This window comes from Hypomesus nipponensis, chromosome 13, assembly GCF_054491055.1.
Source record: "Hypomesus nipponensis isolate SF chromosome 13, ASM5449105v1, whole genome shotgun sequence".
In the NCBI taxonomy this organism is placed as follows: Eukaryota; Metazoa; Chordata; class Actinopteri; order Osmeriformes; family Osmeridae; genus Hypomesus; species Hypomesus nipponensis.
Window position 1 is genome coordinate 15,186,273 of NC_140373.1, and position 72,089 is coordinate 15,258,361.

At 40.2% G+C, this 72,089-nt stretch overlaps 3 protein-coding genes across 3 annotated transcripts; 2 read left to right on the forward strand and 1 right to left on the reverse strand.

Annotated features, from left to right (window-relative positions):
- Positions 1-5,409: 5,409 nt before the first annotated feature.
- LOC146260396 (zinc finger MYM-type protein 1-like) lies at positions 5,410-8,480 on the reverse strand. The gene is made up of 2 exons (XM_084670538.1): positions 8,156-8,480; positions 5,410-7,563 (listed from the first exon to the last, which is right to left on the reverse strand). Exons 1-2 carry the CDS (start codon positions 8,478-8,480, stop codon positions 5,885-5,887), a joined length of 2,004 nt encoding a protein of 667 aa, XP_084526664.1. The 3' UTR covers positions 5,410-5,884.
- Positions 8,481-18,491: 10,011 nt separating this feature from the next.
- On the forward strand, positions 18,492-20,171 carry slc18a3b (solute carrier family 18 member 3b). The gene has a single exon (XM_084670744.1). It carries the CDS (start codon positions 18,492-18,494, stop codon positions 20,052-20,054), a length of 1,563 nt encoding a protein of 520 aa, XP_084526870.1. The 3' UTR covers positions 20,055-20,171.
- A 3,866-nt stretch (positions 20,172-24,037) lies between these two features.
- On the forward strand, positions 24,038-48,376 carry chatb (choline O-acetyltransferase b). The gene is made up of 13 exons (XM_084670539.1): positions 24,038-24,238; positions 24,700-24,818; positions 25,907-25,960; positions 26,105-26,285; positions 39,407-39,584; positions 39,682-39,851; positions 39,992-40,092; positions 40,182-40,310; positions 40,415-40,537; positions 40,663-40,804; positions 44,284-44,346; positions 44,471-44,608; positions 47,668-48,376. Exons 1-13 carry the CDS (start codon positions 24,038-24,040, stop codon positions 47,923-47,925), a joined length of 1,857 nt encoding a protein of 618 aa, XP_084526665.1. The 3' UTR covers positions 47,926-48,376.
- Positions 48,377-72,089: the final 23,713 nt, after the last annotated feature.

A 72,089-nucleotide genomic window follows, 5' to 3' on the forward strand; every position in this document is an offset into this window, starting at 1 on the left:
TGGCAGGTGAGCATTAGCACTCCTGCGGACCGAGACATGGGGCAACTCTGTCACGTGACGTTTCACTCCCTGGTTTGAATCGTCTTCATCCTCAGACTGTGTCAAAAGGTCTGCATCTGCACCATGATGCTGGACCAAGAGGATCTTAGCCACTTCCATGCGGAACTGAAGGAACTGGATGGGTCTTGTCTTTGGTCCAGCACATATTGCATGGTCTTTTCGGTAGAGTAGCCAGCTGTTGGCTAAAGCCAGATCCGTGAAGTGCATTACCATCCGCATTGTCCACTTCTTAGTGCGGGTGCTCATGCGATAGTAACTTATCATTCTATCCATTAAATCAACTCCACCCATCTTGATGTTGTACTCACGGACAATGCTTGGTCGCGAGACAGTGACATATTGTTTCACTTTCTTGTCCCAGCCCTGGCAGGTCGCTACCCTAGAATAATAAGGTTCTATCTGACATTTTTGTCAAAATTTAGTTATTTACATATTCTTACTCTGGCATAACTTGTGAACATTATTTAAGGTGTTTTTTAAAAATAAAATTAATTTTGGGTGTTTTATTCAGCAAACAAAAAGGTTCTATCTACAAAGTTACACTTAGACTTGGAGTTATAAGGTTCTATCTGTTGCCCAATCATCTTTTGGAATATTTACAGAAGGACCAATCAAATACTGTCGTCAGGTGCTCGCTCTCTGAAGTCTCTTTATGGCGCCAGGTTGTCTTTTTCACCCCAGTAATAGAAGATGGAAACATGTCAAGGAAAACCAAAGCCAGATTTACGAGCAATTTAAAGGTTAATGATTTAATCGAGGAACTAACAAAGAAACAGGTGAGTTCTCTTCTTAAAATCGCTTTAGTGTCAGATCTAGTTGAGGAAATTGCCATTCCTGTGCAGTATTAGCTGAGGAGATAATCACTACCAAATAGGCTATCTATAATAAGTAATATATCTCTTTCTCGTGCTTTTAGATTATGCCGAAGTCATAGCGTTAGCTAGCTAACTAACGCTAGCTAGCTAATAACGCTAGCTAAACTGCATTTCGTACTGGTTGTCCTTATTTGTGCAATGACGAAAAAGTTGAATTTAATGTAATCTAAAACTGATAATGGAGGAATACATGGGCCTAAAGGGATTTTAATTGTATCCTTGATTCTCATCTATTTTTTATTGTGCTATATGATTACAGCAATGGTATAATATCAGTAATTTTCCCACAGACTGGTGATGTTGACCAAGATGCTGAGCCTGGCGGCAACAGACATTCTGTGTGGGACTGTGGAGGAGGAGTTGGGGGCAACAGACATTCTGGGTGAGACTGTGGATGAGGAGTTGGGGGCAACAGACATTCTGGGGGAGACTGTGGATGAGGAGTTGGGGGCAACAGAGTTGGACATGGTAGGAGAGGAGCTGGGGGACACAGAACCAAAGAAAAAGACCAGAAAAAGACAATCAAATTCATCTAAATGGAAAGCAAATATCAGCAAGAGGCTACATCAAGAAGGCAAAGAATACACCAATGCAAGCAATACAAAAGTTCCAGCCAAAAAAGTAAGATCAGAGAAAAATTGTGCCCTCTCTTGTAAATTTTAATGTGCACAGAAGGTTACCCCTACTGAAAGGGAAGAATGTTTCTTGGACTACTACAAATTGACACAGAACAGGAAACATGATTACATTGCAATGACAACAGAATGTGCAATGAAAGAAAGGCAAACGTGCTGCGAATCACAAAGAAAACACACACTCATTTAAATACTACCTGAATATTGAGGGTCAGACGATTAGAGTGTGCAAGTCATTTTACCTGGGCACACTGGCAATTAGTCAGAATCCATTTTACAACACACATTTAAAGAAAAACCAAACGACTGGCATGCCAAAACCTGATTCTAGAGGCAAACATACAAAACTTGTGATAGATGTCCAACTAAAAGAGCAGGTTCAGGATCACATCAGGTCTTTCCCTGTTGTTGAATCCCATTACTGCAGGGCTAGGACAAAGAGGCAGTATCTGGAATCCACGCTCAATGTGTCTCGAATGTATGATCTGTACAAACGTAAATGTCTTGAAGAGGGCAATACACCTGTAAAGGAGTCTTTCTATCGATTCATTTTCAACTCTGAGTTCAACCTCAGTTTTCACGTTCCTAAAAAGGATAGGTGAGATCAGTGTGAATCTTATCAGACAGCTCTCGACCAGAATCTTCTTAGCGAAGTTGCTGATAGCAAACAGAGGAAACACATTACAGACAAAAGTGCAATGCGCCAAGAGCGACAGGTAGACAGGGATGCTGAAAACACATTAGTAGTGTGTTTTGACCTTCAGAATGTTATAACTTGTCCACGTGCAGAGATCAGTTCATTTTTCTACAAACGAAAACTGAACGTGTACAATCTTACAGCTCATAGCTCTCTATCAAAGAAAGGCTATTGTGCGATATGGACAGATGGGATGTCAGGCAGAGGGGCTAATGACAGTGCACTTGTTAACATTTTAGACGATTGTATAGGTCAACCCCCACAACAGTCATGTACAGCTCTTTCTCCATCATTCGTTGGACACCTTTGATGGTGGTGAAGAACCGGTCACAATACACCTTTGTGCCACGATGCAGAGTTTGGCACAGATGCTCGATGACTAAGCTTCCCAAACTCAGGCCCCCCTTTGGTGCCTGTATACAACATACCACAACAACGGCCCAAACACAGACTGGCCCACATCAGACCATAGAGGGCGCCACAGGCGACGCCCAAATGTCCACTATTCAGAGTGGTTGCATTTCCACCCCATTGCTCCGATTCTTCTGAAACTTGGTGTGCATGCCTCATTTTTCATGAGGAACAAAAAAGCCTCAAGGACCCATAAGTTCCGCCATGATGGATTTTCCTGTACAGTGATAATTTGGGAAAACATTCAAAATTCCTCTTTTCTTGAACCAAAGGTCTAATTGACTTGGAATTTGGTACATATATGTATCATTGGCGTATTAAAAAATTTTACTTAAGGAAATTTAATCAAGTACAAAATGACTGAAAGGGGTGTATTTATGTACATTTCCACATTAACTCAATATGTTTGTCACTAAATCAAATGTCATTTTCAATTATGGTTTTTCAAACCTAATAGGCTTTAAGGTGACATCACTCTGACGTACCATACACAATTTCACCTTGGTATGTCAAAATAGGACTGAATTACAGTTGTTTGAACTTGGACCAAATCTGACAATGTTCACCATTGGAGAAACAGCTTTTTTTTGTACAGTAACTGAGCAGGCCAATACTCGACACTGAGAATAGCTCAACGAGCTGGAACAGTGACCTGCAAAGTATAAGGTCGTAGGTTTGAATCCAGCCACACTGAGTCTGTCTTAAATTTTAATATATGTTTAGTTAAACAGGATGACATCGTTCTGAAGTACCATGCGCAATTTCACCTTGATATGTCAAAAGATCATTGAATTACAGCTGTTTATACTTTGGCCGAATCGAACAAGCCATGCTTCAGGAGATACAGTTTTTTTTTGTTGACAGAAACTGACCAGGAGCTCTCAGCCTTCAGGGTAGGTCAATGGGTTGAAATGACCTTTGTCCTGCAAAGTGCAAGGTCACAGGTTCGAATCCAGGCAGTCTTTTGACCTGTAATTTGGAGTACTTGTTTCGTTAAACAGGCAGACATCATTCTGAAATACCATGAGCAATTTCATGCAATTTAACCTTGAAATGTATACCGTTTCTTAACCTTTGTCCCAAAGCTGACAAAAAACGAATACTAATATCACGCAGTCGGAGCACAGCTAAATAATAAGCGTCAGCCACTTGGGTACCCAGGATGCAGTGCGGCATGTCCAAAAACGCAAAGACTTGTGGAAAATAGTTTGGTTACAAAAGCCCTGCGAGGGACTTCAGTTGTTGTGTTCGTTCAGTTAGATGTTTGTAATGTTATTGTTGGTTTGTTAAAATATTCTTGTTGGTCACCCTGATTGTGTATGTTGTGTAGTTTAATCGGACCAGAGAGTCGACTGATACACCGTCACAGGCCATTCTTGCAAGGAGCTGAATATGAGCTCTGCCTAAGCCCGGTTGTCCACATCACTTATTAGTTGTGCATTGACAGAGAGTCTAGAAAGAGATCAACTCAAGAAGAGTTTCAATATCCTATGAAAAGTTAATACTCAGCCCTTACTATTTATAATATCTCAGCTGTTGATGTGTAGCAGAGAGGCTAGAGAGGCTAGAGAGACTGACTTGTTACCTTTTGCTCATGAGTTCAAATCCCTGTTCAGCCTACTGTAGTTGGCCAAACATTAAGTCGTTTTGCTCTCTTGTTGTCCAAGTCTCGATCTTCTACAGTGTACATGTTTACAATATTTTGCCATTTTGCGGAGGAACCCGCATCGCTGCTTGCAGCTATATTTATTATTAGGTTCCCCTTGGTTTTGGGGTGTATAACAATATCTGTTAATTTAACAGTGTTAGCAGTAAAATAAAACATAATTTTGCCAAGAATCCATTTCATAAGGGAGATCTTAGTTCTACCTCCGGTAGAGGTATCTCAAAAACTAAAGCCATTTTAGATCATTTGTCACTCGCCTAAAAGTGAAGAGCAGCCACTGCTAACCTTGCCACCAGAACCATGTTGTCAACAGACAAACTATGTGGCTGCCTAGTGCAGGCGCGCCCCCAGACATTTTTCATAGGGGTGGCCAGTTGGGGCAAGGGAAAATCTTGGGGTGGCACACCAAAATCAAAACACATTTCAGGAATTATATTTTGCTCTTGTACTTAACTTAATAAGCTAGATGTCAATGTGAGCATTAATAATAGCATACTGATATACTATGATCTTTTACTGGTAGGCTACTGTATTTTTCAGAAAACATGCCACATGTTCTATAACCCCATCCGACCAGCTTTGTGTTTGTAAATCGGATAGCCTACCGAAGTTGAATTATCCATTAGCGATGCTAGCTAACGTTGGTTTGGTAGCTGTATCTAACAATGACTGGGTCTTGCATGAGGTTTACAAACAAATCGTTTTAACAAATCGAGGCGACAAAGCGTTTGCTGACCTGTCGAAGAGTAAACATTAGCTTTCTTATATACTACAACAATACGTAGGAAGATCCCAATCAAACACGTCGAATCTGGAGCAGACGCCATGTTGTCAGAGCAATCAGCTGCACTTGCACTGGTGACGTCACTACATCTCCAAGGCAACATATTAACAACTGTGGAGTTTCAATAACAAATACTTAATTTCGAAGTATCAAACACATTTACTGGAAACAAACAAGCCTTCTACAGTTAAAATATTACACGATGGCCTTTAATTTCAATACAGTTCATAAACATTACACAAAGGCCTTTATTTTCTGCAGTTCAAAAATACTATGGCCTTTATTTTCAATACAGTTCAAAATATTACACAATAGCCTTTATTTTCTACAGTTCAAAAACATTACACAATGGCCTTTATTTTCTACAGTTCAAAAACATTACACAATGGCCTTTATTTTCTACAGTTCAAAAACATTACACAATGGCCTTTATTTTCTACAGTTCAAAAACATTACACAATGGCCTTTATTTTCAATACAGTTCAAAAACATTAAACAATTTTTCAATGCAGCCAAAATGTGCCATTTTTATAAACATAAACAATATATAAGTAAAAAGATATGTTCAAAAGACCCAAAATTAAAAAATAAAACCTATATTATCATGGACTACTGACATGTTTACATTCTTTTCAAAACAGCTTTATTCGCCTGTTTTTGTGTCTTTGGGCAAACACATTTACAAAATCCTCTAGATTTATGGCCTTAGCCCTTCTTGACTCTACACTTAACACCCCCAAATTACTCAACCGCTCATCACTCATTGTTTTTCCTTAAGGCTGTCTTAATTAACTTTAGCACTGAAAAACTGCGCTCACAGGCTGCAGTACTCACAGGTAACGCAAGTGCTATTTTGCATAGTTTAAACATTTCATTTAACATCTCCCTATATGGCTCAAGAAATAGAGTAAGCTCTAATAAACTGGTTGGTGTTTTCAAACCACTAGATTTCTTCCCATTTAGAGTCCGTTTTAGCTGAGGAATCTCATACTCTAGATCCTCAGTGCTGCATTTATATTGTAAGGCAAATGGTAACACTACATTCTTCTCACAAAATGTGGAACTGCAGGGATTCAAAGCTTGTATCCCTTCCAGTATTACAATATTTTCTTTTGAAAATCTTCTCTTCACCTCAGAGAGAAGCACATCAATAATGGAAATAAAAGAATCTGCCCGAAATGATTCCTTATCAGTGTTGACCTGTCTTTGAGCTATTGGAGTGGAAATGTAGTAACCTTCAAGTCTAGAGCTTGGTGTGACCTGACGCCCTGGAGGTCCAATACCGATGTTGCATTGCTCATTAAGGGTCACAGTACTGTCCCAAATATCATTAAAGTGAGAGCCCTCTCTATAACTATTCAAAGTTTCAGCAAGAGAGTCGATAAGGGTAACAGCTGTGCCCAAATTGAGTTGTGGGGACTGTAAAACATCTGATAGATGATTTATTTCACCAAAGACATTGGTTAATGTAACAAGGAGTCCAACAAACTTCAGATCTATTTGGGCCAATAAACCTCTTGCCTCTACAGCTCTTTCACCGTTTCTTTCTTCAGAAATTTCTTTTAGTAGACGCATGATAGCTGGCAGTCTGTCCCTCACTGTCTTGCAAGCTTTGTACCTACATGCCCACCGTATCTCTATCAGCCTTTGCAACTCTCTCGGGGGCCCCTGAAACATCTCCCTCTGTACCTCTAACCACCTTTGGTGCACATATGACCCAGACACAAAAACATACAGTTTCTGCAAAAGAGAAAAGAAACAATAGGCTTCAGGGATGCATTTCACACTGTCAACTAATACTAAATTCAAGCAGTGTGCATTGCAGTGAACATAAAAAGCTAAGGGGGCATCTGACTTGATGCGTGCTTGCACACCTCTGTTCTTTCCACTCATAACAGAGGCACCGTCATATGCTTGCCCAACTAGATGGTTTCTGTAGTCAAGGCCATACTTCTGTAGTATTTCTATAATTTTCTGTGAAAGTGCTGCAGCATCGAGGCGCTCTGCTGCCTCAAAGGTGAGAAAACTTTCACATATTGACCCATTGTAATAGTAACGCACTAAAAAAGACATCTGTTCCTTTTTGCTAATGTCTTTGGTCTCATCAACCATAATACTGAAAACCTCACTTTGTTTAACTTCAGTAATTATTGAGGAACGGACCATTTCCGCTAGGCAATCAATCATTTCGTTTTGTGTATTATGACCAAGGTATGTAGCATTTCTTTGACATGTCATTTTTCTTTTGACTGTTTGATCATGCTTTGCTAGCAGTTCCATAATAGAAAGAAAGTTTCCTTTGTTCTGACCTTCTGTTTCATTATGTGCTCTCTGTCCAATGTTTTGCGTGGCTGTGAGGAGCAAGGTTTCTCCAACAGTTTTTATGTATTCTCTATTTTCCCTCACTAATTTATTATACTCTGCATTTAATGAGGCTGAGAGAGAGCATTCGCCTGCAGTCACCTTGTTATATTCTGCCCATGCTAACATAGCATTACAATGTGATTCAGATTTTGCATGGCCAACAAAACCCCCATCTTTGTAAGTTGCTTTTTTCCAATTTTTGAACCCCTCTTCAGATGTGAACACTGAATTACCTGAGGAAGGGAGACTAAAGTGCCGACAAGCATAGCAGTACGCAGAGTCTTTACTTTGCGAGTATTCTATCCATTTCTGCTTACTGTACCACTCTTTCATGAAGCTCCGTCTTCTATTTCCCTGGAGGGTCCGAGGGAAAAGCTTCAGTTGTGGCTGTTTAGGCCCTTCATCTCTTGACTGGGATATATCTACGATGAAACAAGACGGAAAGTCAGTCACTTTAATTTTAAAATAACAACATTAATAAGAGTTGCTACTCCCTCTTTAAAGTAATTACCGATTACATTAGTAATATCAACAAGTAAACAATTATACTAAGACTATTCAAACTCAACTACCAATAAACATGAATCAGAAGGCTTTATGTAATAATGTTATGCTCCCAAGCAATTCATATGTTGTGGGGCTCTGTCACGTTCATAGCTTTACCTGTTGGTCCAGGAACGGATAGAACAGCGTTAGTTGAGTCCTGCCTCGCTTGGTTGTCAACCTCTTTTTCTGCTACCTGTTCCACACTATCCTGCAAAACTGCTGACTCTGATGCTGCCAGTGTCTGGGCGTCGCTGTCATGTTCTGCCTCTGTTTTGTCGTGCTCCCTCTCTGACTCTACCTGTGATGCTTGCTCACTGACGCCAATGGTATCCTCACTTTTGACAACAACATCGGGTTCGGAGCTAACACTCTGCTGCGTCTCCCCAGAACCACTTTTCTTTAAAAAAAAAGAAGCAATATCCGACGTGGACTTTGTTTTCATTGTCTGCAAATTGACATACAGTTACTGATCGTAGCTAGCTTAGCTAACGCTATACAGTACCATCCCACAACGCCAGCGAACCAGATACTCTAACAGTACCAAGTTCAACTTCAGTTACGGGCCGAAACCACTAGCGTAGGCCTAAGGGGTCCCATTATCGTCCACCTAGCTCTCGACGCTCGTTAGAAATGTTACCAAAATGTTGTTATATTACAAATTATTAACGTTATGTCACAGCTTTGTATTATAACATTCCGGTTTTTAAATCCAATCAGGATATGCCTAGAAATGTTACGCTACTGATTTTAGCAGTTAGCCAGGGGGTCCCATTATCGTCCACCCAACCACTTTCAATGGAGAAATGTCAGTTTGACGCTGCGGAAGGCATGCTACACATACGGTTTGAGAGCGTATTTACATACTCAAATCTCAAAATAAGATGCTGTAATTTGGTGTGCAGCAATATAAGATGTGTACATATCGATGAGTTACTTTCTTTCGTTGCTGCTGCATATTTTCTTTAAGAAATTAACGGAAGAAACGGTTGTGGACGATAATGGGGCCGCTCACTCTAACACTAAAGAGTGTATTTAGAAAAGCGTTTGCCTCAAAAACGACAAAAAGCGCATATGGAATTTAACAGAGCTGTACTGACGTACCATAGCAAACAATGGGGTTTTAAGTGCAATGTTTTAAAAATACACTCTCGTGTGATTGGCCCGAATTGCTTAAGTTGGTACAGGCTACTCTCTCTAGACTGAAGTAACCTTGTCTGAACTAGCTAGCTAGCAAGGCAAGACAGCCCTCCTAAAATACCGATTTAGCTATATAACTACTGTAGCTTACCAACGTGAGGTTTCCTACTGTAAATAGGTCATTTAAAATTCAAAAACAGTTTATTTAATATTTGTACTCACTTTTTCCTTGAATCTGGTCGACGATCAACGATAAACTCCCGCTTCTATACTGTATGTATCAACCTAGGCTGCACTCTAACCTGGCCCAGTGCAACCTCTTGTGGGGGGAGGGGTGACAGGCTCTGAGTGTGAAGATACGTGTCAGGATCTGAGTGGGGAGATACTTGGATTTCTATGACGAAGTGTTTCAATCGTAGATTGTGGTTAAAATATGTTTAAAACGTTTTACGTTGATTTGTCCTACAGTGAAGTTGAAATCCAATTTTCCATAAAAAAAAATAAAAAAAAAATCTTGATGACGGACAATATGCGATGGGGGGGCCAGTGGGGGGCCAGCAATTTTGTCAGGGGGGCCGTGGCCCCCCCGGCCCCCCCGCTGATGGCGCCACTGGCCGAGTGAGTCACAAATGGTTGCCAACATGAGAGCAGCATTGTTGCTGTCAACACACCAAGAGAGTGCTCTGCTATGGAAGTTTATTAAACTCTTTAATCAAATGGCAATGCATTTGTCAAATGGCAATTCAATGCGCAAAGTGACAATGCAATCCGCAATTCAAATGGAAAAGCAGTTGTCAAATGGCAATTCAATGTGCAAATGACAATGCAATCCGCCATTCAGTTTGTATTATTTTGAATAAAAATGTGAATGAACGCTTATTGCATTGCATTTCATATTGACAAGGTTTTTTCGACTCTTTATTCAAATGAAAATGCATTTGTCAAATGGCAATTCAATGCGCAAAGTGACAATGCAATCCGCAAATCAAATGGCAAAGCAGTTGTCAAATGGCAATTCAATGTGCACATGACAATGCAATCCGCTATTGAGGGTAAGACCCAACTCTACTCTGCTTCTGAGTGGCCACTATGGCGTGAAATTAGTGCCAGGAGAGCGAGCTCTGTAAAAATGATTTGTAACTTGCAAAAAAGATTTGTGTCTCTGTAGAAAATGATTTGTGTACTTGCAAAAAAAACGTTTCGTGTCTCCGTAGAAGAAGGCAAGATTTATGTACTTGCAAAAAAGATTTGTGTACTTGTAAAAAAAGGTTTTGTGTCTCCGTAGAAGAAGGCGGGAACACTGCTACCAAAACCATCTAAGCCAATCAAATATAGCCATTTCTGTGTTTAGTATCATTGGACATTTTCGTCTGTCTATCACACAAAGAACGTCAGCGAATAAGAACAAAACTAGAATGCTGATGATTTCAATGGCGAGTCATTTGGTAATGTTTAATAGTTCAAAATATCCATGGGCATGTATCTTTAATGCAACATTTAAAGATTATTCAGTTAACACACTCTTAATAATATAAACTAATGGATAAGGGTCGTAGTAAGTTGAATAGTTTTTTTAATGTAAATATGTATACAGATATTTAATTCGACAACCAGACCATGTTGTGTCAGTCCCTGAAGATGCTTTTGGAAACTATGACAGTTATGCCATGTTCAGCTTGTCACTGGAGTCCTGCATATCAACCTGTGACACAGGTGTTAGTCTCTAACCCTAAGGCCAGGAATACACCAGGCTTGTTCAATTTGCATTACATATTGTCTAGACAAATGTACCATTTCATTGAACGTTTGGTTATTGTACAAGGTTTTATTCACAAATTCAGCAGGCAGAATTGTGTGCCCAATGAACAATTTTACATTTTTTGAACTAACAACTGGGTCAACCTTTAAATACTTTTCACGTTATTTACATTGTTGCTTTGAGGAATTAAATGCTGCGCTACAGCTACTGAGCAGATACACATTTGAACAGCAGGTGACGTAGTTCTGCCAATTTAGTGGAATTTAATCTGATCCCAGATAACTATGTTACACTGGCAGTAAATAATACATTTCGAATGAAAACCACTATATTTCGCGCCAGTTCCCTGCCATTTAGCTGCACATTGTCCAACTAATGGTAGGTTTAATGACTGTTTGTCTAATTAAATATCCGTATACATATTTACATTAAAATACTATTAAACTTACTACGACCTAGGTCATGTGTAATAGACAGACGAAAATGATACTAATGATACTACACACAGAAACTGGTTATATTTGATGGGTTTATATGGTTTTGGGCCTTCTTCTACGGAGACACAAAACTTTTTTTTACAAGTAGGCTACACAAATCTTTTTCTTCTACGGAGACACAAAACTTTTTTTACAAGTACACAAATCTTTTTTGCAAGTTACAAATCGTTTTTACAGAGCTCGCTCTCCTGGCACTAATTTCACGCCATAGTAGCCACTCAGAAGCAGAGTAAAGTTTGGTCTTACCCTCAATAGGGGCGGGCACCCGCCTTGATGGGGGAACTGACAGATTGCATTTTCATTTGAATTTTGCAACAAAAAGAGCGTGATGACAAGTAAATGCTAATGCAATAGATTGGGGGCGCTGTTTAGCTACCACATCGAATCTCCATTTGAATAAAGAGTCGAAAAAACCTTGTCAATATGAAATGCAATGCAATAAGCGTTCATTCACATTTTTATTCAAAATAATACAAACTGAATTGCGGATTGCATTGTCATTTGCACATTGAATTGCCATTTGACAACTGCTTTTCCATTTGAATTGCGGATTGCATTGTCACTTTGCGCATTGAATTTGCATTTGACAAATGCATTGCCATTTGAATAAAGAGTCTAATAAACTTCCATACTCTGCCTCTGAGTTGACGCTTGACAGCAGAGCAGAGAAAACAAGCGGGACACACAGTGAGAAAACCCCAGAGAGCTTGCCAATTCTCAGGCCAATACACACAACCTTGTTGTCAATCTCCAGGGAGCAGCTGGTGATTGGCAGTGTAGGCAGTGGGGTAAACCACTAGAAGCAGAACTTCCCTATGGGGTGGATCTCCACAAAATAGAACTGCTCGTACAGAACTGTTTCTCCAAGCCTGCAGCCAGATTACTCTTTTTACAGAGCATGGCTATAATTTTGCAATTGTAAATTTAAACCACAAGATGTCACACTTGTCTATGAATACATCAGTGCCAAGGGATATCCCTGTCATGCAAAGCAAATGCAAATATTAGAATAGACTGGGAGATTACGTTTCAAAACTGGAACTTCCATATAAAATATTATCCTTGGTATATCATTATGTGGCATTAATATTGTGTATCTGTATATTTTGTCAATTTTATGAAGAGCAGTATGGGCTATGTGGCAGCTAACCAGTGATGGGGGTGTTTAAATGTACGCGTACGCAGGATTTACGCATTCGTAGAGATCCATTTATGGTCTACCTATTAGAAGGATATTCAACAGACCATAAAAAGTACCATAGTCTATAATCTATATGTACAAAATAAACTAATCAGACTGTCTTTTAACTTGTACCGCCCTGAAATTCAATTCAAGATAGTTCAAATGTACTCAGTATGGATTTCTTAAGATTTTCACAGAAGGGTTTCCCCCATCCTTAAGAAACATGAGGACATACAAACTCTATTAGAAAGTGCCGATTCCGATTGTACCATTTCATTCATTCACTGCATTTTTGACACTGCAGGACGTCTTATCAACTATTATTTTAAGAATGTCTTCTTGGAAAAATAAAGGTGATAGGCCTACTGTTTTGAACAACAACTGACTTTAAAACATCTCACTGTTTACATAACATATTGCATTTTGTACAGCACATCTAAATTTGAAGCCTTCTCACAGGCAGGGGCAGATCTATAAAAATATTCATGGGGTGGCAAGAGGGTGGCAGGAAATTTTGAGGGGTGGCACCCCGTGGCAGAAGTGCGTGGTTCTTGCAGGTTTCAGTAAGTCAAATTTAAGACATTTTAAGACCATAATAATTGAAATGTAAGACCTACACAACACATTACACAAAAAATATTTAAATCAAAAGACATTCTGAAAAAAACAAGTAATTTCTATGAATGGAATTCATTTAAATTAAAAGAGCATACATTTAATTTACAGATAAAGCAATCACATTAGTAACTGAATTGTATATTTTTGGGGCAAAGTTTGCAGCGAGCCGCGTACCTGGAGCTGGGTACTGCTTGTAACCAACAGCGGAAATCGCTGTGACCTAGCCATAGGTGCATTTAACTTCATGCAGCGCCGGCGTCGTCTGCAGCCAGCTGTGGCGCTGCATGAAGTCAGTCCATGTCGAACGCAACTCATGTCTTGTTGAAAGTACACTTTTCCATTTTCCACACGTAACCAATTTTGAACAAATTCAGAAGAAGCGCAGACATATTTTGCATGCAGGTATTGCAGTTATTACGGGATTTGTAGTTTTATCACTGCGTACGTACCAACCAGTGGCAATTTTAGACCCTTTTTGGGGGTGCTCAAGGGGGGTGCCCTAAATTTCCTCTCAGCACCCCTAAAAATAATAATATTTTTTTTTTAAGTATTATTGTTTATTATCATTTGATGCTGGTAGTTCATGAAGAAAGGGACATCCTTAGTTTTCCCACCATTTAATATTTAGCAGAAAAATACATACATGTATTAATTGTTATCAAGTGAATTTAGGGATTATATTAGCAAGGTGGTTTAGCTCTTTTGCAAGGCACTGTATTCATGTTACATTCTCATTGGGGGCTAAGCACCCCTAAAGGTCTGATCCTAGAATCGCTCCTGGTACCAACATCAATAGGCTATCCTCCAGAAAGAAATACAACACACCGAACCAATGTTCTGAGGGCAGCGTTCTGCTGGTTTTGTTTGTAGCAAAGACTCGCTTTGTAGGCTACGACTCAATACTTTTTTGCTACCTTGTAATAACTTTCTGCAGCCTGTGTTTCTGGAAATTAACGAGGGTAAAACCTTTTTAAGACCTGACTAAATTTAATTTAAGACCTCGGATGAAAATATGGACATTATGAAGTTTTAAGGCCTTAAAGTTCAGAATTTAAGACTTTTTAAAACCCTGTGGAACCCTGTTAAGGTCTCCACATAGGGTATGTAACATTGGTTGGGCTAAAAATGGCTTGGGTGCTGTTCTATGCGCCTTTATGCACCCTGTGAAATAACCCTGTGAAAAAACAAGAGATTTTCTCCTTTATTTAAAAACGCTAGGTTTTCTCCTTTTATGGTATGCTCATGAATATATAGTAGTGCTGTCAGTTTAACGCGTTATTAACGGCGTTAACGCAAACCCAAATTAACGGCGTCAATTTTTTTATTGCACAATTATCGCTCTTTTTGGCCCAGCAAACTTTGTAGTTTTTTTTCACATGATGTTGCAACAACTACCAAAGGTAGAAAAACTACAACACCACACCGGATCTAGCTAGACCGGAAACAAAACAACAGGCACGCCACACACACTTGTTTGGCTTGCGAGCCGGCTAAAGAGTAGTAGCAGAGCCCGTTTACGGATATTAGATATTCTCTGGTAGTAGGCTAACGTTACGTTTTGAGTGGATGGCGAGCGCGAGATGCCGAAATGGATGCCAAAAAGATTCTGAATGGAAAGTTTACTTTTAAAAAGTTGCCAATTGGTTCCATTGACAAGACCTAAGTGATCTGTGTGTTTTGTCGTTGTAAACTGAGCTATCATCGCAGCACGTCCAGTCTGAAAAACCACTTGATGGCCAAGCACACTGCTGATGCAAATTTTCCGCCCCCTCTTCAAAGCCAGGCGATTGCAAAAATATTTGCACGAAGCAATCCGAACCACTTTTGTATGTTGATAAGAGCATTAAAATTTGAAAAAGAATGGGACAAAAAGAAATCAAGGGACATTTAGAAAAGATAAAAATGTGCGATTAATTGTGATTAATCGCGAGTTAACTTTGACATTAATGTGATTAATCGCGATTAAATATTCGAATCGTTTGACAGCACTAATATATAGATAAGCTGCGTGCTGATTGGTTGGTTTACAACGAGTGAAGCTGCGGAGCAAGACGCAACACGGTCAACAGCACTCACTGAAACATCGAAGGTGGAGACTTGAAATAAAAACTTACAAATAAATCTATTGTATCTACACAACACTGTTTTCAACAGATTGACTAGCTATCATTTGAAATGATCACGTTAGTTGTTTCCACTTCTGTTGCCGAAGCAGACGGGATCGACTTAGGTGGGTAACGTTACAGATTACTGTAGCAACCAAACTATTGTGATTCAACTCAGCTTCAGTTAGCTATCTTGCCTCTAACTAATAAAATCTAATCTGACAAAGATCTGGACAAACATGCATTGTGAATTGTAGATTTAAGGCCGTTATATGGTACTCCGTACTTCACGATTACGGACACATGGGAAGGGCCTAGACATAGAGGAACGCCCTGGAACGCCCTCTCCATCGTCTCCGGGGGCCTCGGAGAGCTCTCCCGTGCACCGTTGAAATTCCTGTCGATCCGTCATGCCGTGCTGTACAGCGACGGATACCCCTTGGCCGTGATACATAATTTCCATCAACAGTCTTTGTCTGTTAGCTGCCATCGTTCACTGTGTGTGAGGAAAGCCGAGAGGAGGTACATAAACACTCGACGACGACGCTGACGACTTCGACAGAAAGACGTTTTCTCTACGGTCGTCTTCTTGAAAGATGTCTGTGATGAGAACTGCTTGGAGAGAAAGTTTATTGTGAGCTAGTTTATGCTCTACTCTAGTGAATTCAGAAACGTGAGTATGTTGTCTGTGCACTGACTGCCACAGTTTAGTGACCTAGAGTAGTACATTGTAGTTTTGACAGTACATACAGTTTGTATGGATCTTTTTGTTTCCAATACTATCAGTCTTTTTGTTTATCATTTTTCACATTGGATTATACACTTGGTGGTGGAGAAATGAATTCACAAAACCAGAGCCTTGTCTATATCGTATCGTCTGACAAGTGACAGCTGGTAGGAGGGTCACGTGTGATGAGAGGTGGGAGATAAACAACGACGATTTCTAACTTACAAAGACGCAACAAAGCAACGTGTTTTCGACAAAAAAACGCTTCTCCACCTACTGTTCTGGCGGTGAATTGTTTTCAGCACCCCCAGCCTTCGGAGAACCATAAAGGCAACAGAAATGCTAATTAATCCATCCTATTCGGCGGCCCGCCCATCCGTAACGGAGTCAAAGTACCATACTGGCACCTTTACATGACAGCACGGGTTATTTATTCGAATGAAACACAGTCAGGAACATGAAATAACGTTAGCCCCATTGCCAATAAACTAAATCATCACACATTGTACCTAAGAGAGATAGACTACAGGATACGTTAGCATTGCTAATAACTGTTTGCAACAAAATCATACTACAGCTTGCGGTTGTGATGAACATAAGGTCAGAACAGCACCTCTTTTCAGCAGCAGCTTCATAGCAAATCCTGCTTTACATTGTCCCAGGTTTTCAAAACTGTCCTCGGTGAAATGGTTTGAGCAAATCTGTAATTGAGGGTCGAATGCACAGCGATCTTCTCATAGACAAGCACCACAGCCCATCGAGTGTTTGGTTCCTTGGGAAGACTCTGAAAAGTGTCAGCATTCCCTGTACAGCCTGGAACACTGCATTTACCGTAGTCAATTTTCAATATCCTTAAAAAACGTTCTTCTTTGTAATTCCGTGGAAGTACGGTGGAATTTTCGGTTCCACCGTACTTCCACGGGTACAGACCAGAGCCAAAAAAGGTATAGGTTTTTCGAAACACACCATTTTACAGCAAAAAAATAAATATTGTGAGATTTGCATAGGAAATATGTGTAAATGGATTTTGAGGTTCACTGTATGTCCATTTTACCCACTGAACTGTTAGAGCTATTGAAGCTATTGAAGTTTGAAGATTTATTTAGAATGAAAACCCCTTTTTTATATAACCTGAGATGAAAAAAATAAAATAAATAAAGGCTATGCAGCATGAATGCATAGGCGAACATCTTCAACAGTTTACAATTACTATTTTGACGCTCCTAGTTCATGATGTTGAAAAACGATTGACTTTTGACGTAATTTGTTGATGGCCCCTAAACATACGCATTGTTTAGGCAGCTAAAAGCTTTGGCTAAGCGGACAGTCATTGTGGTGCTAAACACCGGTTAAAATGACACAATACTGGGCATGTAAAAATCTGTTGAATATCGAACTTCAAATAAACTTTACCACTGTCTTCTTTGTTGTTGCTTTCCCAAAGCATTCACGAGTTAACGTTATTAACCCCAATTCAACAGGAAAACTGAAGTTGCAACTTCGTTAGCCCTGCACTTTTCTAATTATTCTTAGTCATTAATAGATAATTGCTTATTCCTCTGGTGTGGTCTGCTGTCTGTGCCGACGATTGCTTCCTTGAGTTGGAGCCTTCTATCGGCAGTTTGCGTCAGACAACTTTTCTTTGTTTTCAAAGCTGCCAACTGGGGTGGTAGCTGTGCTGGCAAGGCTATTTTTAGGGTGGCAGTTGCCACCCCGGTAGATCCGCCCCTGCTCACGGGAAAGTTGAGAGGCAGTCACTGGATGGCTGGGAGGGCTCTCCCATACAGTGCCCTTGCTGCGTGATGATAAGGATTCTCATTGGCTATGGGACTACCACGTTTCGAAATTAGCATAAAAGACACACTGTCAAAGAATCCGCGAAGGAGCGAGCTGGTGATGCGTCACAGCTCTTAATGGAAGAAGAAAAAACACAAAATGTTCTGCAAACCTGCGTTTTAATGTCTTACAATAGCAAATAAACAACTTGTTATTCCAGAAAGGGCTACAGGTGATAGGAGAGATGAACACTGGAAACGGAGATCCACGGTGCCCGAAGTGTAATAACCAAGTAATAAAACCGTTCAAAAGAAACTTGAGGAGGATAAATAGCAGCTGAAGTCCAATTTTTTGCAGATTTCACCACGTCTCATCTCCACAGCACGATACAAGACTGGACGCATAAGGGATGAAACAGTAGGGTACCAAGTTTAGAAAGAAAGCCCATCAGTCGAAGCAGCCTCGAACCGCACATATTCACAGGGGGAAAAGTTCCGACTGCATTTGTTCTTTGAAACTGAAAGTGCTAAATTAATGCTTAGGCCTATATGCATGCACAAGGGAGTAGTATATGTGGCTGTGAGGCATTAGTATAAGGGGAAGAGCACAAGCAGTTTTACTTTGAGAACGAGATTATACAAAATACGAACCATGGATTCGGAAGGGGGATCCTACGGGCTGGTCAAGTCAGCCGCAGTAAAACTGTCTAAGATGGGCGAAAAAACGAAACAATTGGGGACGGCAATCAAGAATCCTCATCAGCAAAGACGGATTATTTTAGTGATCGTCTGCGTGGCTTTACTTCTTGACAACATGCTCTACATGGTAATTGTGCCGATTATTCCAGATTACCTTGCTGATTTAGAGATTGAACAAGCAGAGCACGTGCATGTAGTTCTTAATTCCTCAACGAACAGCACAAACCAAGCTAAAAGCTACAAAGACAATTTGGACGTCCAAATAGGAGTACTTTTTGCATCGAAGGCAATCCTGCAACTGTTAATAAATCCATTGTCAGGAACTTTCATAGATCGCGTTGGATATGACATTCCGCTTTTAATTGGACTAACCGTAATGTTTATCTCTACTTGTATATTCGCTTTTGCAGAGAATTATGCGACCTTGTTTGTGGCCCGCAGTTTACAAGGTCTGGGCTCAGCTTTTGCGGACACTTCTGGAATTGCCATGATAGCAGATAAATACACTGAGGAGGCAGAGAGAAGTAAAGCCCTTGGCATTGCGTTGGCGTTCATTTCATTTGGAAGCCTGGTGGCGCCTCCATTTGGGGGTATTTTGTACGAGTTTGCAGGCAAACGGGTACCGTTTTTTGTACTAGCCTCCATTTGTCTTGCGGACGGCATCCTGCTTCTGACTGTGATAAAGCCATTCTCCAACAAGACTAGAGAGAACATGCCGGTAGGCACCCCCATATACAGACTCATGATCGATCCGTACATAGCTGTGGTGGCAGGTGCGCTGACGGTCTGTAACATTCCCCTGGCCTTCCTGGAGCCAACCATTGCCAACTGGATGGAAAGCACCATGCACTCCACAAAGTGGGAAATGGGATTAACATGGTTGCCAGCGTTCTTTCCACATGTCCTGGGCGTATACATAACTGTTAAATTATCTTCCAAGTATCCGAATTTGCAGTGGTTTTACGGTGCTATAGGTATGATTATTATCGGTGCCAGCTCCTGCACAGTTCCAGCATGTAAAACATTTGGCCAACTAATTGCCCCCCTATGCGGGATATGCTTTGGCATTGCACTCGTGGACACTGCTCTCTTACCGACTCTTGCCTTTCTGGTCGATGTACGTCATGTGTCTGTGTATGGTAGTGTATATGCTATAGCCGATATATCATATTCTGTTGCATATGCCATGGGTCCCATAGTTGCCGGTCAGATAGTGCATAACCACGGGTTTGTGCAACTTAACTTAGGTATGGGCCTCGTCAATGTTCTTTACGCACCGGCCCTTCTGTTGCTCCGTAATGTATGGCAAATGAAACCATCCTATTCAGAGAGAGATAACCTTCTGGAAGATGCACCGCAGGGTCTGTACGACACCATCAAGATGGAGGAGCGGAGAGGTAAGAAGAAGGACTGTAGGTCTGCAGGAAACTGCCTGCCGGTCGACGAAAACGGCTTTGACCCCTTTAGATCACAAAGGTCACGTTTAGATGAGTCCTCCGGTTCGGAGTACAGTTAATGTTTGAAAATGATGCCACAAATAGGCTACATTCCAATTGAACAATAAAACTTTGCTAAAACTGAAGAGTATAATCGATAAACAAGATGGTATGTACTGATGTGCAATATAAACGCCCATTCACTAAGCACGTACAATTATGTGACCCGTTTCGCTAGTTTCGCTAGTAATTTGACTGTAATTTCATCATGTTGAACCAGCCTATAACGCCATGGACGTGTAACTTGAGTTTTTGTGAGAGGCCAATCAACAGTTGAATTTGTGTGCACACTATACGCAGAGTAGACTACTTTAAAAAGGTAAATCGATAGGCTACAAATGCAGAAGATTAGCCTATATGTTGATAAAGGCTTGATACCACTTAGTGATGTAGCCTATATAACCCAAATCAAGACTTTAACATTTTTATTTCAAGATATATTGAAATGCAGTCTTTATATGAAGTGTATCACAACAAATGTGTAGGCTGTTGTACATATGGAGATATACACATTGTAAATTATAGGTTATGTGGGCCTCTGCATTGAGTGTTTGCTAAAACGGTTTATTGTTCAAACATGAAGTCGGTTAGGCTACATGTTGGTAATGTATTGAGTAAATCTCTGTGAATTAATCGATTGTCGTTTTAATGTAATAAAAAAATGAATGTGTGTGATGTGTCACGTTTGTCAGAGAGTGAAATGATCATATAAAGTGCCATGCAAAGACAGAAACCTAAAACAAAGGATAAGAATGACTAGAGATCTAGAGACCTAGAGAGGTTTCCAATTTTACTACGAACACAGAGCAGAACGATTTTTGCTTGCTGAAGCAGCTTTCACATTGCACAGCTAGTTGCACGACGTTCAATTCTATCTTTATTCGGTTGATTGGGCAAATACATTCAGCCAATCCGTCATTTCGCAGGGTTTCTCTGAGACCTATTATCTCAACTGAAAGGTCCTGTGTAGCATTTCTATGAGAGAGTCACAGCTGTAAGCCTAAGTGCTTCTTTGCACACTCCTATGTTTGCGCATTTGTGGAATATCTGGTGAGATGAAAATACTTAACAGTCAAGACAGCCTAAAGTTTAAATAAATGCCAAATCGAAACATATCCTCTCGCCACATGCACATGACGTTAACATTATTGTTGCCAGCCACAATCAAGTCAAATATTAACGTGTGAAAATATTATTTCAAACAGAGCAAACTCAAAGAAAAGTACTGATAAATTAATATAGCCTCATGTTTAAAACAAATCCAAGGAACGTACAATTTCTCTGAGGTGCCTCATAGCCCAAAATGGATCTTGACTAACAATCCATTGACCATCCATACCAAATACAATTGTCGATGCGGCTTGCTGATTTGACTTTTTTTTTGCCGTAGCACCATCTGACACTGTTGCCATTTCAAGTTATTCTGTATAAAAAATCAACCATGTATTTTTAAAATTCTCCCGCCTACCTGCGGAGATATCACCAGCGCAACTGGGTTGTAGGTTGCGGCAGAGAATGTATAGACGGTCTCTGGTTGCGGTTACAAATGGTTTGAAAATGGTATGATAGCCTATGTAGTATGTGAGTAGGATGCGTTTCATACAAGATCTGGCAACTGGACAACATTGAAATAATATATTTATGAGAATATTTATATAATGAGGTTTGGCCATACAAATTACGGGAGTTTCACGGGAGAAATGACTAAACGGGTGGGGGGCGGGAGATGGGTGTGAAATACGGGAGACTCCCGGGGAAAACGGGAGTGTTGACAGGTATTACAGTTAACATTTGAGACTGAACATCTACAAATACCTTACATTTGAACACCAAAGCTTAGTTTACACTAAGGGAAACTGTCAGTGAACAAAATGTTATGTACTGCAATAAAAACACCAAATGTCCTAATCACGATTGTGTGACACGTTTCCAAAGATTTTATTCGATTGAAATGCCATGCTGGTTTTTCGACAATGTTGCACAAAGATGCACAATATTGGTATGGTGATGCAGGCCAAGTCTTGGAACTTTCTAGATATTCCACGCATCACCTTTGTTAGACTTGACTGCTTAACAGTCTTTTACTAAATGTAGCCAACATATATATTTAATTAAAGTTCATGTCACGAATTTTGTTATCGTTAAAACAATGTACACACATATATAACTTATACGTAAGTCAAGAGATAAGTCAAATTTAAATATAAAGTGCGATGAAGAAACCTGAAACAAAGGTTACAACTTGAGGGTGAAGTTTTCAATTTAAACGAACACGCAGCGCAGAACGCATTCTTTGGGAGGATGGAGATTATATCACATGTGCACCAATTTACATCACGATTTAAATCACGATTTACAGGCCTATAAATTGATTGAACAAAACATTGAACAGTCATTTCTTCTCGTTTCTGTGTAACATACCAACGGAAAGCTCCTGTTTGTAAGTTTAGAACACAACTAAAAATGTTTGCACGTGGGAGGGAGATAACAAGGCTTAGTCAATCATGTTAAAAGAAATGCACACAACTATTGTCATCAGCACCATCAAAGGCGAAAATTGATGTGCCGTGGTATTATTTAAAACCAAGTAAATTCAAAGGAAACTACCATTTCTGACGAGCCCAGATGGGCAGGATATATTGACAAATAACCCATTCAATTCTACACCAAAGACAGTTTCCATCCCCAGAGATGGGGAACGCGAGCTCCCAAATCCACGAATGTATTGAATGGGAGGAGTTTCCTGCCTCTAAGAGTAGGTAGAGATAAACACCTGCAGAATTTTTACTTGCGCAATTTTTAAGTCAAAGCTTTCTATGGGTGCGACGCGTGGATGTCCCGGCAAATGAACAGGAACATTCCTTCTTTTCAGAGGAGTTTCGTCTTGGGAAATCAAAGCATGGATACATTTTTATTGTTGAATTTGTAGACCCAATGGTGGTATAAAGGGGTTTGGACATAAAGTCAAGCTATTTTATCTGTGTTTTAACTAGGTGGATTTGCAGGGAAAGCGTCGTCTTCATATTACTTTCTCTTGACCCGACTTATCTGGTGATAAAGCAAGATGCCTATCCAGGAGGGAGAGACATCAAAAAGCCTGGCAGAGAGCTATGTATGTAGTTTTTAACATATTCCACTAACTATTTAACTGTTCAAGTTCAAATCCTTGCTTGTTTTGATGGTTGGTCTCAATCTTCTCTATTAATATGCTAAATATCCCCACATTAAGGATGGCGAACTGGTTTATTGCGATTTTTTTTAAATCTTGAAATCTGTTAATTTTGGAGCATCCTCTACGAAGGATCGTAACTTTAAATCAGTTCCAATTATGGCGGACAGTAACCCTGTCCATGGTACTGAATCCAGTCATTTCGATTTCACTGTAGCCAACTGACCACTAGGGGCAAATCTGCAACGTAATTAGACAAAGACAGAATCACAACAAGTCCTTGCCTAAGATGATAAATACAAAATACATTTGAATGTTTCTAATACATAATTGTAGAATCACAACACGTCCCTGCCTAAGATGAAAAATACAATAGGCATTTTAAAATGTTCCAATACATACTCCCCTGTGATTTCATCATGAACTGCTATCACACAATGATCACAGATTCATTGCCACTCTAGATAATATGGGAACATTCTCACTTACAGCCTGAAATGCATTACACTGGGTGCTAAGAGCACCTAGCCTCAACAACCCTAAACCCTTCCATGGTAATCTTGAATTTTATGCTCAGTTTTGGATCAAAAGAGAAACATTTTCATGTCCCAAAGGGCTCAATAAGATTAATTGGGGTAATATTTTTAAGAGTTATAATGAATTATTCAATCAGGTTCAAAAAATATGAGCATTAAAGAGAACTTCAAAGTCAAATGAGATTTTTGACTAATGAGTAAACGCCTGAGGATGAGAAAACCTCCTGTGGGGATGTATATTGTTTGTCTTTTTGTAATACAGGAAGGGGAATGTTTCTATGAATATAACCATATATCTATGACGCAGGAACTTCCCAAAGTACCTGTTCCACCTTTGAGTCAAACACTGGACAAGTATCTGAAGTGTGTTCAACACCTTGTTAATGAGGAACAGTTTCATAAGACAAAAGCCATAGTGGAGAGGTTTAGGGCTCCTGGAGGCACCGGAGAACTACTCCAGAAGAAACTTTTGGAGAGGAGAGACAAGACTGACAACTGGGTAAATTCTCTATTCAGTCCAACAACTGTGATTGTTGTGAACTTTGTGTCTTGAGTGTCTTGGTCTAGAAACAGAAATGTCATTTTCTTTTTCAAAATTACCAAGTTTGTGGCCCATCCAGTGTGTGGCCCATTCATTAAAAAAGATAATCAAAGGAGTAAAGAACTAAAGCTGTGGCCATAGATTCTCCTTTTGATGTCTGCATGGCCTATCACAAAGCACTTAAGGGATTTGTCAGTCCTGAATTATTGCTGCACCCTGATATCTATCACACGCCCGCACTCATGCCTGTTCTCAACTATTTCTCTGTGAATCTTTTAATGATACACACAGCATTGTCAGTATCACTCCAGTGCCTGTATTAGTATAATTTAAAACAATAATAGCTTTGTGACATTGATTCAACTGTTTACATGGTTGGGTTCAGATGTTTGTTTTTTTCTTTCCTCTTTGTGTCTCAGGTTTCAGACTACTGGCTTGAGGATATGTATTTGAAAAACAGATTACCTCTTCCGGTGAACTCCAGTCCTGTCATAGTCTTCCCAAAACAAACATTTAGAGATCTCAAAGACTCCTTAAGGTATGTACCGCTGAGGTTTACACAGCACGTATCCATAGTAGATAGTACGAAAGAGGTTAGTGATTGCTCTGTACTTGCTGAATGGTTTCCGCTCTGTCCAGTGCACATGAGAACTGATTCAGATTTACAGACAAGGTTGTGACAACATTGGCCTCTTATCTAAATATTAACCTCTTTATTAAATGAAAAAATTCAAGCCTCACTTAGCCCCTGTAAGTCACTATTAGCTTTTGTCAGCCTCAGCATAATTGAATACTACCCCTGAAATCAGGGACAGCTGGTAACAGACTGACAAAGCTTGATATTAGATGAGGGGTGACAGGACCGAGTTCTGCACCAAGGCCAATGGTTGCCTCCATTCAGTGTTCTGGTTTAGCCCCCTGGCCTTTTTTCCATTGATCTGGATATGGTATCAAGGGATGAACACAAAGCAACAACTAGACAAATGACATGAAGCACCAGGCCTGTCAATGGCTCTGTGCTTCTATCTACACACACTGCCTACTCTCTCTCTCTTTATCTCTCACAAACACATATTAATCTACCACAGATTTGATTACAAGACCTCCATTAAAAGATGAGAGAGTTGTCATGTAGTCTGTCCATTTCCAGGACCACAATGACTGGATAAACATGCACCAGAAGTTGTTACATTTATACACAGTGAATTAGAAATATGGATGAATAAAATAAACAGGAGCAAATTGTACAAAAGAAAAATTTATTTTTGACACAAGAACCATCAGACACTTTTCAGTTAAGCAACACACACCTGCCGCCTTAACTACGCTGTTTTTTTAGCGATATCCGCCATTGTCCTGTTTTCTCCCTTCCATTCCAAACTGTGACCAACACCAGTCTCCCTTCTCTGCAGAATGCATTAGTCTATTGCACAAACTACCCCCCCCCCCCCCCGGTCTGATGGCAAACCCCACCCGACCACCTTAACTAACACAGGTTTCTGTGGGAAACCCTGTGAAGAATGTTACTAAATAGCCTTAACAGATATAGTATAATCTCATTGTATTGGCACATTTTTTCTTCCAATATAAAAAAATGCTGATCAGAAAATGTTTTTTTGGTCCTAGATTTTCTGCTCGTCTCATCACAGGAGTACTGGAATACAAGGCTCTCATTGATGCGTAAGTTTCTCAGCATACAAAAGCCCTTTATCCACTAAACAAATACAATCTCATTATTTACTGTTGATACATAACCTACAAAACACAATGCACAATTTCAGAGCATAAATCCCCCTTTTAAACAAATGTTTGTTTGGCTGGCAGACGGGCACTACCAGTGGACTATGTCCGTGGGAAGTTAACAGGGATACCTCTGTGTATGGAGCAGCACTACCGTCTCTTCACGTCGTACCGCCTGCCCGGCCACAAGAGAGACAACCTGGTTGTCCAGAAGAACCCACCCTTCTATGGGATAGAGCACATCATTGTGACCTACAAGAACCAGGTCAGGGCACACATTATTCTTACACCACTATTTTAGCAGAAATCAAAAGGGTCCCACATAGACATAGTTTGTGATCAATAGAGGTATTACTGCCATTACTGCCAGCTAGTAGCAATATCTCAAAAGTCCCAAATGAAAAATGTTAACTGTTTACACAGTCATGTAGATGAGACTTTTGTGAATAGATAAGTACAACGTTTAGACTGTGCCATTAAAGTAACTAGTGCACAGTGCCCGTGATAAAATAAGTGGTGGCACACCCACAAACACTGATTTCTGGAATTAATTATTATGTTTGTATTTTTTCTTTGTGCTATGCAATGCTGTAAATAGGAATGCATTTTTTTGTATTGCATTTGCATAAAATATTTAAGTTTTATGAAATTCGTTTCATAAAATTCATTTTTTTGTATTGCATTTGCAATACAAAAAAATGTTTTCGAGACACGAAAATTGACCGATCAGACTAAATTCGTGTTTTTTATGTTTATGTATTTATCGGTCTCCGGAATTAAACCATGACCAGAGATTCCTTGGTGTTGCACCTGGTGCCAGCCACTTTATTTGCACCACCACACAATACACTTTCTGACCACTACGGTAGCTATGGAGCTAGAAAGCTGACAAAAGTATCTGAATTTGAATGTGAAAGATCTGAAATATTTGTATGTCGAATTTCATAAAACTTAAATATTTTACTGTTGAATATTCGGATCCAGAAATACACATTTCTAAAATTCAGATCGCGTGAATTCAGATTCTTGAAATTCAGATTGCTGAGATTCAGATAGCGGAAATTCAGATTTTGTCTGAACTAGGCCAAAGGTGAAACAGATTGCTTTCACAGGGAAAAGTAGACGATTTCAGAACGACCAAATTTTACCTCAGAACAAAAGGTAAGAGTTGCTCGTTGGAGGAAGAGTATGGAGCAAGTGCTTATGAAACTTGTAAAAACTTGTGTCTTCTACTCTGCCAAAATCGGCAGTTACTGTTACCAAGTGAGTCGAGACAGAGTCGGAGGGCGGCGGAGACCGATGGGAGACGCGGAACAACTGGCAAAGCTATAGCCTATATATTTATGTTCCGTTGTTCTCTTTTCTGTGTTGGAGTTCTTTTAAGAGCTTGATGGCATCAACATCCAGCCTGATATAAAATCATGAACTTCAATTGTGTCTCTTAATTATAATACCCACAGAGAAAATCCAGGTTGAATCAAGTCACGCTTGCTAGCTACTGTATTGCCACTTTTCAGTTACGTGTATGTGGTCTGGGTCTTCCTCCAGCTCAAACTGCAACTCAGTTTGTTCTGAGGTAAAGTTCGGTTGTTCTGAAATCGTCTACTTTTTCCTGTGAAAGCAAGCTGTTTCCCCTTTGGTCTAGTTCAAACAAAATCTGAATTTCAAGAATCTGAATTTTAGAAATGTGAATCTTTGGATCAAAATAATTTCGGCTTAAAAATAATTCAGAAATTATATATTCAACAGCTAAATATTTCAGTTTTATGAAATTCGACACACAAATATTTCAGATCTTTCATATTCAAATTCAGATTCTTTTGTCAGCTTTCTAGCTCCATAGGTAGCAAAGTAGTGACATTCAGTACATGACATCCCTCCTTTATTTGGACATGAACTTCACTCTTCAGTGGATAACCATTTTTTGCAACAGAAGACTTTAACCTATTGACGAAAGTCAATCACTATGCAATTACTTATACCAACAAAATGAGAGTCTACCTTTGCAAATGTAACACGAGTATTTTGCACACCTTATTTAAACAAATTTAGTGCAAATGAACATGCAACTCTTTTGTACTTGTCTAACTCAGTTAAGAACGTGGTCAGACAGGTTCTTAGTCATTGTGGTCTTTCTATTTGGCCTGTCCCTTTGTGTCTCTTGCGTTGAAGTTAGTTGTGAACTCCAGTCCTTCCACACGGGCAATGCAGATCTGCTTCAGCAGTGATGCATTTTGACGCTCCACCTCTCCATTTGCCTGAGCCCATTTAGGCATTGTTCTTAGGTGTTTTATTCCGTTACTTCCACAGTAATCGTGGAATTCCTCCAACCTAAATTGAGGACCGTTGTCTGATTTCAGTGTGACTGGCAGACCATGTCTGCTAAATATAATTTCTAGACAGTCAATGACCTTTTGTGCCGTGGTAGATGTGAATACATCATATTCATAGTAACGACTGTAATAGTCTACCACCACTAAGATCGATTGGCCTGTTGGGAGTGGGCCAAGTAAATCCAATGCCCGGTCACGCCATGGTTCATCTGGTAGCGGTGTGGGTCTAAGTGGTTCCGGTGGGTCTGGGAAGGATATAGTCTGACACCCGGGGCACGATTTCCAGTGTCCTTCAGCCGCTCTGTCCATTCCCGGCCACCACTCTTAACTTCTGAGACGTTGTTTTGTTCCAACAATTGCCAGGTGACCCTCAAGTGATTGCTCATCCTCAGTATTTGAGGGAGGACAATGCGTGTCCCTCTTAGCACAATGTGTCCTATTCTACATAGTTCAACTGACACGGCTGCAGAAGCTTTGCATTTATCAAAATGTCCACTTCCTATAGCCTCTCTCACTTCTGTTAGTTCTTTATTGACTGCCGACGCTTTCTCCACTTCCCTGGTCGTCAGTGCCCGAGGTGTGGCATGTATGGCCAAATACCTTACATATTCCTCTGATCCATGTATATGTTGCTTACTGTTAGTATCCTTTCCCAACAGTCTGGATAACGAATCAACTATATTTTGCTTGCCCGCAATTTGGACAACTCTAATGTCATTGTTTTAGTTGCAGGACCCAGCGTTCCACTCGCACACAGGGTTTGGAGCGTGGACTGTAGATTGCTTCGAGGGGTTTGTGGTCCATCACAAGGTCACATTTCCGCCCGTACACATATGGGTGTCGTTTCTCACAGGCCCATACAAGTGCCAGAGACTCACGCTCAGTTTGTGAGTATTTATGTTCACAGTCGGTCAGACATCGGCTCGCGTAACTAATGGGAACCATTTCACCTTTCTGTTCCCGCACAAGTACCGCCCCTAGACCTACTTGGCTAGCATCAGTGATAACCTTGGTGGGTGCCTCTTTATCAAAGTATGCAAGAGTCTCTGCTCTACATAGAGCTTCTTTCAGTGCCTGAAATGATTCATTTTGTTCCTGTCCAAACTCAAACTTAGTGTCTTTCCTTGTCAGCCTGCGCAGGGGTTCTGATAAGGTTGCAAACTGTGGTCAGAACCTACTGCTGTAGCTGACCATCCCAAGGAAGCTTCGCACCTCAGAAGAACTTTCCGGTTCTCTGGCGTCCACTATTGCTTTTCACTCAACTCCTTTCTCAGACAAGAGTATACCCATAAAGACCAGCCTGTCCATGTTGAATTGACACTTTTCTGGGTTCAGAGTCAATCCACAATCCTCCAGTCTCCTCAGCACAGCATGTAACCTGGAATCATGTGTCTTCCTATCCCGAGTATTCTCATTGATTATATTCCCTGTTGCCCCAGAGTCAATTAACATATTTAGGCATACCCCTCCAATAAAGACACTCAGCCGTTCTTTCATGATATCATCCTTAACAACACAGGCATAATCATGAAGTCGTTTAACGTGATTGAACACATGTTTCTTCGTTATGCATACCTTAGAGAAATCTTTCCCTTTACATTTATGGCATGTCTGTCCACGTGCTGGTCAATTGGGGTCTTTTCCAAATTAATTATTATGACTACATCTGTAGGACTGGTTTTGCTTTGCCTTGTCATCAAATTTTGGTCTTGATGTTTTCTGATATCTCTCTCTTTTGTGAGAGACGGTTCACTTTGTCCGTGTCTGCCTTCTCTGCATCACAGACAGACATAGCCGCCGTTTGTTCCTCAACTCTCTCGCATTGGGATGCTTTGTCTAGAGAGCATGCCAACATTAGCCCTGGGCCATCCTCAAGTAGTTTACGTCGCACATAATCCAAACCGCATCCCTCATCTGATTATCACAATCTACCCCCAAACCACAGTCCCTAGCAAAATGGCGTAAACGGGTAACAAACTTGAGTGGTCTCACCCGACCCCTGCACCAACTGATGGAACAATCGTTGAAAAAGGGCAAACGCTGCATTGACTATAGGTACGAAGTAAGCTTTCAGGGCCTGACTGCTCTCCCATAATCCGTTGCCTCTCCCGTGTCCAACAGGGTAGAGAAAATGTCCTGAATGACGGGTCCGGCGTAGTGTAGAAGTAAAGCTCTCCTCCGCTGTCTCATCGCGTTAGTTGCATCGTCGGCAATAATCAGTTCCTTGCCATCTGCATACAGCAGCCATCTTGTCCATCTCAACACCAACATGGCAGGTTCCGAGTAACACTCGAACTTTGGCAGCTGTTTTTTCGGAATATGTGCTCGACCATAAACACAAAATAAAACTTGAATTTGAAGTTATGTGGAGTATGCAACGTTTTTTGTCGCTTGGTGCCATGGTGGATCATAGTATCGGATCTCCATTGATGTTGGCTTTTAATAGTTCTCATGCCGGCGCTTAACTCTGAGTTGACCTACTTAGAGTTGAGTTAACAAATTCATATCAGCTTATCTGGAACCAAATTTTCGGAGTTTCCCATGTTAGAGTAACTCAACTCATAGTTCAGGGTTAATCTCAGAGTTTGTTAAACTCGCCACCTGGAATACCCCCCAGAGCCATTATCTACACAGCAACAATTGTAGATTATAACCTTCCAACTACATCTACTGAAATAAACCATCCACTTTAGTATAGTATTTTTCTTAGTTAGCTATCCAGTATTTAATCTTAATTTAGTCTTTCTGTATCCCACAGACATAAATAATATTGTCCATGTCTTAAGGCTTGAGTCCAAAATTTTCGTATGCGTTTTTTCGTATTCGTCAGCCTAAAAACGTGTCACGTACATACACCTTCCACACTGAATCCAATGCGTATTTACTAAACCTTTACGGAAAAATACGGAAAAAATACTAAATGGATTCGTCAAGCACTGAGGATGGTTTTGTTGCCCTCTCTCTTATTAAAAAGAGAAAAAAAAGGAGAAATACGAAATATGGGTCCATCCAATCCTGAGATTGCGGAGAGGAAGGAGAGTTTCACCTCCTTATCAAGGAGAAGAGAAATTATCCTGAGAAATGTAAAATTTACCTCAAACTGTTAGTTGTTCAGTTTGATGCCTTTAGCGATACTGGAGCCATATAAAAAAATGACCACACATTTCCGTGAACCAATCGATCGTGAACAGAGACTGGCAGAATGTCTACGGTATGGACACCACCATTATTTTGTGTGCTATAATAATAGGATACATCATTTTAGGTATCTGAGCACTGGGCATTTATTCACAACCATCGCCAGCGGTTTTAGGTTGGGCATCAGCACTGTAGGGAAGATTGTGAGGGAGACCTGTGACCAAATCTGGCTGCAGCTTAAGGACTCTTACATCCCAACACCAACAGAGGATATCTGGAAGCACACAGCGAGGAGGTTCAATGAGAAGTGGAACTTCCCTAATTGTATCGGCGCTCTCAATGGGAAGCATGTCAATATCGAGGTCCCTGCAAACATGGGTTGCCTTTTTTAAATTACAAAGGCACCTTTTCCATCGTCCTCCTCGCATTAGTAGATGCTGATTACTGTTTCTTGGCCATCGATGTGGGGAGCTAAAGGTGCTGACAGCGATGGTGGTATTTTCGCAGATTCTGCACTGGGCGGGCCCTCCAGCGTGGGACTCTGAATGTTCCACCCCTATTGGAGCTCCCATCTGCGCCTGAATTGGGAAAAGTCAACCATGTTATCGTGGCAGACATGGCCTTTCCCATGAAGCCGTATTTGCTCCGACCCTACGGTAGAAAGCACCTTGAAGAAGACAAGTGCATCTTTAACCTCTGCCTGTCAAGAGCGCGTCGCATATCTGAAAATGCGTTTGGCATTTTGACCCAAAGATTCAGGGTTTACAAAAGGCCAATGGACGTGAACCCTGACCTGGCAGACAGCATCATCAAGGCATCACCTGCATCTTGTGCAACTACCTGCGCCATAAAGTGGGACAAGGCGGCCAGGGTGACGACTATGCTGACAACGCATGTCACAGGAGTTTCAGAGGCCAAGGGGCAACCGTGCATCTGAAGAGGCTCTCCACATGAGAGACACATTCAGGAAAGATTTTGTCTCACCTGCTGGCGAGGTACCATGACAGTATGACCGTGTGTGCTGTGGACTCACTCAGTCAATCACACTCTTTATACCTCAATCGTGCGTAATGGCTGAGTTGCATTCATGTTTACAGTAGTTGTTAGCTGTTATATCTTGTAAATACAACCAAATATATACAATCAGTTAACATTACTACAACTATTATTATATTATTACTACATTCAATACAACACTGAATAATACAACATGTTGTATATAAAGTTTCTACATTTATATTTTGTACATACAATATGTATGTAGTATTGTTATACAATATTTGAAAGAAAAGCAACTAAAGACAGTTGAATGACTCATTTCTTGTTTATTGCTGATTCAGATTACTTGTTTATTCTGTATTCAAAAGAACTTGCTGCCCAGAAGAACAGAAACATAATTCATATTAACAGTTTAAAAGGTGTTTCTGCATGTAAAACAAAACAAACATTAACCCCTTAAGCACCAGTTAAACTCGAACAATGCATAAGTAATAATAAATACTAATTTCATAGAGAACGGTAGGTGGGATCCTGAGAAAACTGCTGATAATAAGGCCCTTCAAAGGAAACTTTGTGAATCAATTCCTGCATTTAAATTTTTAGAAAGAACAATTTTTCTGGTGCAAGTTTCCTCATGCTGGGGGCCAACCTGGAGAGAAAGGTGGACACCTTATCAGTTTGCAGGTCCTGCCAGGCCTGACGCTGCTGTTGCTCTGCCTCTCTCGCCTTTTCTCTCCTTTCATCCCTTGCTTCTCTCCTTTGACAGTACCTCTCTAGGTTGTCATCACTCTCTGCCTGCATCTTCTTACTTTCAGCACCGCAGATACCTGAAGGAGTTATGCTGCCCTCTCTCTCTGTCTCCATCAGTACACTGTCACTCTCCTTCTCTGTCTGCGTTCTACCATCTTCCCCTATTCCCTCCTCCTCCTCCTCCTCCTCCTCCGCCACCGCCACCGCCACCTGGATATTACCATCTGACCTTTTGAAAATAAGTTCATGAAATGATCTGCAAGGTTGGTGTATTTATGGATAGGCTAACTACTCATTAACTACCTAATTACCTTCTCCTTGCCAAGGAATTTCGCAACAAGGGCATTGCGTCCATGTGGATCCATTTCTTTTTTTTGTTGGCCCCTTGTCCACTTCTGACCTGTCCTTCTTTCCTATAGCGGACATACGTGTCCCGCAGGTTTTTCCACATTTTCTTCACTGCCTCAACTAACATCATGTAAGGTACATTATTGTACCAAATGTATTAGTCATTTATTCATAATATCATATATTATAACACAACAGATATATTGTTATATAGATTATTACATTTAGGTGACCAGGGCATTGCATGTATTCTATTAAAAGTCCAAGTATATAGCAACTGAATTAATACACCCTGGTTGGGACTACGTTATCACTATTGACAACGAATGAATGACATTAGCAACAAGCTATTGTTTAGCTAACTTGAACACAATACTGTATAAACCTTTTTAAACCCTTTGTTTTTAAAATCAGTACCTACCATCCTGTTTCTCAAGCTGTTCCGAAATCATCTGCCACAACCTATTCTTATGATTGGCGTCTTTATAATCCGCACTTTGCTTGTGTGACAAGTGTATCAACTTGTCAGATGCCATTCTGGATTTTGTCGTTCGCTTGTACAGTGGCTCTGAATTGTCAAAAAAAACTCTCAAAATGCTGGCTATGGATGCGAAAAACGCAGAAAATCGAACCCGATCTGAACTTTTTTTGGACGCACGAACGTTTCGGAGGTAGTGTGTAAGCGCAATTGACATAACATGTGGTCATGACAACATGTTGAATGTTTCCGATCAGAAATCCTGATGTGTGGGGGGAGCAAAACGGTTACGTCTAGGATTTTTTGGTCCTCATGTTTGTGGTTTCTCACATTTTTTAAATCTTTTTAAAAATCTTTTAGTGTGTACCCAGCATTAGTCAACTCAAGATGTCTGAGTCCAGAGCAAAGAGAACAAACTGGCAGTGCTGCCAACTTTAGCAAAAAAAGATTTGGTATTTGGTCCCCCCCTCTCCAGTGGACTTTTCTGGGGGGTATCATGATTACAGAAAGAGATCATATTAATACGTTTTTTGAGACTGGGAACGATCCGAATGTTTATCAGGCACGGAGCCAGACTTTGTAAAAATTATGGGCTTAGCCCAAACCTAGGACGTATGGGTTTGATGTGATGCAAGATAGGGACTTCCACATGTAATGCGAGCGCGCATAGCGGGAGAGCGAAACATTTTGGCCAATATTTGAGCGCAAAATAGTTGAATTGAGCTTTATGTATAATAATCATAGACGTTTATCAAACAACCTTGTCTAGTGATACCATCACTCCGGCCCTGCTCCCATCCATCCTCGCTGACACGTATCGTTACGGTAGGGCCCCACAGCCCAGCTATCCGTAGCCTATTTGAGAAAACTTTTTGGAAAAGACGGGCTATGGACCCAACCAACTCTATTTGGGAGGGAAGAACTCCTTCACATGGTACAACCCATGCAGAGGCTAAGGTGTCAGAATGCGGAATGTGTGTAGCCTACTTTAAAGTCCATATGGCAGGTTAACCACCACTGTTGATTAATGGGTACATAAAGCACTCAAAATATGTATATTATTCAAGAAATCTCAAAATGGTGTCTCAAAATGGTGTTTAAGACCAGTTTTTGACGTTTTTTGTGTTAGCCTTAGCATATTAGCGCAATTCGGCGATGACGTCACGTTGGGGAGTAGTGGAGGAGAGTAGCCTCAGTCTAGTACTAGAACTATGGCGATCTATTGGGATGAAGAAGAGGTGGCAAGAACGAATAATGTATATGATGGCCCGCAGCCATATCATTTTGAACCAAGTCGACCTTATGGCAGTCAAAGCCAATTAAATTGTACCGAGGAGAATGAGTGGAGAGTTGATAGTGTCTTGGTGAGTTGCTATCATTTAGCAGCGCAGCAACGACACCTGGAGCTCGTCTATGAACAGCAGTGCACATATACTATTTATTTTGACTGTCAGTGAATAGCACCGAGTGGAAGTCAACGTTTTCTTTACATCTAGTGATCATTCAGGGCCTGACATTAACTTTTTGAGGCACTGCACAAAGTAGCCTACATAAGTTCCACTTTTTCATGCACAGGTCACGTCCGGGTAAAGATTGTGCTTTTGACCAACGAAGATGAGCTGTAATAATATACAAATTATAACAATTGAGGTGTTATAAAAATCGTATTTGTTATATTAAACATTTACACAATTTCTGCAGAATAAAACACTTTCTGTTACGTACTGTATTGCATCTTCGTCCCAATATCTCTAGCTACAGACCGTGCAGCTAATTTGATGCCTAACACTTGAACGGGGGCTTATTACTTGAAAGAGGAATTATGTACTGCATCTTCTCAGTTACATTATATGTGCTTTGAAATACTGTGACTTTCTAAAGTAGGCAAATGGATAGAACATAACATTTTATAATAATTTCAGTCAAACAGCTGCAAGACCCAGTGAAATGTTAGCATCAATGTCTATAGCATCGCTAAAGAGGAGAGGGTATAATTTCTGGGGAAATTGTAGTGTGTGCTTGCTTGTGTCGGTTGCAAATTGGTCAATTTATTATGAAACAAGCCGAACCCCGTTTGATACATACAAGCTATTCTAACAACGTTGTCACCGGCAGTATTTTTCAGATGGAATCGCGATTCAAACAGTGTACTGTACCAACTACTAACTGAAAATATGCCCGCAAACACGTAAATAAGCTGGACATTTATTTACGGGGAAATGGCAAATTCAAAGAAGTTTGCTGGAAGCGATCATTATCAGTAAATAAGCCAAAAGCGACCATTTCTGTCGGCCTCAGTCGAGCAAGCTAGCCTAGCTGCTGTTGCTAGCCAAACTTCACTGAATGTGTTGAAATGAAAGGGTTTCTTTTGACAGAAAAGCCTGTGGCATTGAAGACAGTGACACACCACACTAGCTTGAGTTTAAATACATTATTTAATGTGACATTACTTACTGTAGGCTACATGCAAGTCTTGAATTTCTTAAATGTACGATGCTGCCACTACAAGGCAAGATACGATACTACCATTGTAGAACTACTTACTGTGCAACAGTCAACCCAGCCTAGCACATCCAAGCAAGTCGTATGTCTACTGCGTCGTCTCAGTTACACTATCAGGGCTTGTAAACACTGTGACTTGCTAAACAAACAGCTGCAAGAACCAGTGAAATGTTATATACTGCTACTGCTAGCAAACTAACGTTAGCTAGCATCGCTAACGATATTGGCTAACTCAACTTCGGTAGGCTATCCTCAGTATTTGCAAGTTGGCCACTGCAAGTAACATAGCTTTTTTTTTTTTTTTTTTTTACTTGTCCTTAACCACTTAGTTACCTTTAGTAGTACTAGTAGTACAGTAGAATACATCATGCTATGGGCTAGCTATGGCTAACTTGCCAGTCCCACCTGTAAAATCCCCCCAAGATCATCGCTAATTAAATATTTTCCCCGACTTTGTAAACACATTTCCGAGATGTTCCACGTTTTGTTGGTACTAGCAGAGCCCATATTAGACATTCTCTGGTACTAGCCTAGTAGTGTTTATTTCCAATGGATTTCAATGGTCTCAAAGCAGACTTTTGTCTGTTGTCTCCCCAACGTGACGTCATACAATGCATTGTGGGGGAAAGAAGAATCATTGCAAAAAGTTGCTACTTTTTTGTATTATATTATGTTTTGTGACACCCAACAACTTGAAATACAATGGATAACAGTTTAAATGTTTATTACCAACAACCAAATAGCGCAAATTCGTTGGAAAAATCTACCTGCCATATGGCCTTTAAGAAGATAATACTACTGTGACATGTCAACAACAAAAAATCCTCGACCGGCCCAAAAGTGAAGCGACCCACCGGGAACTCTCCTGATTACCCACCCCGACCCTGTTTACAACGTTAACAGGGGCTACTTGGTTGGCGTTGCCTTTTCAGCATGAGATATACAAGGTGTGGCGTGAGAGGGGAACGTAAAGGGAACGTTCTTTCTGGAAGAAGTCACATGGCCGTGTGCATTGCTTTTGCCGTGGTGGATTGTATGATCCATGTTTTACCTCTCAGGCTGCTTAAGAATAGGGTGCACGCGCCATTAACTTGACTACTTAAATCTGACTTGAATTATTGGGACTGCGTGAGCTGAAATTGGACTTTATGGAACCGCTTTAGCCCCGCTTGACTTGTTAAGCTAATTCAAGTCTGGTTTGGGACTAAGTCTAATTTATTTGAGTGGCCTTTATGGAACAGGCCCCTGGTATGGCTGTTCTGATATCTATCTTTAGCTATTAGCAATTGTGTGGCTGTTGTTGCTAAATGTAATCAATGTAATGTAATCAAGCCCCCAGTCTCAAGCAGAGAAGACTGTTGATTTTCTCACGATTTCAAAGCCTCATTTAACATACTTGTCGATGGGTTTTATTTTATTCTAATTTGGATGGGTAGTAAACAACACATTCTTCTGTGGTGTGATGAACTTAAAAACTAATTTTCAATTCCACTTTACAGGATCTTTAAGCGGATCGTGGGAAACTTAACCCATTTGTTATTTGTACACACACACACAGATTCCTACCATTATTAAAGAGAGAGATTTGGAAAAAAAAACTAATATTTGGAATTTGTTGCTATCGAACCTTGACTCCAAAACCACGGTATGTACCGAACTGTGATTTGTGTTCTGTTACACCCCTATGGCAAATGCTTCCAGGAACAATCAATTTGCAGCACATGAGAGTCAATCTTTGCGAAGGCATAGGTTGCTTACTAAATTATGTCCAATTGAATCTGATACTTTCTTTGAGAACCTTCCTAAAGGCAAGGGGAGTTTATGGTAACAGAGGTGCCATGTTTGTTTTGTTCTGACATACATTCCTGTTTGTTGCACTTGCTATCCAGTGGGCTTTTCATCTGCAATTCTTAAACAAGCTTTGTACCACTGTGATTGAGAGTCCTACTGGCTGAAACAGTACAGTTTTCAATTATTATTATTATATTTTTTAGGGCTGTCAAAAAAAAACGCCCCTGAAAATTACCTGTCGTCACATTACTTTGACTGCCGATGGTAGCTGAATGATGGAGAGAGGGATTTTAGATGGGAAGTTCCATTTCAAAAAGGCTCGGTTGACAAAACTTAGGCTGTGTGTACTGATTGTCAGGCTGAGTTTAGTTATCACCGGAGTACTTCCAGCCTAAACTATCACATGCAAGCAAAGCACACAGCTAGCAGCAGCAGCGTTCGCTCCGGTAATAAATGGCAGACAACACTCGCAAAAGCGAGCAGCTGACTGGGTTCAACAAAATAGAATCTGTATTGTTCAATATTAAGGTCAATCTGTGGTTGCTTAAGTATCTGAAGTATGTTTGAGTGAGATTTGAATATTATGGAGCAGGATATCGTAGTAGGCTATGAGACAACATGTCTTAAATGTATTTTATATTCCAGAAATCTAATTTTGTGGATGTTTATTATAGCTACAGCAGTATCGTTTGTGATTGAATAAAACTCCCTCACAATTTAAGTTGTGTTCCATCTGAACTTGTTATATGGACATTATCATCCAGTTAGGAAGTTTTTAAGTACACCCTTTTAATGTTTATTTGTATTTTTTTGAATCAATTATGGGGTAAAATTTTAACAGATTAACTAGTTAGCGATTAATTGCAATTAATCATATGAAATAATGCAATTAATCACGATTAAATATTTTAATTGCTTGACAGCCCTAATATTTTTTTAATCTACTTGTAAAACCCCTAAGATCATTAGTCAATCATTCAACAATGACAGTTATTTTATTGTATATAATACCACGTGGAGTGGATGACTTATATATTTTCTCTGCAGTTTTTTAAGCTGGATGTAGTGGCAAACAACAAACAACTCAATGAATTTGACATCTTATCTCAACTGGAGAAAATAGTGAAAATGGCAGGGAACGACAAGTATCGGCATCCTCCATTTGGCCTGCTGACCTCGGACGGGAGAACTGAATGGGCTCAGGCCAGAGATGTGCTCATGAAAGGTGTCCTGTCACTCATTGCCATATTGGAATCCTATCTGAACATCTGAAAGTACAATCCTAGCCAATTAACTGACTTGAAGTCTAATATTACCACTAGATCAACTCAACAAAGAGTCAATGGGAGTGATTGAGAGCTGCCTGTGTGTGCTATGTTTGGATGATGCCAGTGGGATGGAGCCCAGTGATACCAACAGAGGCCTGCTGATGCTCCATGGTGGGGGGGCCCAGAAGAATGGAGCAAACCGCTGGTATGACAAGCCAATACAGGTACAACCCAGACCATGGCACTACAACCCTGGTACTTAATGGGAGGGTGAAGAAAGTGTTTCCTTATTTTATGTATACATGTATGCAATCTCACATGACAATAATTGATTTAGCAATAAACTAACAGTGGTCTTTTCTAGTTTGTCGTAGCTGTGGATGGAATCTGTGGATTGTTATGTGAACACTCTCCTTTTGAGGGGGCTGTCCCGGTACAATGCTGTGAATATCTTATAAAATTTGTGTAAGTATCTCGTATTATGTTTATACATCAGGCAAGTAATGCAGAGTATTTGTAATATTCCCTGAACATCATGTTCATGATCTTTCCAGGTCAGGAATTTCCTCAAAGCTAGCGAGGGCTGGCAGTTTTACAGAGCTATGTACTCCCAGGAGACTTCTCTGGAAATGTACCCCTTACCTCCAAGGACTCTTGGCTGTCTCCGCAAATAGGCTCCAGAGGTATGGTGACAAACAAATAAACACACAATTTACTGTATTAATGTATCAAACAGTACTGCTTAACCACAATGACTTTAGTTGGGTCTATCTTTTTGGGGCACCAGTCTGGTTCAAAATCTTGAGTTGGATGTCTACAAGTTCAAAGCTTATGGAAAAGAGTTCATCAAGAAACAGAAGATGAGTCCAGATGCTTTAATACAAGTTGCCTTGCAACTTGCATTTTACAGGTAAGCAATATTTATATAGTATTAGGCAGGAAAGAATGCCATAAAACAAATAGAAACATCAGTTTTTATGGCTTCCATGAAAACGGGCTAGAACAGCAATCAAAAGTCCTATGCTTCGTGCTCAGATGCAACGGGAAACTCATGCCCAGTTACGAAAGTGCATCTATTCGACGCTTCCGAGACGGGAGGGTGGACAACATTCGCTCCGCTACCCTAGAGGCTCTGGTCTTTGTGAAAGCTATGACAGATGAGAAGGCTTCCCTCTGCGTGAGCAATTTTCCTTACCTAGGTCCCAATTACAGAGTATCTCCCATATTGCGGTTCATCATGTCTGCCTAAATGAAACCAGTGCCTGTGTTACATCCCAACTGGTTCCCAATTTAACTTGTTCCCCAGCTGTTCGTGCACAGTCTGCCTCTATCACCAGATTCGTCACAAATTCACAAACATATTACTGGCGATTTTCAAGTCGGGTCTCATATTTGTTGCGGCAAATATGAAAGTAGGCCTATAGGCTACGTGCGCACTATTTAGGCTACCATTCGCGACAAAATAAATGGAGACAAAACAAAACGTTTGCAGGCTCGCATGAAGTGGGATTCGATCGCACTATAGCAAAAATAGGTGCGCGCCAAAGTCCATTGATTTCCACCGCAAGCTATACCAGCTCACAAAATTTAGCGAAATCATTGGGTATCTGTTAACTACGTTGGCCTTCAGGTAACATTTTGATTTGGCTCCTTCTGATGTAACTGGTTCCCATAGACACTACCCGAATGTAGGCTATATGCACGTATTTGGGGTTGTTTCGAAGCAATAGCCGTATTTTCCACGACATCACAGCTGCTTCTGACACCACATATTAAAAATTAATACTAAGAACGTTGCTGCTAACCCAGACAATACGATCAAAATACGCGTAACACAACATGGAAACAGTCGTTTCCTATGCGATTTCGTGTAGCCTATGGCTGAGTGTTTCTTCGCTATATCTTTTGAAATCAATTAATTTCATCATTTCATTCATTTCAATTCTGAACAAATGTAGTGAACACTACATTACAGCCATTCACGACATGGAAGCCAAGAAAATAAAAGATTTGAGTGGAATTCAATCCCACGAGCAAAGACACATGCATTGTTATAATCCGTTGCATTACAAGTAGGGCTGTAAAATGATTACAAATTGTAATCAAATTTATCACAGGTTTCTGTGGATTAATCATGAGTAATCACATATTACCGATTTTCCGAATTTTTTGTCATTAGTGTGCATCTTTGATTTTGCAGTACCTCGATGTTCGAGTCACCCGTTGCCACTCGCAAAACTTTGGTGAACCCTTCGTCCTCAACAATATCAATCAGTCTACAGCTTTTTGCAATACATTTGGCAACTGTGCTAGTCACCTTGTCACAGGCAGACTTAGTGAGGGCCCTACGCTGTTCAGTGAGGGTGGTTTGGCGGATTCTACTTGAACTCCCCTCGCCGACCAACGCATGCTTCGCGTTGAGGTGGTATAGGTTACTTTAGGCTGGTATTGCTTCGGTGAAACGATAACATTCAGTCATTTAGCAGACGCTCTTATCCAGAGCGATAACGTCTTCCTGCAGAGCAGGGCTCCAGACTAACTTTTTTTACTGGGAGCACAGTAGCCCCTGACTGAAAATTTGAGCGCAAGCAGAAAATTAAGGGGCACACTTTATATTGTGCACCTTATATACCTGCAATGCATTTCTTAATGTAACTGGAGAGGGTACAATTCAGTGGCAATTTTAAATCCTTTTTAAGAGTGCTCAAGCACTCCTAATATTTTTTTTATATTTTCTTAAATATATTGTTTATTATCATTTGATGCTGGTAGTTCATGAAGAAAGGGACATCCTTAGTTTTTTCATTCAATATTTTGCATAATAATACATAAATGTATTAATTGTTATCCAGTGAAATTAGGGATTTATATTAGCAAGGGGGTTTACGTTTAGCACTTTTGCAAGGCACTGTATTCATGTCACATTCTCATTGGGGGCTGAGCACCCCTAAAGGTGATCTCTGATCATAGAATCGCCCCTGCAACGCACCATATAAGCTTGAGTTTAAATACATTATTATGTGACATTACGTAATGTACATGCAAGTCTTAGCTAAATGACTTAAATGTATGATGCACTTTTTGATCAGTCCTCCGACACCACAACACGATACTTGCCGAGTATAACACAGCGCAACAGCTCAAACACAGGCAGTGATACTGTAGCAATGCTAGTGCTAAATAAGTATTTACCTGCTAGGCTCCATGACGCCGGGTGAGCAGGGCTCGTGAAACTGCTCACCAAAAGAACGAAGCGGCACCCACTTTCTTGGCAGATTAAGACATGTTCGTAGGAACCTAGCGAAAAATATCCTAAACCTTTCAAGACTTTTAGCTAGGTTTATAGGTACCTAGCAAAAAATAGCTTAAACATTCGTAGCTTTTACTAATGCAGAAGGAAAGCTGATATTGCTGTCTTCCTAGAACGTCGTATCTATGCGTTGTTGCTAACGTGTGCTGACATTGTGCACACCCAATGAATTCAAAATTTGTAGATCGCACATGCGCGAGTGCTTGTAAAAAATGCTCGCACTGTCTCAAAAACAGGTCGCAAAATGCGACCATTTGGTCACAGTCTGGAGCCGTGCCGCAGAGTGTGCATAGGTTTTATTGGATGTTCCATCTTAGTTTTTTTGGAACACAAACTTCTCATCCAGAAGTTGCAGATTGGGTGGAATTGTGGTTATATTACGTTAAATGCGTTAAACAAAAATAACGAATTAATCCTGTAATTTAATCATAACGCGTTAACGCGTTATTTTTCACAGCCCTAATTACAAGCAATTTTCTTAACTTCCATTTACTATGGCGTGAATGGCTGTAATGTAGTGCTCACTACATTTGTTCAGAATACACAATTATGAAATTAACTGATTTCAAAAGATATAGCAAAGAAACACTCAGCCATAGGCTACACAAAATCGCATAGGAAACAAATGTTTCCATATTGTGTTATGCGTATTTTCATCATATTGTCTGGGTTAGAAGTGACGTTCTTAGTATGAATTTTTAGTATGTGGTGTCAGACGGAGCTGTGATGTCGTGTAAAATACGGCTATTGCTTCGAAACAACCCCAAATACGTGCATAGTAGCCCCCATTCGGATAGTGTCTATGGGAACCAGTTGAATCAGGAGCCAAATCAAAATGTTACCTGAACAAATACCTAACGATTTAGTTTAATTATGTGTGCTGGTATAGCTCGCGGTGTAAATCAATGGACTTACGTGAGCACCTATGTTTGCTATAGTGCGATCGAATCCCACTTCATGTGAGCCTGCACATTTTTTATTTTGTCGTGAATGGTAGCCTAATGTAGTGCGCATGTGGCCTATAGGCCTACTTTCATATTTGCCGCAGCAAATATGAGACCCGACTTGAAAATCGCCAGTGATATATTGTGAATTTGTGACGAATCTGGTGATAGAAGCAGACTGATAGGTGCACGCACAGCTGGGGAACCAGTTAAATTGGGAACCAGTTGGGACGTGACACCGGCAGGTGCAGCCCACCCCCTCACCTTACTACCCCGTTGTCTAAAAACAGATGATATCTCTGCAGATTTCAATTCCCTACGAAATACGACAGCATTTTAAAAATTATTCTGGAAATGTTTTAACGTCAGTTTAATGCTTTCTTCTTTGTGTTCACAATGTAGGATTCAGAAAAAATGAAAAGGTTTTGGGATGCAATCAGTGCCCAGACTAATTACACTATTGCAGTAAGTAATTTCCTTTAGGATTAATAAAGTGCTTACCTGTACCTACCTAATACAATATTTCATATCTTTCTTATATACAGAAGTGACAAAACCTTTTTTATTTTGCATGTATCTGTGGTTTCAGGCTATTACAGGGTTGGCAATAGACAATCATCTTCTTGGACTTCATGAGATTGCTAAGGAACTCAAGATGGAGGAGTCTGATATTTTCTTGGATGAGACATATTTAGCCAGTAACCAGTTTGTTCTTTCCACTAGTCAGGTGAGAATCAATCTCATCCACTGCAAGTTTGATCTACCATTTTCTCTGAAAATGCAGAAAAACGGTATACTTTTAAATAGCTTCACACTTTATCCCTCTAATAATGACAGGAATCTCTATGTATTTGTGTTCAAATTAGAATGGGTGTAGTTTCTAACGAGTATCTTGAGAACCGGGCACTCTACAACGTTCGTATTTTGCAGGTGTCTTTTTTATAATCCAACGGAGTGCAGCGCCGCGATTGACATTGTTTGGATAAGCATTTAGACATTTTCTAAAAATAATTTGCATGCTCACTTTGCTCTCAACTCTCAGCATGTTGAGCTGACTGAGCTACACTAAGCTAGCTCTCACAAGCCAAAACAATATGGATATAGCGAGCCGGAAACCAGCAGCCAACAGAAACAACTACTAATATAGCTGCAAGCAGCGATGCAGGTTCCTCCGCAAAATGACAAAAAATTATAAACATGTACACTGTAGAAGATCGAGAATTGGACAACAAGAGAGCAAAACTACATGTTTGGCCAACAACAATAGGCTGAACGGGGATTTGAACTCATAGCATAAGATTTCGAGTCAGTGCCTCTAGCCTCTCTGCTACACACCAACCGCTGAGATTTTCTAATTAGTAAGGGCTCATTATTAACTTTCCATAGGACATTGAAACTCTTCTTGAGTTGATCTCTTTCCAGACTCTCAGTCAATGCACAACTAACAATAGTCATGTGCACAACTGGGCTAGGGAAGAGCTCATATTCAACTCCTTGCGAGAATAGCCTGTGACAGGATAGCAGCCGACTCTCTGGTCACATTAAACTACACAACATGCACAATCAAGGTGACCAACAAGATTATATTACCTAACCAACAATAACATTACAAACATCTAACTGAACGAACACAACAACTGAAATCCCTGGCACCGCTTTTGTAACCAATTCAAACCTACAACCTTATACTTTGCAAGTATTCCTCCTACCCGAGGAACCCTAATTGTCACGACGTGAGGTGGGGTTGGACCCAAATGCAGTGGAGTCAGCAGGCATGGTCGAAAACAAAGGGTTTAATACTTGAAACAGGAAACAGACAGGGTACACGCACACATTATTAATAATAATACCAACAATTACAATAGAGTGCTCCTGACGGAGGAACCCTAATTACTTATGTCAGTGTGATACAGACTATTTGGGGGTGCTTGCCAGAGTGTGCTTGCTAGAGTACACACTGTGGCAAGCACACTCTGGCACACTCATGCAATATCATATGTTATACCATGGTCTGGGTGAATATTCGATTCTGATTGGCTGCAGGGGTGTCCATTATCGGATAGTAACGGACAGTCATCACCCAAATACGGAAGTTACTGCGTTATTGCAGCAAAACTGTTTTTTCACCATTCTAAATTATTCCGCTGGCTACACAGGAGCCTGTACAAAGTATCTGAAATAAGTACCCATTACAACAGTGACAGAGTCAAAGCCTCCATTTACAATTTTTAAAGACTTTAACAAGCTAACTTGTATTTACAACAATGAGTGACTTCAATATTTATTTTAACCGATTTGAAAAATGTTTCTTTTCTGAATGTAGTGTGTCAGTGTCACGTAACCGCTCATCTCACATCCCATTCGCTATTCACCTTGCTAGTCAATCTACTTCAGTCAGGCTGCGGCCAACACGACAGTAGCAGCAACTCTACACATGGCCGATTATTTTCTTCTTAAAAATCTTGATTTTATTTGGGGACAATGACATGGCACGATAGCTGGCTAGTCTTGTTGTTAAACGTACTGTCAAATTATAATCACTGTTTGAAGAAAATGTCAACTTTGATATGGTCATCTCACATCCATTTGCTATTCAACTCGCTCCATTGGCTGCGGCCATACTGTAGCCTAGTACTAGTATAATACTGACATTGTTCGTGAAAATCTTGATATTGATTTTGGGACAGTGACATGGCTGGTTAGCTAGCAAATCTTATTGTCAAACATACTGTAAAATTATATTTACTGTTTGTCAACCGTACACAATGTTATTGCCTCTGAATCTTGCTAGCATAACGTTAGCTTTCGGGCTAATAGCTCAGCCAAGGGAAGGCCGGTGTTGGTTCGATGAGCTGAGCGGACTATAAAAGATCAGAGTTGGCTAACGTTAAAAAACGTTAGATTTATTTTGCAAAATGCCTGAAAACATAAATTAATGTTTGTAAAGAAAAAATCGTTGGCAAGTAAACTTGGGATAAGCGGGATTATGCCCTTTGAGGTGTCCAATATCACCTGATAATGAACTCAGCGGAAGCGCACTGTGCGTCAGACGGTTCATGCCTCCGCATCGTCCATTATCAGGTGATATTGGACACCTCCTCGTGCATTATCCCTTACATAACACATCCCCATCAAAAGAAAAAAATATCAAATGTTTGTAACTGTAATAACACTCAACCTTATGTGAAAATACATGCTTTGCTGTTCTGCATTTCCTCAGTCAATCGGTTCAAGTCAGACCAATTTGAATATGTCCAGACAGCAAGTGGACAGGAAGATTACATTTAGTCAATTAGCAGACGCTCTTATCTAGAGCGACTTACAGTAAGTACAGTAGGGACATTGCCCCCAAGGCAAGTAAGGTGAAGTGCCTTTTCCAAGGACACAAAGTAATTTGCACGGCCAGGAATCGAACCAGCAACCTTCAGATTAATAGCACGATTCCTTAACCGCTCAGCCATCTGACCCCCGAAGATTCAAGTGTTTCAAAAATAAGTCATCAAACTAATTTAATTCAGCTACCAGTTGTTGATGAATTGAAAACTGTAGGCTTGGGTTAGTCATGAAATCTGGCTGAAACAATAGTTAAAATGTGTGTGTTGTCAGAGATCAAGAAAATATGATATTTTATCTAACAATATCATAGAACTAGATTTTCACAGCAAGATTTTAACTTACAGCAATATATTTAAGTAATTACCAAAGGTCCTCGGAATGAGTTTGTTGAGTGCTGGCTGAATGAGAAAATGCTGCACATATCAAGCCTTTGACCCCCATCCTCCCCAGGTCCCCACTACAGAGGAGATGTTTGTCTGCTATGGTCCTGTGGTTCCCAATGGCTATGGAGTCAGCTACAACCCCCAGCCGGACCACATCATCTTCTGTGTGTCTAGTTTCAAAGAGTGCAAGGAGACCTGCTCGACCATGTTTGTCAAGGCCCTAGAGGAGGGGCTGCTGGAGATCAGGGACCTGTGGAATAGGAGCAACGCTGGCCCCAAACCCCCCGGCCACGAGTCTGACCAGCCCCAGAATCCAGGAAAGTAAAGCCACAGCGAAGGAGACTGCAGCATTTCCCTCCTTCACACTAATATAATAGTAATAGTGCCTTGTGTGTATTAGCTGTTCATGCAATTACATGTTATCCTTCAGGATAGTAAAAAAAAACAAATCCTTAATAATTGTATGAAATTATGTATGTATCTATGTAAAACAAGGATTGAGTAAAATAAAGTTTTTACTAGTTCAACATTTTGAGGGTTTTATGTAGATGTGGATAATGTGTTGTTGTCTCATTATTAGACTTCTCAGAACTCTGTGCTTAAAAATGAGTGTATACTGTCTGTTAAGAACACATTTGTATTGTATAATGTGGTGGTGTGTAGCTCTATTGAGATGATGTTAAGCTCATGTCATGCAGTAGATTAGCCATTAATATTATATTAAATAGGATAGGGGAGCTTGTAATTTGATCATTTGTAGATCATTTGAGTGTAAATGAAAGCTTAGGCTAAATTGTTTTATTTGTTATAGTTCATAAATGTAGTTTAATCATTATATAGAAAATCTATATAAACTATGTCCACAATCTGCATTGTATTGTATCATGTAATAAATATGACTTTTTGTGCTGCAGAGAATACTACTGTACTATTACAAATAGCTGTGTCCATATAATAATAATAATTTATAATAAACAATGTATTTGACAATATATATTTTTACTATATAGGGCTGAAGTAAAAACCATAATAATGAGGTACCTTCTCAAACAGCTGATCAGCAGGACATGGCGACAGGACTGAAGGTACTTGACTGACTGAACAATAATTGGACAACTGGACAGATTTACATTTGTCAGTCTGTGTGATGCACAGCCACTTTTCTAACCCCCTTTGCAACAGATGGACTCGATTTCCTGGCATAAGATGATTTATGTAGAGAAAGACACCAGATTCTAATTTTCAATTGGTTTAACTACTGAATCAGGTCACCCAAGTGACCAGCTAACGGCACAGTATTTTGTCATTCAGACATGACCCAATACATTCTTCTATCAAACAGAGGGATTAATAAAAAAACCTATTCCAAATAAAGTCAGTGAAGAACTGGATCTTGGAAAAAGTATGCTGATTTTGTGGATAGGGTTGTATAAAACATTGAATCACATACAAAACCAAATGTGTGATATGTCACTATATCAACAAACTTTACCTATGACAAAGACAAAATACCTTCACTCCTTAATTTCACAATGTCCATGCTATAAAAATATTAAAACCAACCAGGACCTGAACTTAACTCAGAACAACAATAACTCTACACCAGTGTACATTCTCCTGACTTGACAGAGTATCAAAGTGGAGCTGGAAGCCACTCATTGCCTGTGTTGAGTAGGTGACAGGTCCTGGTGCCAGGATCAATAGAGGAAGTACGCCCTGAAGACACATGTTGTGGGAACATTGGCGTTGATCAGTGTCTGCCACGCGGCACACAGGAACAGAAAATATCACCTGCTGTCTACTATCGACAGCAGGGATGTGAGCCGTCCCCTTTCTCATCTCCTACACTGTAGCCAGTAGAAAATCTCTGAGAAGTCAAGAGTCATGCTTGTCTTGTTTCATTGTGCCTTGGATGTTAGTACAGAAAATATAACCAAGTCTTTTACAACATTAGGCACACTCTAATTTCTCAGAGACACAGGAGTGCGGGGAAGGAAGGTATCTATCCCCCCCCCCCCCCCCAAAAAAAAAATGCATTCAGCACCACACAGTGGAAAAGTGGCCGGGGGTTGGCGACAGTAACAGTGTAAAAACTCCACATCTTGGGGTAAACAAGCACTGAGGATCCAACTGTACCTAATCTTATGTTATCATGGGTATTTGACTCAAATTCTGTCCCAGATAATCACTTTGTAGTTGTAATCATCACTAAGATATTACAGGTTTTACAGGTCAAATAGACCACGTAACAAGGTAGCCATGTGAGTCTGTCCAATAGGCAATTAGTGTACCTCTACTTTTCCAAAATCAAAACCTGCCTGTCAAAACCTGCCACCCGCCGTAAGGTGAAGCCGTTTTTCGTTTCATCCCGTTCCCATATATGGGGCACTACATTCCTTTGATTCTGATGAAAACATCTATTGGTTTTGAGCAAGAGAAAAAAAGTTCTCCATGTGAAATCCTGCAGCAAATTTTTTATTAGTGTTTAAAGTCATTGGTCTATCTTACCGCTAGACCAATTAAGTGGCCGCTTTTTGTAACAACATTTTAAGAGTCCAAGATGTTTTCTCAATCAATCTCGTCAATATCAAGTAGCGAAAAACAAGGAAATTAAGGACAAACCTTCAAAACTACGTGGTAAGGATTTTAAACAAACACATTTGGGTAGCAGTTTTAACCTGGACCAGTAACTTTGTTCATGTTCAAGTATTTTATTGTCAGATGCACAGAACAACACAAGGTCAGACTGGGCACTGAAATTCTTAAGACAAGACAACGTGTTTCGCTCAATACAGCGCTGGACAGAGCAGTCAGATGAGGCACTATGTGACTGTTTTCAAACAACAGACTGGGGAATTTTTCTGGATGCCGCTGTTAACATCCATGAATACACTGAATTTGTATTAGGATATGTAAGTGCATTGATGACGTTGTACAGCGAATGAACGTCAGAACTTTTCCAAACCAGAAGCCATGGGTGAATGGAGAAGTGTCTTCAGCACTCAAAGCCCGTACAGCAGCCTATCATTCTGGAGACCCATGTGAGTACAAAATAGCCCGATATAAACTCAGAAAAACCATCAAGCTGGCAAAGAGACAGTACAGAGAGAAAGTGGAGTCTTATTACACAGGATCCAACACCAGAGACATGTGGAGTGGGTTGAAGACTATCACTGATTATAAAGGAAACAGCCATCAAGCAGAGGTCTCTGTTTCTCTTGCAGAAGAGCTGAACACCTTTTATGCTCGATTTGAGTCCCTCACCAGGTCAGAGGTACTGCTGGAGCAAGACAGCTGCCCTCTCCAGGTATCTGTGACTGATGTGTGCAAGTCATTCAGGAGAGTGAATGCGCATAAAGCTCCAGGACCTGACAACATCCCTGGCCGTGTTCTCAAGGCCTGTGCTCCTGATCTGGCAGAGGTGTTCAGTGACATCTTTAACCTCTCCTTGTCCCAGTTTGTCGTCCCCAATAGCTTCAAGAGGGCCACCATCATCCCAGTCCCTAAGAAACCATCAGTGAGCTGTCTCAATGATTACCGCCCTGTCGCACTCACCTCTGTTGTGATGAAATGCTTTGAGAGGTTAGTCAAAGACCACATTACATCCTGCCTGTCACCTGCATTAGACCCACTCCAGTTTGCATATAGGCTGAACAGGTCTACAGAGGATGCTGTAGCTTTGGCCTTGAACACTGCTCTCTCTCACCTGGATCAGAACAACACGTACGTGCGGATGCTCTTCATCGACTTCAGCTCCGCCTTCAACACCATAGTACCATCCAGGCTCATCATGAAACTACAGGACCTGAACATCAGTCCCTCCATGTGCAGATGGATATTGAACTTCCTGACAGACAGGCCACAGGCAGTACCGCTAGGTAACATCACCTCAACCAGTCTAACACTCAGCACTGGTGCCCCACAGGGTTGTGTGTTAAGCCCACTGTTGTACTCCCTGTTCACCTATGATTGTGCAACCACTAACAGCTCCAACACCATCATTAAGTTTGCTGATGACACCACCATTATTGGCTGCATCAAGAATGGTGATGAGTCTGCCTACAGAGCAGAGGTGGCAACAATGACATCTTGGTGTCAGGATAACAGCCTGCTGCTTAATGTAGCAAAAACCAAGGAGTTGATAGTGGACTACAGGTGGCTGTAGGGAAAACATGCACCCATTCACATCGGGGGCACGGCTGTGGAGAGAGTCAAAAGTTTCAGATTTCTTGGTGTCAATATCAGCGAGGATCTGAGCTGGACACACCATATTGGTGTAGTTACAAGGACAGCGAAACAGAGGCTCTTTTTTCTGCGGCGACTGCGGAAATTTGGCATGGACTGCACTGTACTGACCAATTTTTACCGCTGCACCATTGAGAGCATACTGACTGGTGGAATTACAACATGGTTTGGCAACAGCACTGCCCAGGACAGGAAGACACTACAAAGAGTGGTCAAATCTGCACAGCGTATTACAAGGACTGCATTGCCATCCATTCAGGACCTTTACAGCCAGCGCTGCAGGAGGAAGGCCAAGCGGATCATTTCTGACCCTAGTCATCCCTGCCACAGTCTTTTCTCCCTCCTGCCTTCTGGAAGGCGATACAAGAGTATAAGATCCCGTACCAGCAGATACAGGGATAGTTTTTACCCACATGCCATCAGGATGCTGAACTGTCCTTGAAAAATCTTTTTGCACTACAATTTTTTTTCTCTTTTTCCTACCCTTTTTCTCCATTCTCCAGTATTTAATTTATTTATTCTTTAAATTGAACGGACATTGAGCACAAAGAATTTCATTACTGATAAATGCTGTTTATGAGTAAATGATAATAAACTTGAACTTGAACGTAAGCACCTGGCATGACCTAACATATGAGTACACAGAACATAAATTACATCTATGCTAAGCTTAAATAAGTACACCTCCTAAATATACAGAAATATCAAAATACAATATACTAAACCCTAAATACACATAATAACCTATTGCTAACCCTATAAACTGGTTCTAAACTAAGTGAAGTACAGTGAAGTATAATAGCGCAATATTACTGATAGTGCAACCAGGAGCTGAAAGTGACAGTGTGTAAGTAGCTAGTAAGACGTGAATCAATGACCATATCAATGTCCATTCAGAAGCCTGACGGCCCTTGGATAGAAACTGTTGTCCAGTCTGCGTGTGCGTGACCGAATGCTGCGGTAACGCCTGCCAGAAGGCAACGGGGTAAAGCGACTGAAGTATGGGTGGTTACAGTCTCTTAGAATCCTGCCAGCTTTCCTGAGGCAACGTGTGTGGCAGGTGTCCTGTAGGACTGGGAGCTTCCTGCTGATGATGAACTCAGCAGAACGGACCACACTACATAGGGCCTTGCAGTCCCTGTCTGTGCAGTTCCCATACCACACTGTGATACAACCGGTCAGATGCTCTCTATAGTGTATCTGTAAAAGTTAGTGAGGATGACTGAGTCCATGCCAAACTTATTCAGTCTCCTCAGGAAGAAGAGGCGTTTACGGGCCGCTTTGACCACCTTGTCTGAGTGAACAGACCAGGTGAGATCATTAACGATGTTCACCCTGAGAAACTTGAAGCAGCTGACCTTCTCCACTTCAGATCCGTTGATGTGTAGGGGTGCATGCTCCTCCTTCTGCCGCCTCCTATAGTCCACAATCATCTTCTTGGTCTTGCTGGCGTCGAGAGAAAGGTTATTGTCCTGACACCATGATGAACTACTTTGCAACTACTTTTCAAATATGTGTGCCACCTGTATGGCCACTCATCTGCCAAAACTGTGAACAATGCAAGATACAAAGCATTCTGCATGGCATCGTCAGCTTTGCTAGAACTATCCATGGCCCTGACAAGTGACAACCTGTATCAACACTGCAAAAGGGCAAACTATCAAGCAGCCATAATGAGACATTCTCTGACGGGTATAATGTGTGCCCCTTCACCAATTGGCAATGGATGGCACCTTGAGGATGGGGAGTTAGCAATCACCTGGAGGACTCAAGAAAGCTGGCAGGATTCTAAGAGATTGTTACCACCCATCATTCAGTCTTTTTACCCTGTTGCCTTCTGGCAGGCGATACCATGGCATTTGATCTCACACGCAGACTGGACAATAGTTTCTTTCCAAGAGCCATCAGGCTTCTGAATGAACATTGATATGGACACAAATACACTTCTCACTAGTCACTTTACACACTGCCACTTTCAGCTACTGGTTGCACTATCAGCAATATTGCACTATTGTACTTCACTTGTTTTAAGTTAGTTTAGGTTGATAAGGTTACTATAGGTTATTATGTGTATTGTGTATTTAGAGGTTTACTATACTGTATTGAATATTATATATTAGGAGGTTTATTATATTTGTCTTATGATAGATGTAATCTATGTTCTGTGTACTGATGTTATGTTATGCCAGGTTGCTTTGCGTTGTCTTGTCCTCTTGTCTTAATTTTTCAATGACCAGTCTGACCTTCCCCCCTATTTTGACGATCTGAAACGCAAGTATCAAAACGCAAAGCGCAAGTAACTTTGGGGACGTGACTTCAGCATGGTTGTTATTTTGCCGGCGGGATAAATGACTTTGCGCCTGGCGCAAATCTAAAAAGGGTTGGTCTGAAGTAGCTACATTACTACTGGGTGTGGTTTGGGCGTAACGTGCAATAAACCAATCAGAGCATCATCTCACATTCCCTTTAAGAGCAGCGCTTGTTCTATGGCGAATTGCTATTTTAACGGCAGATTTGCCAGGCTCACGCCAGCGGTTCACAGCCGAGGAGATCGACGTTGTCGTCAGGGCCGTAAAAGATAGAGAAGTGACATTGTATGAGAAAGGCAGAGCAGTTTTCTCATTGCACTAAATTGCCCACTCATGCTACTCATTCAAATTATTATTCTTATTTTTACATATATTTTTTTTTTAAATTGTTATATTTTTCAATTGTTTAGTTCTTAGAATTAGTTTAAGTAATGTACTTAATTTATACCAGCATATGTTTATTGTTTGCACCTTCCTACCACAGCAAATCGCATATTTGTGTAACATAAGCTTAATGGCGAATAAACCGAATTCTGATTCTGATGGGCATGGGAGAAGAAACCTAACCAAATTAGCTTCGGTTAAACAGTCATGGGAGGAAATTGCCACCGTTGTTACAAATGAAGTTCACATACATAAAAATTAGGGCCCCTTGTGTTGTTCTGTGCATCTGACAATAAAAGACTTGAACTTGACTAGAAATCCCAGCTAGGATTGCCCCTGTGTGTTGCAGGTAGTCCACTGCAGTTGCAAGCAAGGCAAATGTGAGTCTGGAAGATGTTCCTGTATGTCTTTCCTGTAAGACTTGCTTGTACTGATTTGTCGGTGCCAAAATTGTGCAAATGTTACCCAGGAAACAGAGGAAAGGGCTACATGGGATGACAGCTCTGTCTATAGCGATAGGGATGATACTGATGCTTAAGGATGATACTTATGATTATGGATGATACTGATGAGTAAAGATGTTACTGATGATTAGGGATGATACTGATGAGTAAAGATGTTACTGATGATAAGGGATGATACTGATGAGGAAAGATGATACTGATGAGTACGGATGATACTGATGAGTAGGGATGATTCTGATGAGTAAAGATGATTCTGATGAGTAAAGATGATTCTGATGAGTATGTTACTGATGAGTAGGGATAATACTGATGAGTAAAGATGCGCTATGTTGTATTTTAGGTTGATTTTGAGCTGCAATTAATCTATTTTAGAATTGTCAAATGTTTGGCATTATTCAGAATTAAGGGGGACGGGGTAGCATTTTGAGTCTTTTCAGCCAACTTGGGCCAGTGTGCTTCTTTTCTTTTTATCTTTCTGTGATTACACTGCGCCTACTGAACATTTTGATGTATCAAACATCACAGTCTTGCAAAATTTACAATGTGTATGTTGAATTTTACTTGGTGCCAATCCGTAAAGTATCAGCATATTTTCTACAAATTTACCATATTTCATGGTCTACATTCACACTTGAGTAAACTAATGCACCAATACCTGTCTCAAATGTTTAGGTACATATATAAATGACAGTTTGAGAGCTATTTTGTGTTGCTAAAATGTATTAAAATAAAGTTACAAGCAAAACCAGCAAAAAAACAAAAAACTGCTGGATATTTTGCGGAGAACTTTTAACATTAAGTCCCTAAGGGTGTTGTCTATGCAAAAATGATTTTAAAAAGTAGTGCCCAGGTGTGGGAACACAAATCGCTTTCTAGCCACTTTTTCCTAGTTCACCTTATGGCCTAATTTAATATTTATTTTCCACTATTAATAATCCATCTCTGCAATTGAAATGTAAGTCATCATGCAAACTTCAATGAAACATGAATTGAGCATGACATTTACCCAAGAAATGGATCTGGAAAACCAGTCTTGTTTATTTTTTGTTGTGTGCTTCGAGCATTCAACCCTGACATTTAAAAAGTAAATTTGGAGAAAAGACCACCACATGCCACTAACAGCCATTCTTACAATCTTTCAACTAAGGCAGACAGTCTATTTCCTTCACAAAGGATTTTGATAATACCCCTTCTGGCATTTGTGAATGAGCTGTACCTAGGGAAGATGTTATCAGGCCACATTTTTTACACACAGTCTTGGACCCTAATTGGTTTTTTTCAGGCTATATGCCAAGAGCTGAGAGATGGCTTTACCCAATAACCGCTTCGATTTAAAAGGCATAGATAAAAGTACTTGTACCGGCATGGCAGACATCTCAATTTGGTAGATTATTCATTTCCTCAACCTGCTTATCAGCCATAAAAGCCAACTAATGAGGACACTTCAAGAACTTATTCTATATTATTATACTATTATAGAAAACCAAGAATCAAATCAAGTCAAATCGGGTTTTTTTTATAGCTCTTTTACAAGCAATGTCACAGAGGGATTCACAAACGCCCATAAACTGCACCTACACCAACAGCTTTAAATGTTGAGATGGTGTCAGCCCCCTTGATTGAAGCGGGACGTCTGTTCCATATGCAACATATGTAGTCATGTCACTTACTTACGCTCAGGACCCCTTTTAGGTCCTAAAATAAACAACTGTTTTATCCAAGTTGGGTAGTAGACAATTATTTGTCAACCATGTTCTTATCGCAGAGACACTTGTTTCTAGAATGTGTGGAAGTCATCCAGGCTTCAGGGACATATACAGTATAACATATGCAATTTGCATTGCACTGAAAATTCCCTCTGGAGCTTAAAAAAAAAAATCCTTGAGGTGACATGTAGACAAAAAAAGCAAAGGGCCTAGGACCCTGTGGTACTGGTAAATTTTACAATGTAGCTCCCTTGATGAACGACCATCATAGTGGACAAATTGTGATCTGTCAGATAAATATGATATAAACAATTGTAGTGCCATACCAGGGATCCCAACATAGTTCTCAATAAGCTCCAGTAGAATTTGACAAACAATGTCAAATTCTGCTTTTAAGTCCAGGGGGGTATTCCAGAAAGCGGGTTCAACAAATTGTGAACCTAACCCTGAACTCTTGAGTTGATTTACCCACTTCTCGAAGTGGAGAAGATCAGCTGCTTCAGGTTCCTTGGGGTGAACATCAGCAATTGTCTCACCTGGTCTGCTCACACAGACGAGGTGGTCAAAACGGCCAGGAAACATCTGTTGTTCTTGAGGACACTGAAGAAGTTTGGCATGGACTCAGTCATTCTCACTAACTTTTACAGATGCACTAAAGAGAGCATACTGACTGGTTGCGTCACAGTGTGGTATGGGTTTTTTCAGTTCATCATCGGCAGGAAGGACCCAGCCCTAGAGGACACCTACCACACAAAATGGCTGTTGATCAATCCAAGTTTTTTTCTGTTCTTGTGTTCTTGCGAACCCGTTTGACGTCATCTTTCATTGCCCAAGTACGGTTCCAATCCAAAGAACACAAGTCACCAAGAACGCCAAAAATACCCGGAAATGTTCTTGATCCGCCCCTTTTATCGAGGATGCATCGGATGGTGACTTGACCAGAGAGAACGTTTCTGATTCCCCAGAAGTCATTGCAAGATGTCAAGCGAGGCAGACAAACCTCACAACTGTAATTTTTTTCTTTTCATATTTCAGCTAAACGGTACTTGTAAATCAGCATCTGAATTAAAATGTGACGAGAAATAGGCAATGTAGTCGCTGAAAATGTTCTTATTTTATTGATGAAACGGCTAATTTGTAAATTTGCTCCAACTTTTCAATAACCTAGTTAACATTAGGTACTGTAAGTTAGCAAGGGCTACAAAAAACGTAAAATTACAGGTAGAGGGACCATTTTTTAGCTTTGTTATCTAGTTTTTGTAGTTCTTCAGTGTTATCATAATGCTGCGAGTCCAGGAAAACCCTTACCATCTCAATTAATTCTCCGTCCTTGCGTCTTTGCAAGACCATTCTCGCAAGGACGCTTGCAAGAATGTTCTTCAAAAGAATGTACTTGCGTTCTCAGCGTTCTTCGAATTGATAAACAGCCAATGCCTCAAGAAAGCTGGCAGGATTCTAAGAGACTGTTACCACCCATCCTTCAGTCTTTTTACCCCTTTGCCTTCTGGCAGGCAATACTGAAGCATTCAGTCTCGCACACGCAGACTGGACAACAGTTAGATGATGGCAGCCTCGGCCAGTTAGGCACCTTTATTCATTATCTCATTGCACTAATGCATTAATTTAAGATCCATATATGTTTATTGTTTGCACCTTCATGCCACAGTAAATTCTGTGTTTGTCTAACATACATGGCGAATAAACTAAATTCTGATTCTGATTCAGTTTCTTTCCAAGGGCCATCAGGCTTCTGAATGGACATTGATATGGACACTGATACACTTTACACTAGTCACTTTCAGCTACTGGTTGCACTATTAGCAATATTGCACTATTGCACTTGTCTTAGGTTAGTATAGGTTTATAAGGTTTGTATAGGTTATTATGTGTATTATGTGTATTTAGAGAGGTTTAGTATACTGTATTAAATATTGTAGATTATTTGTATATTAGGAGGTTCACTATATTTTAGCTTATCAGAGATGTAATCTATGTTCTGTGTACTTTTATGTTATGTTATGCCAGGTTGCTTGCGTTGTCTTGTCCTAAGAATTTCAGTGCCCAGTCTGACCCTGTGTTGTTCTGTGCATCTGACAATAAAAGACTTGAACTTGAAAAATGGGAAACTCCGACTTTTCGGTTCCAGAAAAGCTAATGTGAAGTAGTTAAATCAACTCGGAGTACATCCATTCTGCATTAAGCGTTGGCATGAGAACTATTAAAAGCCAACATCAATGAATCTCCGATACTAGGATCCACCATGGCACCTGGCGACAAAAAAACGTTGTCCTACTTCACCACTTCAGATAGAAATGTTAATACGTGTTTATGGTGAGTCTGAGCACATATTACGGAAAAAAAGCAACACAACTATAGCAGCGTAGGAAAGACAATTGGTGTGGGAGACAATTGCTGGCCGAGTCAATGTATGCATTTGAATACAGTAGCCAGTCCATACATTGAACATTTAACTACACTGTCCGTTAATATTACAGGTGAAAAAGTGGTGGACTTAATAAAATAGCATGTTTAATGTTACATGAAAACATACTACGAACAGGTAGGCTAAGGCATATTTTGCTTAGGCTTATTACCTCGTAATTGTAGCTTATATGTGATCTTGGTTTTAATCATATTTGACATGATACAAAGTAAATATCAGTTGGTGCCTATTTCAACTTGTAGTAGCAGTAACCCCCAATAGAATGCTTTTCATCACGGGATGATGATAATTAGATCCAGCTACTCCCCTCCGGCAGTCCATCAAGACCAAAACCTCACGCCACAAGAACAGTTTCTTCCCATCCGCTGTTGGCCACTTTAACAAGGCCAAGGACTCTCACTGACTTTAACCCCCCTGTTTTGACGATCTGAAACGCAAGTATCAAAACGCAAAGCGCAAGTAACTTTGTGGGCGTGACTTCAGCTTGGTTGTTATTTTGCCGACGGGATAAATTACTTTGCGCCTGGTGCAAATCTAAAAAGGGTTGGTCTGAAGTAGCTACATTACTAATAGGTGTGGTTTGGGCGTAACGTGCAATAAACCAATCAGAGCATCATCTCACATTCCCTTTAAGAGCAGCGCTTGTTCCATGGCGAATTGCTATTATAACGGCGGATTTGCCAGGCGCAGGCCAGGAGTGGTTCACAGGAGGAGACCGACGTTTTCGTCAGAGCCGTAAAAGATAGAGAAATGACATTGTATGGGAAAGGCAGAGCAGTTTTCTCATTGCACTAAATTGCCCACTCATGCTGTTCATTCAAATTATTATTCTTGTTATATATTATTATTATTTTTAAATACATTTTATTTTTTCAATTGTTATATTTGTTATTGTTTAGTTCTTGGAATTAGTTTAACTAATGTACTTTTGTACTTAATTTATACCCGTTTATTGTTTGCACCTTCCTGCCACAGTAAATCGTGTATTTGTGTAACAGCTTCATGGCGAATAAACCGAATTCTGATTCTGATGGGCATGGGAGAAGAAACCTAACCAAATTAGCTTCGGTTAAACAGTCATGGGAGGAAATTGCCATAGTTGTTACAAATAAAGTTCACATACATAGAAATTTCTTATGAAAATCTTTTTATAATCATTGAAGAAATGTAACACGCCATAAATCAAAACAATGTAACGTAGCTTCGCAGAAAAAAGACCCTGGCCTCACCAGCAGTGCGCACGGACCAAGCTGGCGCCCTTAAAATAGCATCTGAATAATGCGCCTTTGACTTTAAACCACGTTTTTCCTGGTCAGTAGCGGAATTGTTTTTCGGAAACTGCAAGATAGCACCAGGGAACATTTGCGCCTGAACACGCCTCCTTTTTCGCTGAACCGCCCACGGGAGCGCAAAGTCATTTCGATGTGCGTCTGTGGAGGGAAAAGTCGGCTTTGCGTCGAGTGCAAACAAGGAATGACACTTGCGTCATTGACTAAGTCAATTGCGCTGGGTGCAAGATAGGGCCCTAAATCACAAGGTGCACAATGACACCCTGCATATTGCAATTAGCACTATTGTATCGTTCTCTTGCACTATCTGTTTTTTTAGGTTAGATTGTAAATTATGACTACTTATTTAATATTTTATTTTATTTCCATTAGTATTAGCTAGACCCCCCTTTTTATTAGCCAGACTTTGCTCCTTTTGTATAGTTTTTTTTGTATATATTTAAGTTTCAATATTCCTATATGTTTAATGTATGCACCTCCCTGCCAAAGTAAATTCCTTGTTTGTGCAAACATTCATGGTGAATAAAATCCCTTCTGATTCTGATTAAGATGATCCATCAATAGCGGCTCACAGTGAGATGTTCATTTAATGGCAGGTGAATTCTGCATGTGGAACTGAGGAATTTAATGTAATCTCATGTTGGCCTATTCCCAGTTACCAGTAAAGGTGTTATACAAACTGCATCTCATGAAGCAAGTGCCAAATCTGACCAAGAGATGGTATACTTATGGCAGAACATCAAAGGCTGATCTTGAATTTGATTTGCTAGAATACCAGTGACAGGAGGGTGCATGGTCACAGGTGAATCATGTTAATAGAGGGAACAATAGACAAACAAATACTCATTGTTGGATTTCAATTTGTAGGCAGTGAAGAAGACCAAATTAGATTTAAAGGATTTGTCTTCATTTCAGTGCCAAAAAGCATTTGTTCGGTTCTGATTGCACGTCCACGGTGTGTAACATTAGCAATGTAAGGGCTGAGAATATTGCTGAAATAAATTATGGAGTGTGATGGGAAACAGTTACTTAGGTATTCATCAGGGAATTAAAGCACATTGAATCGCGGTCTTGTAATCCTCTCCCGACTTATAAATAAGCTAATTAAATGTTGTTTGAGATCGGTCGGCTGAACCAGGACACCCCATGTCTGCCAACTGTATCAGGCTCAGAAAGTAGGAGAGGATAGGTAGAAATAAATAGTTTGGCATGAAAAAACTGTTAGGTTAGGTTTACAGTCAGTTACCATGGACACTGTTAGAAAAGTTAAATATGTAATTCGCATCCTGTATAAGAATGATTCTGTTTTAGCATTCCTTGTGTGCAAAGAGAGGCCTACCCCCATATCTGAACTCTGGGTAAACATACAAGACTCGTATCTTGGGGCTGTGGACTAAGAAGAGGGGGGTTTGTTTGTTTATTTAAAGGAGATACTTTTTGACAAAGCTAGAAGGAAGACTGAGGTCTGGAGACCATTAGCTTGTCACCTTGTAGGGGTAGGGTTGATGTTGTAAATGTCCATTGCAAGGGATGCACACACGTGAACATGCACGCACACGCACGCCAGGTCTATGCAAGGGAGCCAATGAAGGAAGAGCCATGGGACATTTGCATGACTTTTTTTTAGCCAATGACTGTCAAGAGCGGTTCGGTTTAAATAGGTAGCAAGCACAACATGCTAGCGGACAAACTTTATTGCTTGCCGGCCGTAAGCAATAAAGCTTTCTTAACTTGTTCACCGACTGACTGCGACACTTGATAGATAAATATTTCTGACAGACACTGACCAATAAATTGCGTTACCTCTCTTTCTGGAACAAAAAACCCAGAGTTTGCCTCATTTCAGGGTGACCCAACTTAGGCTTTTCACTATACCCGATTTCTGGCATACTCCCCAGGAGAACCAGGACAGAGTATATTAACAACAGTTGCTATGACCAAATATATAATTCAGGCAAAATACAGGCAAAAGATGAGTGAAATCCAGCAAATTATTATGGGCACAAATAAGGATTTTGCAAGGATTTTTCATTCACTAAACACTTTGATACTTTTTGTACCACAATGTTGATATCACTTCCTGTATCCCGTCACTGCATTTGATTCAAACCTTTATAACTTGCCATGAGGATGCTGAGACACTGAGCAAACATTATAAGGGCTGTATTCACAAAACATCAGCAAAAAGCAAAAAGTAGCACCTAACTTGCCGATTTAGGAGAAACTCTTAAAAATAATGGATGAGTGTCAGTCCTTATTTTAGGACTCCTAATCTTTTGCTCTAAGAGTATTTCACAAAGCATTTTTCAATTAAAAACCAGCTCCTACATCTGTGAAAAGTTTGGGTTGGTCAAGAGAACTCCTCAGTCACTAGAACCAAATTACATCCTAAAATGTCTGTTGCTTGCAATCTGCCTTGGAACGTAAACATTTTACATACATTCTGTGATAGTATAGTATATTGTTTAGCTCTTTGGGATATGTTTAACTCTTTAGTATTTAAATGTTAAAATTGTATTTATACATTCTGCTTTTTCCACTTTAAAAACAAAGTAAGCTCTGTATATGTTTGTTGTATGCACCTACCTGCCACAGTAAATTCTGTGTTTGTGTTAACTTACATGGCAAAAAAAAAACTATTATGATTCTGATAATGAACTTTTAAAAAGGTATCGCCTTTAGAGTATTATGATTGTACTCCAGTTATCAGGGACTGATAAAAACAACCCAATCTGGAGATCAAGGTTTTTGAAAATCCTACGCTACTTGGCCACTGGGTAAATGCTCAAATTAGGTATAATTCAGCCATGTAGAACATTGCAACAAACAATAAATGCCCTCTCAAGATCCCACATTGAAAATTAATTTGGCTGCCTTTAGCATATTAGCTATTTGTTTATGAGATGCACACGTAAGAGGCTGATGATTAGCTGAACATATACTTGTTTAATTAGTGACACTCAGCCTACAATTGAAAATCTTTATTTGAATATGGCAACATATTTATTTTTAAAACTTTATATATGGCAACATAATACCTTGTTCTACAGTATTTCTATGATGAAATCACTGACAGAGATCTATCCCCTGCCTGTCTATCAGCCAATCACTGAGGGCATGGTTAGTAAGGTTGTTGACATCATTCATAGCAACAAGGTCAACCACGCCCTTTCTCTTTGTTTAAGAACTCTCACCATTCCTTAGTAAAAGTCGGTCTCAGCAGCTTTGTTAATGTTTTAGGAGGAAACTATTTAGGAGGAACTTTTACTGCTAATTAGGAGAATTCTTACTGGTAAGATCAAATGTTTTGTGAATACAGCCCCAAGTTCCCACCAATCAGCCAGCGTTAATTTGAGTGGTCCCCAGAGCCTAAAGAATCCCCCTAGGTGAACAGCGGGGCTTAGGAGAAAACGGAAAACGTGAGGCAGGGGTCTGTCGGGGCAGGAAGCACCCTGGCTGAGCAATGATTACCATGGAGAAGTAGAGAGTCTAATGACAGTTGGCTCCACATACCGCCTTTGGCACAATCATCCATATCATCATGGACACCACAATTAGCTGCTTAGCACAAAACATCCCTGTAAACCTAAGCCAACTCAGACTCCCATTTTGCACAGTCCTCTTCAAGAGGAAGAAAATATGTGAGAATAAAGGTTGTGTAACACTAAGAGTAATACACAGCAATGCCTAACGTTTCCCCTTCCACTTGAAAGAAACAGATATTAAAAGAAAAAAAGAAAGAGTGAGCAGACCTGCCGTTTATGATTAGATGAGAGCTAAGAATCAGAAAGGTAAGTGGATGTGCCAAGCCATCATCCTGAGATCTTTGGAGGGAGCTCAGTTATGCACAAAAGCATTGCAAGGGGACAATTATTGAAATATCTTCCTATCTCATCACATCAGAGTAATGATTGCTAGGCTGCCTGTTCTTACACCATGCAGCACAGACAGTTGTATAACTATCAACTATGAATTGATCCAAGGCGACAGCAGAGAATGAGAGACATACAAAAAGAGAGACAGAGTCTGTGCACTGTTGGTGTTTTCCTTACAAACATCATTTTAGTAATGAAGGATCTGTGTTACAGTTTAAGGTATTGAACTGGGTTCTCTGAAGAACATTCACCTTGGTAATGTCTGTTAGGTGTAGAGAGACACCACACCACAACAGCCCCATTGGTAAGAGGGTCAACAACAACCCATGAGTGGGTTCTTGTTTGGGTTAATGCATGTAGGCTTTGCCACTTGGGTCATTTCAAACGTGCTACAAAGGTGATTTCCCTGAGTTATCTTGAGAAACCACTCGAGTGCCAGATGAGATGAGAGGTACAGAAAACATGTCTGCTGTAAAGGCTGATTGAGAAGAGTGGGATAGTGGAGCGGGCTTCATTACATATGTTAGATTCTAGCTTCGCTAGACAGCCATTTGTCCCAGAGGCATACACCACAGTTGCACGTGGGGGGGTCATTGGGGGAAGCCCAACACTAAACCATGGCAATCACATGTCATGGACCATCGCTGGACAGGCAACAACGACTTCTGCCAATTACAGTTCTGCCAAAAGATGGAGTTGCGCTGATGTTCAATCGCTGGCCAATTTTGTTGACAGAGGACACAAAAGCTATTTTGCTGTTGATGCACTTCCTGTCTTTGAACCCAAGGAGAGAAATGAATCAAAAGCCCCCTGAAACTAAGGATTTAAGGTGCAAAGTGTGTCAGCATCAACCTCCAACCTTTTCAAAGTTATCGATACGTGTAGGCTCTTGAACTAGTCTAACCTCCTATCTGATGTCATTCATTTGTTGTAAATTATATAGATTCACACAATTCAGACACTTGAGCTGACTGTCTGTCTAGGGGAGATGAAAACCAGTCAGACAGACAGGGATGAAGCTATTCCCAATGTTACTGGGATATATTGTTCCACAGAGTTGCATATCCACTATACATTATTGGAAAAATGACTTATACCCTCTTCCCCATTTACTGTCCATATGCCATCTATATTATCACCATGTTTATTAGTGTGTTTGCTGCAAGCAAAAACACTATTGTTATTCTGCATACTTATTATTGTGACTATTGTTTTCCTGTTTCTCTTTCTTATTATTGTGAGAATGCTGTTAACCATTCTCACTATTGCTTTTCAACTTCTCAGTTCTTCCACCGTTTTATGGCCTTTAACTAGTCCTGCATACTTTCACCGATTCCTACAATTTTGGAATCAAAACGTTCGGCTCCTTCAGGAGATGTTGGCTATGACTTTTGGTATTTCTGACTTTTATACTTTTGAAAGAATTACTGTTTTTGTGCAAATTATTCTCCCATTAAAAGTAATGGTAAATCCTTTCAAATCATTAAAAAGCTTCCTCCTCTTTCAAACTTAACTACTTCAGCATACTTTCAGCTAGAGAAACAATTCAACGTTAAAATGAGATTCTAGGTTAGAAATGTTGCCAGTCTGTTGCCAATGACCAGCGGTTGCTACGTTTTTCCAGCAAGTTCCAGTCATTCCAGTGTTGTCTTCTTACCTTCAAATTCGTTCAACCCAGACTTCTGCAACTGGTTTTCTGCTCAATTTTCACATTTTCCTGCAGCTCATTTTTCTGAAATGTTCCTCTTTTTGTTTTGCATTTTTCTTCTTCTTTTCTTCCGTTTTCTGCCTCCATCTTGCTCCAGGTCCTTTCTAACATACATTTCAGGCCTTTTGAAACTCCAGCAAATATTTTTTTGCCAAATGTTCACATTTTTATGCATTGTTTCTCTCCTTTCTGATTTTTTTCACTTTGTTTAGCATTTTTCTTCTCTTTTCTGCAGTTCTATGCCTTCGTCCAGCTTCAGCCCCTATTTAAAATACCTTTCGGTCGCTTTGAAGCTTCAGCTTATAACTTTCTGAAAATGTTCACAATGTTCAGCTTTTTTAGCATGGTCAGCTATCTTCATTCAGGTTTTCAGCATTCTCACTGCTGTTTCGCAGGAACAGCCTTTTCTATTTTTATTTTTTTTCCGGACACGTTTTTTTGATCGCCTACTCCTTTCACACCGTTTAAGCTAGAAACACCATTCAAACTTCACTTGATAGTCTGACTTGAAAGGCTGAACTGCTTTAGTGTGCTATTACTTTTCTCACAGATAACTCTAAAAGTTTTTAAGTTATAAAAAAAATGAATGGGTTTCAATGGTTCAGAATTTTCAAGTCAAAATCAATTGTGACGTCATGCACTGACAGAACTGTTTCTCACCGAATACATTTTTTACACTGTTTAACACTTTCTTGCCTGAATATGAAGACTTTTTCAATTAATATACCTGAAATGTTTATACCATTTTGAAAACAATATGTAGGACTTTCTAATGATGTAAATATTTACATGATGTTAGGCAAATCCTCCTTTATCAAGACGATTTCACAGAGCCATTCTGAAAAAAATCTTCTCCGTCAATACTTTTTTAGAAAACGTCATTTTTAACCACTTTCAATACAAGATAGAGGACATACAGAGACAGATTTCAGATAGACTATTCTGTTTAAAAGTTATGACCACTGAAGTGATGAGTGGGATAACGTAATTCCAAGCTAGCGCGATGGCTCTCCATAACTAAAAACAGTTCAGCTTTTCACAATCGACCAAATTAGATCATGTTTCTTTCAGCAAGTTTCACAGAAATCTGAAATAATTTAGGCTCAACACTGTTATAGCTGACCGTCACGAACAGCCAAACCGGGGTTCACAAAAGGCTTACTGCAGCTGGCCATTCTACGAACAAATGCTTTGTAACTGAAAAGTTTTTACTTTTAATTGATGATATTGAACACAGATGTTAAGAAACTTGGCTTTACTCTAAATATCTTCTCCGTTTTCAATTTGAAGCAGTAAATCTAATACAGTAGGAATTCTCCCACGACATCCGCTCGACCCGCTTTGACTAATATGTTTTCTCAGTCACACATTAGACAAGCTAATTTCGAGCACTTTCAACCACGATGACGATGCATGCGTTATTCAAGCCCACGGTGTTAATACAGTCTGTACAAATACCACTTTGACACACTTGCAAGAAATGATCCGCTGGTTAGATGTAGCATGATCTTATTTACCACCCACAATTGTTCCGCTTTTTTTGAAGCAGCATTCTGAGTTAGAGTAACTAGCTTTTGCAGTCGAACAGCAAAGTCACGTAATGTGACGAGATTGAATTCAAAAGTATAAAAAACTCACCAGGGACAACGACAACATCGGCAACCCTGCACCATGTATTAAACAATAAGGTAGTTCATAGTAGTTCATTTAAAAGATTAGATCGAAAAGATTAACGTCATGCCGAAATCTTGTTGTGTTTGGGGTAGGAGATTCAGGGTATCCCTTGAGAAAATGGCTTATGACCCCATACCTAAACCCAGCAAGTGTCAGTGAGCAGCACTACAATTCAGCACACACCAAGACCAGAAATGTGGTAGAGCGGTGCATAGGTGTACTAAAGAACCGATGGGCCTGTTTGCACAGAGGTATCCAGCTATATTTTATTCTAACTTCATTGCCTACTTTATTTTAAGCACTGCAGGCTCTGAATCCTCACATAGCCTTTTATGTCCCCAAATGAATACCTACATGCCTTCCTTTTGTCATAGGCATGTTGATGGAGCCTGACAGAGCTGCCGCTGTAGCTGGTGCCTGCATTGTCCTACACAACATGGCAATGATGTGGAAAGTACCACTGGTGTAGGAAAGAAATGCAGATGAGTGGGGTGACTTACACATTCCCTTCGGTGAGGACAACCTACCAACTGAGGCTACCACTGTCCGGGCCTATCTTACTACATCCTACTTTGGATGAGCTGCTAATAAAAAACCTCCCATAGGCATGAACAAAAACTGTATATTGCAATACATTTATTAGGTATAGGCCTACTGCAAAACAAGAACACGGTAGCTAAAAAATAATTCTCCAAATATTTGAACTAAGAAACTGCACAAATAAATCATAATTATCAATAAAAAAATATAATAGAAATAGTAAAATATTATTATTCATCCATTTATTCTGCCCTAATTAGTTGTCTGAATGCTCTGTCTCATTTGAAAGTGTGATGACGTATCCTTTTGTTTTAAGATCTTCTTTTAGTGTAACTATTTCTATGTTCAATTTGATCTTTTCGAGCTAAATTTTTTCTTTCTGCTTGTATCTTGTATGTATTTTGTTTTTAAAGCACATACCTCTTTTAAAACATTTTAAAACCTTCACTAATTCAAGCCATCAAAACAATCGTTTCAACTGCTTTCAGCAAATACACACATTTGCTTCAGGAAACGTACCTTTCAAGTTCAACGTTAATGTTCTAATTGAGGTTAGGGTGGACCTACAGAAATTGTTATCAGTCTTGTTCCGTTTTTCTTTTTAGTATGTATGTAACTTAACATATCTGGAACTTGAGTCAGATATTAGTTACCTCTACCAGTTTCAGGGATGCAAACACATGTATGGTCAAAAAATAGAGAGGTAATTGAAGCCCTCACCCTGTGGCAAATATCCATATACTTACATTGCCACCAACCCCCTGACATCCCTGGTCCACCCCTATATGCACATAGAGTAAAATTACATTGGAAGATCAAAATACACCGACACTAATTTGTAATATTTAATTTTTTATTCCGAGACGTAAACTTAAATTAACTTAAATGATCTAGCACTTCTTCTGGTTTTACTCCTTCTTCCTCTTCTTCCAGGCCATCTCTAAGGGCACTAAATGTTGATGATCCTTGCCAACTCCTTCAGCTGAGTAACAGCCGAGCTGAGTAATGGCCCCTCACCACAAGATCAATGGAGGACCAGGCCTGTAGGTTCTTATCTTTGAGAGGTAGTTTGTTCTACTTGCCACAAGCTGTGTATGCCTTGGTCACCTTCCTAATAAAATCCATAACAGTAGGAGATTTCTTTAAGACTGCAAGGGAAGCTCGGCTTCCACTAAAACAGGGGTACTCGATAAGAAACTCAAAAGGTCCACTCACCAAATTTCCATTCAGTCCAGGGTCCGGAACGGACCATGGTTTATTTTTCTGGCCCTTACCTCTCCCATTGACTCCCATTCAAAATTGACTTGAGGTTTAGGAGGGCACAGTGCCCGTGCCCCTAGGTATCTTTCTCCCATAGACCAGAGTTCTGGGGGTAATTTTGTTCAAAGTGTCTATGCTTTGTGTCATAGTGACATTTCACGTTAGCTCTACCACTTTTGAAAAGGGCAACCGTCTCATTGCAGATTAAACACATGTGCTCCCCACCAGCAACACAAATGCGTACTTGTCAGTCCATTCTGTCTGAAATTTGCAATTTTCTGAAAACTTTTCGCTGGGGTTTGTCACACCATGATTTTTGCTAAGGAAGAAACAGGTAGGTTAGCTACCGTTAGCAAATCGATTAACCTGCGTTGTTGCGAATGACACACACAACCTGGGTTTCCCACAGAGGTTGCGGCCAACATTGAGTGAGTTGTCATGATGATTACAGTTATTACAGTTCCTGATTGGAGCTTTATATTGGACACAGAAGATGTAAAGCACATATAGTATGAAAAAAATGGCTATAGCACAAAATCACGCACCAATGAATTGTGTTTAGGTATTGCGGTGCGTATCCGGACCGGAGCCCGTTTTTGAGTACCCACTGCAGACAGTAAAAGATACGCAGCAAGAAAAAACACTAGTGGTGCACGCTTGCGTGCATAGGCTACTGCTGATTTACTCACAAAACACGTTTTTGGGCGTGATATTAGCTACTTTTTCGCAACATTTCACCCCTTTAAGGTATTGAGACAGATGGCAACAAAATGTTGTTTGTCATTCTATCTGAATGCTGCTGTGCTACATCATACATGTTTATCTCGTACAGGAAAAGTAGCCTTAGCCTAATAGCCAAACCTAATATTTATTATCTCTCTGTCATAGATTTCTCTAGCTCCCTGCATTGGTTTGTCACAGAGACGTCGTACCGCTCTGATGGGAACCAGCACTGAAGGAATGGGGCTGTCGAGGGGATATCTGTCCTACTGTAAATGTTCTTGTCAGTTTACCCTACAATCCGCATATGGAATACAAAAGAACTGTCTTGAGGCGTGGCAGTGTCTTCGGCTTGTGGCTTCTGGTTCAATCACAATGAATATCCACATCTTTTTTTTTTTTTTTTTACTTCTTTTTATTTCCTTTTATCAAATGCAGTCATACAGTACATCACATCATTACATGAAATTAAGTGCTACGGGTACAAGTCTTAGTCTAGTGGGGTTAACAGTCCATGGATGTCTTGGGCCCAAACCATCAGGATCAAGGCTTATCAGGATTGAGTTACACATTAACATTGTCCACAAACACAATACATTACACATGACATTACATTAATAAAGTATTCTGAAAGAGAAAGGCCTGCAAAAGTCCACTGCTTAAATGGAAAAACCAAGACAAAAGGTATGTATATCAGTATGTATATTCTACTTATCATATCAAATGGAAGCGTATAGCAATGGGAGACCAGTTGTTTATGAATGCCTCTATTTTAAGTTGTAATAGTGCAGTCAAGTGTTCCATCCTGTACATATCTTGGATTCTATCCCTCCATTGGGTTATTGTGGGGGGCTGTGGCTTCAGCCAGCAAGATGTTATTACCTTATTTGCTATTAGAAGAAGGGCACTCAGAAGTTTTGTTTGGCTATTTTCTTCAAGGTTATCAGGCAATATCCCTAAAATGAAGTGTGATGGTTCTAACGGTATGTCATGTTTTTATTTCCCTTTGTATTTTCTTCCAGTATTCTGATAACTTTGGACAGTCCCAAAATATATTTGTGTGGTCTCCCACCTTGCCACAACCCCTCCAACATTGTGCTGAGGTATTGCTCCATTTAGATGTTATAAGTGGAGTTCTGAAGTATCTCATTTTAATCTTCCATCCAAATTCCCTCCAGTTAGGACTACTGGTTACTCTGTGTCCCTGTTCACATGAGTTTTCCCATTCTTCATCAGAGATTATTATGTTCATCTCTAGTTCCAATTTTTCTTTAATATCCAAATTATTCTCCTTTAGTTCTTCCTGCAATATCCTGTATAGATGTGATATGAACCTTGCTTTCACTGTTGTTTCAATTGTCGATATGAAGAACTTCTCTATTTTGGATGGTGGTGAGCAGAGCTTTTCCCATTCCTGGTGTGTATGTAAATAGTGTCTTATTTGTAAATATCTGTAAAAGTATTGGATTGGTAACTCATATTTCTCTTTAAGCTGTTCAAATGACTTCAATACACTTCCTTCGAACAGCTGGTCCAGTACCACTATACCCCTCTCCCTCCATCTTTCAAAACACCTGTCTAGTCTAGCAGGAAGAAATTCTGAATTGCTAGCTATTCTTATAGCTCTGGATATAGTCATGGGGAGTTTAATTTTTTTTTCCTCACAACTGACCATATTTTTAGAGTATTTTTAACCCATATGCTGGTAATCTTCTTCCCACAGTGGTCCAAATTCAGGAATGGGAATGAGTCCAGTGGTGTATCTGGGCATTCACTTTGCTCCATTCCCACCCATATAGTGTCTGTTTCTTGGGATAACCAAGCAACCATTGCTCGTAATTGGGCTGCCCAGTAATATTTTTTCAGGTCTGG

What these genes read in the sequence shown, in the direction of transcription:
- slc18a3b (XM_084670744.1), top strand. Translation starts at nt 18,492, where the DNA reads ATGGATTCGGAAGGGGGATCCTACGGGCTGGTCAAGTCAGCCGCAGTA.
- LOC146260396 (XM_084670538.1), bottom strand. Translation starts at nt 8,480, where the DNA reads ATGAAAACAAAGTCCACGTCGGATATTGCTTCTTTTTTTTTAAAGAAA. An exon ending in ATCCGTTCCTGGACCAACAG is followed by an intron (nt 7,564 to 8,155) that starts GTAAAGCTATGA and finishes GCTCTCTCTCAG; the next exon opens with CCTCATTAAATGCAGAGTAT.
- chatb (XM_084670539.1), top strand. Translation starts at nt 24,038, where the DNA reads ATGACGCAGGAACTTCCCAAAGTACCTGTTCCACCTTTGAGTCAAACA. An exon ending in TTGTGACCTACAAGAACCAG is followed by an intron (nt 26,286 to 39,406) that starts GTCAGGGCACAC and finishes TTTTCTCTGCAG; the next exon opens with TTTTTTAAGCTGGATGTAGT. An exon ending in TTGCAACTTGCATTTTACAG is followed by an intron (nt 40,538 to 40,662) that starts GTAAGCAATATT and finishes CTTCGTGCTCAG; the next exon opens with ATGCAACGGGAAACTCATGC.